The sequence below is a fragment of the Maylandia zebra genome, linkage group LG13, assembly GCF_041146795.1.
Source record: "Maylandia zebra isolate NMK-2024a linkage group LG13, Mzebra_GT3a, whole genome shotgun sequence".
NCBI lineage: Eukaryota > Metazoa > Chordata > Actinopteri > Cichliformes > Cichlidae > Maylandia > Maylandia zebra.
Genome location: NC_135179.1, coordinates 18,427,848 through 18,499,137, shown reverse-complemented (window position 1 = coordinate 18,499,137; position 71,290 = coordinate 18,427,848). Strand labels below are relative to the sequence as shown.

Below are 71,290 nucleotides of genomic sequence, written 5' to 3'. Positions count from 1 at the left end.
TGAGGGTAGCTGGCCAATGGGTCCAGCCTAACTCGAGCCGCTACACTGTAGCAAGTACCATAAGGACATCTTGAAATGAGAATCGGTTAGTACAGTCACTTCGCACAAAGATTTGTAGCACTGCCATATGCCAATGAGAAACACACCAATACCATTGATGTAAAAATACTGAAATTGTTACTTTACAGAATTGCTAGATGACCAGATGCTGGGGGCAGAGGAAGCATGTTCACTGCAGACCAAGTAACCCATATAGTCATTATGGCGATTGCAAATAATCCTATACTTGGAAATAAACACTTGTGTTTGTTTTGATGTGTTTGAATAAACACCAGTACTTGAAGTTTGGATCCCTCTATGCTTATGGATCTATGACAGAAGTATGAGCTCAAACTGACATAGCCTACCTTGTGCACAGAGAAAGCAAAAGCCAGATGTGTTTTGTATTCATACCATCAGTGTGCAGTTGGCGCATTGTGTGCTTAGTAGATGATGGCTTGTGTGTACTGTTTGATACGGAAACACCATTTTTACGAAGGTGTGAAGAGTTAATCTAGCTGTGTTCGCTTTTGCAAGAGAACTACAATGTTTTGATGATTGGGTGACAGGTTTTCTTATTTGTGTGAAGAGTTTTGCAAAATTAGCCAATAGTTACAAAAAATGTGCTTACGCAATCAGAAAAAACTGTAATCCTATGAAGAAACTGGGTCTCAACAGTTATTCAGCTTCCAGTGTCTTCTGCACGCTCGACCAAAATTTGAAGTTTATTAAGAAAATGAAAGAAAATGAAGCACATACACTCATTCCATGTCATTTTACCTGTTGTGATCTCTTTTTTCTTTCTTTCTTTCTTTCTTTCTTTCTTTCTTTCTTTCTTTCTTTCTTTCTTTCTTTCTTTCTTTCTTTCTTTCTTTCTTTCTTTTTTAACAGTGGCAGTAGACAAGTTGCCAAACTTCTTAGCATCTCCCACACCAGGTGATAAACCTGGATCACACCATCAGTGCTCAATCCATCTGAACTGCGAAAGTGTGGATGTTTTGGAAACAGCATATAAGGAAGCAAAAAATGAACGACCCTCAGCAAGGTGAACATGTCTTCGCATAAGTGTTCTTTTAAAAATGTCAGATTTGTGCATGCCAAATCAAGCTGAAATGTCCCACTGAGGGAAGAATAGAATAGAATAGAATAGAATAGAATAGAATAGAATAGAATAGAATAGAATAAGCCTTTACAAAGGCTTACAAAGGATGTTCTGGGGAAGAAAAGAAAACTAGCTTTAGTTAATGTTCAAGCACAGATTTGTGCAGTGCACATGTACACTTCTTAGTGAACTGGAAAATACAGGGCAAAGTTTTAGGCGCTTGTTACTGAGATAAGGGATTAACTGTGTAGTTGCAAATGGTAGAACGTATTAAAGTGAGTAGTGTGAATGTTTAGCACTTCAACCTTAAAACCTTTGAGATTGTACAATAAAATATACTTTCTCATATAGTTTAATACAATTTTTTTAGGTTATGTATTTTCAACATATATTTTTCCAGGTTACTCACATAAGTAGTCCACGTGCAGTATCCTTATCTCACAGATAACACTTATTTACCCTTGAACTAGTTTACATCCCGCTAAGGATAAAAGAATTCACAGTCAGCACTTACTTGAACATTATCACCCAAATATATCTTTAGAAAATCTTTATCCAACATGTTTGTCAATCCATCATCTGGTTGCATCATGTTCCTCTGGTCTTGTAGGCCTATGGTGGAAATGACCATCCCCTCTGTGCTGGATCCTACTCTGGCTCCCCCTGGCTGCCATGTGGTGTCACTTTTTACCCAATTCACCCCCTATTATATAGAAGGCAGGGAGTGGACAGACCAGGACCGGGAGGCATTTGCAGACACTGGTTAGAAACACAAATGCTCCACTCTCTGGACTTCTTAATGTTTTGAGCGTGCCAAACATGTTTACTGCTGGTAGATTTAGTTCTAGCTTACTATGGCAGTATGTTTGTTTAGATTCACAGTCATCCAGTTCATAGTAGTCTTAAGATCTTAAAGGTGACTGGACTTCTTGAAGTTTTTTGAAGATGTTCCACCTCCCAGCCACATACAACATTTCCAAGCACCTTTTCACCATCTCAGCTGTGCTTGTGGGTAACACCGCATCATATCAAAAACTCTACTGACTTCAAAAGAAAAAGCCTTGAACGTACACTAGATCTACATGAAACCATAGTGTCCTTTGATGTGGTCTTGCTTTTTACTTATATACCTGCAACCAAGGCAGTGGCGACTGTGAGAAACTGATTACAGCAAGACAGCTCCTTACACAACAGAACCAGCCCTACCTCGATCAGATTTGTACACTGTTAGACTTCTACCTCAGCAGCATGTATGTTAAATGCAACTATTGTTTTGGTGTGGGGGGTTGGGTACTGCCATGGACTTCCCATAGCCAACCTTTCCATGAAGGAAGTTAAAAGTAAAGCTCTTTGGCTCTTTCAAATTAATAGCACCTAACCTAGCCACAGTAGATATGTGGATGACACCTGGGTCAAAATCTAAGAAGTAGAAGCCTTCAGTATTCATGTGACCTCAGTGGATAGAAACATAAAGTTTACCAGGGAAAATACAAAGATTAATAGTTTGCTATTTCTGGCTGTGTGCATTTAGGAGGATGGAAGCCTCAAAATTGTAGTTTACTGAAAACACACACACACACCAGTAGCTACTCTTTGACTCCCACCACCTACTGAAATGTGAACTTGGGGTGATCAGGAACCTGCAACACCAGGCAGAAAGTGTTCCCTCTTATCTAGAAAGGGAAACAATGGAACACATGCAAGTAAAAAAAACTCCCAAAAAATGTGGTTACTCCAACTGGTCCTTCATCAAATCAGCAAAGATGCACGAAAATAAGGTGAGAAACCAACAAGGGAGAAACAGAATGAGGGAGAAATGGAACCACATTGTCATCACTTATGTAGCAGGTCTATCAGAGGAACTATCAAAGCATGATATTCCAGTGCACCTGAAACCTCTGGTTGTAGTGAGCCACACCTTTTGTCAAACCTTGGCTCATGTATGGGATAAAACCTGCTAGCATTTAAATACCCGAAGAAGCCTCCTGGATGAGACCTTAACCCTCTTTAAAAAACCTAAAGAAGTCCAGTTACCTTCTTTTCAAGCTCTAAAGCCTCACTGTAGCAGGCTTCAATGACACTGAAGGGAACTTTCTTAGACATTTTCTTACAGTTTAAATGGAACAATGAGTCAAGTTTACAAATTGACTGGTGAATCTTAGGAATATATTTTCTCCAAAATTATTAAAATATTCAAATGAATTGGACTCTTTAAATGTCGTGTATGTTGATTAATGTGTTTGAGTGAAAAGCATGTCTGTTTCTGTCTCCTCAGTGTTTGACTGGGTAGAGCAATACGCCCCTGGGTTTAAAAAGTCCGTGGTGGGCAGGGACATCCTGGCCCCTCCTGACCTGGAGAGGATCTTTGGGCTCACTGGAGGGGTAGATACTATGCACTGTGGATGCTGTAGCACTGAGCAACACTTTGAATGTTGACACGCCACTTATTTGTTTGACACAGTCAGCTGTTCACTGGATGAGGAAGTCATTTGCATTATTTTCAGTGTTCAGTCACTAACTGCCTACTTTGGGACGTGGCTGTTGTATAAGCAGTTAATGGTGACAGGCAGCTTTATTACAGCACGAGCCAGAATCAAAGTTCACACACTGTGTGACACTTAATCGCTTAACTGCATTTGCTTCTGCCTCCTTTGTATGAAGAAAACAGTAAATAACCACAAGGGAGGCTATTTTTCTACTTATAGCCCTGGAAGGAAAAACAAAAGGGGAATTTAAACTTTTGGTCTTGTTTTTACAGAATATCTTCCATGGATCAATGTCACTGGACCAGCTCTACTTAACACGACCCTTGCCCTCTCTCGCAGACTACCGCTCACCAATTAAAGGGCTCTATCTGTGTGGCAGTGGCTGTCATCCAGGTTTGCTTTTAATGCTCAGCTGAACGCAGAATTGCAAATAAGGCTGTTTATTATGTTGTACAGTAATAATACAATGTTAGCTGGTCTTAGAGAGCACACTTAATGAACCTTTGATCTTAAGATGTGCCCATGCCTTCACTGCTGATGATAAATGACGGCCAGGATGGCTAATTTTTCCATGTCGATATGTCATTTTTAGGTGGGGGTGTGATGGGTTCCCCTGGCTGGAATGCAGCCCTTACCGTCATCGCTGACTTGAAACGTCGCTGAGGGCATTATCAGATAACATTATCAATGTGTGGTCCGCTTATCTATGCACTACATTTCTTTAGAGTGAATGTGACTAGCTTGAAAAAATCAATGTCATATTACAACAAAAACCAGCCACTTGTTAGATTAACTTATGATTAGATCATTATGATTTAATAGTTAAATGACTGACGTAATAATACAAATGACATGGGATTAAAAATGACAAGTAGAGCGCAATAAAACAGGTCTGGACAGGAAGGCCACGTGAAAGGTTTACCAGTGGAAAAACACAAAATCAACACCAACCTGTGAGCCACCGGAAAATTACTGATGCCACCAAAGCAAACTGAATGCAAACGTATTATTAGAAAAACTAATTCTTGTTTTAATTAAATTAACAAAAACTGTGAAGTGATGATAGTCATGCACAAAGGAACATTTTACTACTCTATTTGAATACTTTTAAATAAACTGAAGCCATGTCTAATTTCCTTTAAACCATGTATGATTGTTTGTTTCTTATGTTGCATTTATTTCACTTGGGGCTGATGTCACAGCTTAGAGTGTCATGATACTAAAACATAGGTGTTTTCCAAAAGAAATAGCTTGAAGCAATTGTATTTTACCCACATTATAATATACAATTCTGTTTTAATAATTTTCTGTTGTGAGACATGCCTAGGGTTGCCAACTCCCTGAAAAATAAATAAGGGACACCTCGTGGCCAGGGCCGGGCGACCCAGTTGTCTTCACCCTTCCCAGTGTGGTGAATTTTCTAGCTCTTTTTTTGTGTGTGAAATTATTTTTTTAACCATTTGACTTGAATTTGATTTAAGTAGATGTTTATTCTTTGTGATATGACCACATGTGAAACAAATGATCATTTAGCCATTTATTTTTAGCTCAAAATGACAACATTAACACAGTAAAACAGGTCTCTTTCTTAAACAAAAGCCTGTCATGCTTAACTTTTGAGAATATAAGTAAATCTTTCTTTAAAACAACTCTGTCCTGCTTAACTTAAAATAATAGAAAACAATAGAAAGAAAAATATTCTTGTAACAGTGCACATTTAGTGCATTTAGTACAATTGGCTTCAGTTGAGGTATTATTTCAGCTTTTCTAATGCTAATCAGCTGCTCCTGTTTGTAAACCCGCTTGTTCCCATGATTACGCATCATAACTCATCATCATTATTCATCTATGTATTACTTTTATGTATTAGTCATCAATTTGTTGTAATCATCTATCCTTGCAGTTGTTTATTACACAAAATAAGTTATATTATCACACTTCTGGCCACATAGCGCTGATATTCATTGCACATGCCCATATTAACTTTTTCCAGCCAGGTGTTTTCCTTTTCCCATTCTTCCCTTTGTCTGAGGGGAACAAACATTGCTGCTCTAACGCTGGGCTCACACTGTGCGGTTTTAGGCCCATTTTGAGCCGATTTTTGAGTGATCGGACCGATTTTGGCCTTCATCGTGCGTCGTGTAGTATACGTGGGGTAACGAGAAGTGATTAACACCTCACGACCAGCTCCCGATCATCAATCGCTCGTGAGGGTGTCACCACAGCCGCTCACACTGCTCACGCGCAAACACGTAAACGTCGGTGAAAAAGACGGAGCAGTACGGCTGTGCAGCGTGTGATCTGGACACAAGCGACGGAGGCACAACTTGGAGAACTTTGGAAAGCTCATCCGAGCCTTTTCGATGTGGCATCACAAAATGATCACGACCACAACAACCGTGAAAATAGTTGGATCGACACTGCTGCTCAGTCACAGCTGCCTGATCAATGTTTTTCATTAGCAATTTAGCAAAGTTGATGGTGGTGGTGTGTCTGTGTGAGTGAAAGACAGAGAGAGCGAGCGACAGATTTTCTGTTATAACCTTCATTTTATGGAGGCACAGTGTGAGCACTCAGGTCGCATCAGAGCATCGGGCCGTATAGTGTGAGACCTGCATCGTGACATACGAACTTCTAACCCCTGCGAGTCAATCGTGCAGTTTGAGCAGGAGCTGAATAACGCGACTGAAAAAATCGCACAGTGTCTGCCCAGCTTTAGGTGTACTGTCATCCGAGACTTGCACCGCAGTGTCGGCGTTTGTTTCCCTGTTGGCCATGCTTCTTGTTGTGGTCATCTGTTGTCTTCCGGTATTTTCTCTGTAAGCGACCTTTCCTCGACCAATGAGATGAGCGGTAATCTGAATTGTTATACTCGAATTGTCATAAGTGTGGTGTCAGCTCATTGGTCACAAAGCAGGAGAGGGGCTGGGAATTATGTTTTCAAACAAAGTGTTAATTCCATAAACATTTATAGACTACTTTTGATTCTCACTGTATTACGGGACAAAGTGCGTCCCTTATTAGCTCAATACGGGACGTGTACTTTTGTTTCGAAATACGGGACGATTCCGTTTTTTAAGGGACGGTTGGCAACCCTAGACATGCCCTGTCCTGTCCTGAAATTAATGGTGGATAACTCACAAAATGTGACCTAATCGGTTTTAAATTCAATCTTTTACTATGTATCTTTTGTTGGTTATTAAAATCATTTTAACAGCTTAGAAATATCTTAAAACCTTATTAATGCAAATTAAAGTTGATTTTTCTTTTCCACACCCTGAAAGGATATTCTTGGGGGATACAGGAAATACAGGATACAGGAAAAGAAGGCCGTCGCTTCCCTGAGCAAAGACCACAACATCACTGTTTTACCAGCTGATAAGGGGAGATGCACCGTGGTCCTAAACACTACAGATTACCATACAAAGATCACTACTCTCCTCAGTGACAACAATACCTACGAAGCCTTAAAGCGAGACCCCACAAGCAGCTACAAAAAGAAAGTTATAGCTTGCCTTCAAGACTTTGAAAAGGACAAAATTATTGACCGCCTTACATATCACCGCCTTTACCCAGGGGATGCCATACCCTGCATCTATGGACTTCCTAAAATCCACAAGGAAGCTGTCCCACTCAGACCCATAGTCAGTAGCATAAACTCAGCCACTTATAACATTGCTAAACACCTTGCTACCATCCTTGCTCCTCTCGTGGGGAACACCCCACACCACATCAAGAACTCCACCGACTTCACCGACAAGGTCCAGAAACTTACCCTGGATCTAGATGAAACCATGGTGTCCTTTGATGTAGTCTCTCTCTTCACTTGCATACCCACCACGGAGCCCGTGGAGACTGTCAGAAAACGACTACAAGAAGACAGCTCCTTGGAGGACAGGACCAACTTCACACCCGATCAGATCTGCACACTGTTAGACCTCTGCCTCACCACTACATATTTCAAATACAACGAAGGCTTTTACAGACAAAAACATGGCTGTGCCATGGGCTCCCCCGTGTCACCTATTGTAGCCAACCTTTACATGGAGGAAGTGGAAAGGAAGGCTCTTGGCTCTTTCAAAGGAAGAGTACCCAGCCACTGGTACAGATATATGGACGACACCTGGGTCAAAATCAAGACACAAGAAGTGGAATCCTTCACTGCGCACATTAACGCTGTGGATAAAAACATCAAGTTCACCAGGGAAGACACAAAGGACAACTGTTTGCCTTTCCTGGACTGCGCTGTGCACATTGACGAGAACGGCAAACTCAACATCGAAGTTTACCGGAAGCCCACACACACGGACCAGTACCTCCTCTTTGACTCCCATCACCCTTTGGAACACAAACTTGGAGTAATTAGGACCCTACACCACCGGGCAGAACATGTTCCCTCTAAGCCTGAAGGAAAAAAGAAGGAACACACACATGTAAAGGAAGCACTCAAAACGTGCGGCTATCCTAAATGGGCGTTCTTAAAGTCAGCAAAGAGGCACAGAAAAGAAGACCAGACACCAGCGAGGGAGGACAGACGCAACAACATTGTCATCCCCTATGTAGCCGGTGTATCAGAGAAACTCAGGAGAGTTTTCTCCAAGCACGACATCCCAGTGTATTTCAGACCCAGCAACACGCTCAGACAAAAACTGGTTCACCCGAAAGACAAAACGCCAAAACACAAACTTAACAATGTGGTGTATGCTGTACAGTGCAGCGAGGAATGCTCAGACCTCTACATTGGAGAGACCAAACAGCCACTTCACAAGCGCATGGCACAACACAGAAGAGCCACCTCCACAGGACAAGACTCAGCAGTCCATCTGCATCTTAAGGATAAAGGACACTCTTTCGAGGATGCCAATGTTCACATTTTGGACAGAGAGGACAGATGGTTTGAAAGAGGAGTGAACGAAGCCATCTATGTCCACTGTGAGCGACCATCTTTGAACAGAGGCGGGGGTTTACGACACCAACTCTCTGCCATCTATAATCCAGTTTTGAGATCCCTTCCCAGACGACTTAACGCCCACTCACATCCTGGGCCATCTGATCTCAGGAATTCGCATGATAAGGTGGGGCCAGGTTTCACAATGAACACACCCGAAACTCTGGCTGATTGGGACCCACACCCAGTTTCACACCTTGGCTCAGGCGATTAGAGGAGCATCAGGGGGTGCTTTTGTCCCTCTGTGGGGGGAAACTCCCACTAGGTTTATATCTGGGACTCTCCACCATTTGACCTTAGAACTGAAGAAGCTTCTCGGATGAGAGGTGAAACGTCTTCAAGTAACTTAAAGAAGTCCAGACGCTTTTCTTTGCAAGCTCCTTTGACTACGATGACCTGGATGACTGAGAACCTTCACAGACATCTTGGGGGTTTTCTTCTTCTTCTTCTTTTTTAAAAAATACATCCATTTACACTGAGATTATATTACAGCATGAGTGAGCTATTAACTAATAATTTTTTTAAATAATTAATTTATCACAACTGCCCCAATAAATTAACAATGACATAAAATTAATATTCAACAGGAGTGAAATCAACTTATTAGTTTCGCGTGTGGCTCTTTGGGAAAGTTGTGTTAGTGGATAGTAAATGAGTGTATCTTATAATATTTGCATCTGTTTATAATCATTATAATAATTAAACATGCTATTGCATTAGATATTAAACCTAACGCTGTTAACGTTATTTAAACACGTGGTCCATTGTTAAGCCATTCTCTGATAAGGTCTCAGCCGTTTAGAAATCAATAACAGTGTCATGTGCCTTTAAGACGCCAGTCAGGGTGGACCCAACGTCGGCGTTAGACGCTCAGGAAGTGGATTAAACCACCAAAGATTCCCGCAGATTCGATACCGATTGTCCCAATGTTAGATACGTGTTCGTGCTAACCTGAACGTTTGGCCGAGCACGTTTATGGGCTATTTAGGACGATAATGCTGGATGGTTGCGCTCATGAAAATCACCAGGGATATATGCAGGCTGTTGGGACTCGGGAGCGGTAAGAATTCTCTTCCACTTTTCGAAACTTTCTAAACTGGTTAGATCGATCACGGACGTAATAACGAAACGCGTGTGACACGGCACATTTGGAGGACAGCTAACTCGTGAGTTACATAAACGACGTGATTGTGATATTGCTTCCCATTTGTGTTATCCTAGTGATCAAACTGAGCTCTTGGTCAAACAATGAAACTTCTCTTGGCAGTTACACCCTCGCCTGTACCGCTTCCAAGTTTGCGCAGTAAAAAAAAAAAGGAAAGAGTTCTCAGAAAATCCAAAACGCTCTCTTACACTTTCTCGCTCACGAAGCAAATAGTTATAAAGTTTACAAGCTGAAGTACACCATGTATAAAAGACAGAGATAAAGTAATGTGTGCTATAAAAAAGCAAAACAAAGATAAATGCATTCTTCGGTGCGTGTTAGTGTGATAACAATGTCTTAGATAGGGGCACATGCCCCACAGCACAGAACGAGTTTATACGCAGATTGAAAGTATTGTATGAGCTTAAAACATGTCTTTAAATAACGTGTTATGTTCCCACATGTTCCTCTTCTTCGCTTAACATGTTAACAGGTTGGCTTATGTGTGGCTCCTCTCTACAGCTGCTGATCTACACACCTTCATCGACATTTAAAAACTTTTAGGCATGCCTTGCCAACTTTAGCATTACTTAGTATTTGAGTACACATCTGGTGTGAGTAATCCTATTAGCATTTATGGAAAGCGTGGGAATATTAGATGAGAAATACACACAAACAAAATGGGATGAATAAAGTATGTGTTGTAGCAGGCAGCAGTTTCAAATTATGTTTATTTCTTAATATATGAATGTGGGAATTCCCGAGTTTATCATCCAAAAGTAGGGAAATATCTATTTGCAAAAGAGACTGGTTTGCATTCCTTCATTCTTAGATCCAGATCCATACACCTCTGTGAAGGTGTAATAAAGAGCTTAGATACTACAGAACAGTGAAAGATTTCTAGCATTTTTTTTTAACAGTGTCAGTTAGTAATCTCACTGATGAAGCAGTTCAGTTAAAGTGCTATAGACTTGGTTTCCTGCCACTCCAACCATTACTGGCTTTGCAGTGGTAGTGTGAGAGTCTGTAGGTGGTGCATATGCTTAATTCTCGTAACTGTTCCCAGAGTGAAGGTGTGGATAAAAAGCCATACCTGCAGAACATTTGTGCCTCGCAGCCATGTACTCTGCAAAAAACAAAACGTGTGATTGTTTCTATTTCCTACATTGTTTACATGTTTCTGTGTTTAACTGGTTTACACAACCACTTAAAACCACTGGCATATGATTAAGCAGTGCCTGTTTGAATAATAAGGTCATGCTTTCGTGAAGAAAAGTGTGGACCTGTGCAGTTTATTTTCTTGTTAGTCCTCCAGCCTGTGATGGTACGTGATTATTTAGCATTCCTGTGGAAAGAGCTCACCTTTCAGCTGTACACTAATTTAGGAAATTTCCTTGAAGTGAAGAAACAGAGGCTCTCTTGTTGCTCGTGTCTACCGATCTTGTATCACTTGTGTTTTTGGAGGACATTCCAGTATGGTAAAAATTTTTACCAACGGCCTGGTTCAAATGAGATGGAGTTGTTAACAGTGCTTATTTCTTGACATTTGAGCAGTGAGTCAGGCGCACACAACTGAAATTCCTTGCTGTCACTATGCATCCTTGGAGGCGCATTGTGATGACAGACTGGCTCTTTAACAAAGCCAGTGAGAGACATTTATATGTGAAGACACCCCCCCCCCCCCCGGATGTACTTGAATTCACATGGAATTCCAATTCCATACAATTACAGTGACTTTTATTTTCCTATGTTTTTTACATATTGTTTAAAATATGGACAGCACCACTAAAGGACAGGCATACACAGAATCAGGAAGTTGAGTAGCTACTTGGTGTGTCTAGTTTTGTTGTATGAAATTCATAACAGTTGAATGTAAAGTGTAAAACTCTCCTGTCAATGCTTCACAAGTCACAACATGAGTAAGAGACCAAGTATGGGATTTGTCACTCTCTGGAAATCTTTGCTCATCAAATAGAAACATGACACCACATGTATTCCGGCGTAGTCCACTACTTTGCTTCCTTTTGTCTTGTCGTGTGTCTGCTGCAGTTTGACCTAAACGACTACAGTTTTGGCTTGATCAAATAAGCTGCCCCCCCTCCCCCAAGCGTATGTACACAAAATCCCACATTTAGAGCAGTGGCTTTCCTTTTTTCCCCTCTTCTCAGTACTCCAGCTTCTCAGAAAGCAGTACTCAGGGCAGCTGTATGTGTTGTGTGGCGGGCTTGTGGCAGTGCTAAAGATAATTATTACTAAATGCCTCTCAAAGAAACAACCTGATTTGGCGTCTCTGAGCAATTTTCAGTTCTGTTTCCTTTATTTTATTTTACATGCTTTTCCTGGTGGTTCATATAAGAAAGGATTACATAATCCTTCCTGTCTCCACCCAGTGTTGTTTAAAAATTTGGCACATCATCACTGGTCATTGTGGTTAGACCGGAATATAAATGAGACAGGCTAACCTAACACACAGAGGACTCTTTAATATAACACATTAAGGTAACTTGAAAATGTTGGAACAGAGTTTTTGTACTCTCCTTTGCTGCAGGGGATGCCTGCTGCTTGCTTTTAACCTTTTCTTGGTTGATAGAGGCTGAAATGAGTAAAGGAAAGAGAAGCGTGCGGTCATATTAAACGATGGTTCTGCCCATCTCGTCTCATATTACACTATGCATTTTCACAGAAAGTCTTTTCCCTTTTCCCCTGACAGGGAAGGAAATTTTAAATGGCGTGTCAAGCTATGTTGCTGAGTGGGGTGGTGGGGAAGAAAAGTGTGTCCTTATCTAGCTACATTCTGATGATTATTATTTTTTAATACAGTATGGCTCATAGGAACAAGAGTGTAGCTGTTTCTTTAAAAAAAAAAAGATTTCATTTTGTGTATTTCCTGAAGGTCCTGTGGTCCAGGAGGAGCAGATGGACTGTGGTGCTACAAACCCTGACCCAAGTGCCACCATTGCGCAGGTAAACAATTGGTGTCAGGCTCACAGGACCTAGTGAGGACTGTAAGGGTGAGGACATTAATGATCCATTTCTCTGAATGTTTGGTTTTCTAGGATGCATTAAATGGAGAGGAGGAGTTGAGTGATGAGGAGAAAGCAAGACGGAAGGCAGAGCGACGCAAAGCCAAGAGGAAGGTGAGAGGAAAAGCCTATCTTGCTGGAAATCTATATGCATTCATTCGTTTTCTGAAGTGTACCTGTGCATCCATTTCAGCGCCGTCGAAAACGTAAGAAGCAGGAGCAAAATAAGCAAAATCACAATGCTGAACAGGTAAAGATTTTAATATTCCCCTTGGAAGCGCACCCTCCTTTAGCCTCTGTGGGGTGAAAATCTAAATATTCAGCTCTTCCTCCACATTAGGATGACGAAGAGGATGGAGGTGCAGAATCTGAACTAGACGAGAGCGATTCCGAAGCAGAAGTTGGGGGTGAAGACGAGAAACAAAGGGCGCAGAAAGAAGAGGAGGGGAAATCGGAGGCCTGCTCTAAAGATCTTGCTACTCCTGCTATTGCTCCTTCAGGATATCAGGAGACCCAAGCCAGATCTGCTGAGGAGGTTGGGGCACTACACTAGTTTATTATCCATGTGTGAATAAGCCATTGTTTTTATTTTTAGTCATTAGCTATCATCACAGGCCTCAAGACAATGAATTAATAGAAGCGTTTCAAGTGAAAGCCTGTGTGCTTGTAGGCCTGGATGGCACATGATTTAACACTAGTGTCTGACTTTGTGTCCCACAGGAGCCAGAGTGGGATGTCAGCAGTGCCTTCTTTGCAAATGCTGCTAGCCATATCAAACCCAAAGGATCAAGTCGAAAGTCCAAAGAAAACAAGGAGAATGAAGCCAGGAGAGAGGTGAATGCTAACAGATGGTCTAAGAGAAGCAGCTATAGCAAAAACGCCCATATATAATAGTTCTTGCTGAGGTGGTGTTCCTGTGTTAGTTCAAAGTCTGATATGTGGGGAAAGTGGACTATGGACCATGAAAGATTTGATGAAAGCTGTGTGTGTGTTTGTAGTGTAAATACACATTTTCATGAGTATAAAGTGATGAAAATGATATATATATACTTTTTTTTTTCTTCTTTGTTTTGTTCAGACAAATGGAACTGACACCATGACCAAGAAAAGTGCATCACTGACAGGTAAAGAATTGAAACTTTAAAAGTTATTCATGGAAATGGAAACAAAGGCTTCGAGGACATTGATTACACATTCATTCTGAAAGCATGTCAGCATACAGCACTGCGGTCATTTGAGCCTTTGGGAATGTTTAAAAACAAATCTTTATGTCCTGCAGAAAAAGGGATAAAGCTGGTGCAAGAGGGGCAGTATGCACAAGCAGCCAGTATGTTTACAGAAGCCATAAAATGTGATCCCAAAGATTACAGGTACAGCTTCTGTGGTCACGACTTGGGCATTACAAAAGAAATGCACATTTCACATAATATTAATTCATTTATTTATTAATTTTTTTAATGTCGTGTAGATTCTTTGGGAATCGCTCTTATTGCTATTACTGCTTGGAGCAGTATCCTCAGGCCCTGGCAGATGCTGAACGCTCCATTCAGCTGGCCCCAGACTGGCCCAAAGGATACTTCCGCAAGGGCAGTGCCCTCATGGGCATGAAGGTTGGTACAAGCTTGTAATAGCTTGTAGTCGAGTAAATAATCTACCGAAAAAGCGTTAAGCATTAGTATTAACTCACTCACTCTGTGTGTGTTGTAGCGGTACAGTGAGGCAGAAAAGGCTATGGAGCAGGTGCTGAAGCTGGACAAAGACTGCGAGGAGGCTGTCAATAATCTATTTAACTGCAAAGTGCTGCAGTTAATGGTAACGCCTACACACAAAAGCTCTGTAGATGTGACACGTATTATTTGTATGCCTTCTCCCAATGACAGCTGTGACCCAAGGAAGTGCTTTTTTTCTTTCAAGTTCCTCTTTTCCACTATTAGAGGCATTTTGGCACAAACATTTACTCGATGAGCCGACTGGAATTTTGGTGTCAAGGTCACAGTGAACTAAAATCAGTCTACTTCTTGTTAGTCTGTTGTATTAGGATTGCTTTAAAGGGATTTTTTTTTTTTTTTTTTTTTTGGTAAATATTTGGCACATTTACTCACACTTGGCAATGAACTGCTTGGATTCTGTACTCAGAGGTTAAGGTCGCTGTGACCACCTCAACACACAATTTATTTATTTTTTTATTTTTGCCATAACTAAGAAATGGATAAGATGCCATAATGTTCAAGGATCAAGTGTACACAGCCATGGTTGTAAAGTCTCTGCCAAATGGCAGACGGATGGCATACACCCTTGTGGTGGTAATTTGAGTTTCTCTCTTTCTTCCTCAGGAACTGGGCTTTGAAGAAGTGCAGAGTGTCTTGCTGTTAGATAGATTTTCAACAGTGCAGGGTGTTCTGGCATATTATTCTGAAGCAGCCAAAAGTAAGGCCAAAAAAATGACCAACAGTTTTTCTTCTGGATCAAATAAGTTTAAAGCAAAAATCATACAACTGATTTTCCGATGTATTCTCTTGTTGATGCTTTTTCTTTCCTCAGCAGCAGCTGGGAGCACAGATTCATCTGTTGTGCAACCAGGGTAGGTGACTGTAATTGAGCAGTCAAAAATAGAGTTGTTGATGAATTAGATTTTTTTTTTTTTTTTTTTTTTTTTTAAAAGCACTCTTGGTGACATTCTCTCTCTTGCAGAACTCCCTGTCAATCCCTCTGGGTGGGAAATGTGACAACTGAATTAACTGAGAAACACTTAAGGGACCTTTTTAAAATGTAAGATCCTATTCTGGTACAAAATGTTATCATTTAAACACAATATCCCTATACAAAAAATGTGGGGAGCTAAGTTAAAACTGCAGTTGTTGACTGGTCTGCTTGTGTCTCCTTGTATTGAAGGTATGGTGAAATTGAGAGTATCCGTGTGCTGCATGAGAGATTCTGTGCCTTCGTTAACTTCAGGGATGCAAGCATGGCTGCTCGTGCCATGGAGAAACTAAATGTAAGTGCGTTTTTGTTGTTTTGTTGTTTCTCCTTTGTCAGCATTATTATTTTCATAGCACCAGTTATTGCCATGGGGTTAGATGTGTATATGTGCTTGCTGTCACAGGGTCACTGTATTGAAAACACTCGTTTAGTGGTGCGCTATCCTGACCGCCGCACTCAGAGGTCCCTTCCTATTCCACTCAAGACTTGCCTCCCTGTCACACAGCAGGGAGGCACAGCTGCTGGGTGAGACGCTAACTGGCTGCTCTTTTAAAAACTCTAGTTAAGAAAAATAATAATAATGATGATGATAATAATCATGCAACAGGACTGCAGTTTTATAACTAATGTGCAACCTGTATGTCTCTACCCAGACCCCGAAGACGCGGCCCGGTTAACGGAGATGAGTGTTACTTCTGGAGAACCACTGGCTGCCATTTTGGGGAGAAATGTCGCTACAAACACATTCCTGATCAGAAGGGCAAGGACAGGAAACCTTGGCAGCCTTGAACACAGTTTACTCTCTGCCTCATTACTGAAAAAAGAAACCGGGATACGCCGACTGTGCCAATGGGACTGGTTCTTGCCGCACAAGGTTCTCTGGGCTAAAAATATTTACTGTGGCAGACTGGATAAGAATGGCTAAAGGTTCAGAGCCAGCATTCAGGTTCTACTGGAGGGGGGGTAGTCACATGTACCACAAAGGATTTGGACCATGAAGGTTTATATTCTAACGAAAGCCCAGAGTGGATAATTTTTTTTTTTTTTTTTTTAGTAATAGAAGATTATCTAGAAGAGGGCAACAAAACCAGCTGGTACAGCTTTTGAATAAAAACCGTCATATTCACAGCCTTTTATGGGACATGGGATTTTATTCTTTCTTCTAAGAGGAAGAACCTAACACTTCAAGCAAACAACATAAAGAGGACGTGAAACTGCCTTTGTCTGTCATCCGAAGAAAACTAAAAGCTCTGCCATGTATGGTAGTAATGAAAGGAATACATGTGGATGTCGTTGTCTTTGGGACTTTCCTTCTTTGGAAATTTCCGTCACAAACCAGTGTCCTCCCCCCCCCCCCCCCCCTTTTTTTTTTTTTTTTTGTTTCTAAGTAAAATTTAATTGCCATATTCTAACTATTGAGGCATATCCCATGCCCCAAACAGCTCATAGCTCGCTTAGGTCTGCAGTTATTGCTGGGGCTTCATTCCTACTTGTTCATGTTCCAGTACTGAAACATTGTTCATGATACCAAAGACATACCTGACATTTAAGTACCTCACCTATGCAGATGAGGATTTTTGTCTTGCCAATAAGCTACAGAAACCCAGAGGCGATGCCCTTTTGCCCTATGTAGCCTTACAAATGATCTTATGTGGGCGAGTGATTATAAATACAATGATTTGACTTGAAGGACTGCAAAGTTCTATGCATCAGTGCATGGATTAGGTTTATATTCAACTTTAGGTTTATTTTCACCAGTTGGCTGTTTTTTTTGTTTTTGAAAGATTGAATGGTTTCACTGCAGGAGTTTTCTTGACATGTTAGTTGAGATTCCTTGTCCATAGAAAAAGTAAAAGCAACACTTGACGTAATGTAAATGCTGCTTTTATAAAGGCTGTAGTCTTTAGTTTTATTTTTGTTTGTTTTTTTTAGTCTGTCTCCAAGATGGATTTTTAACCTCTTGGCAATTTTAAGCCCAAAATGTTTGATGTTCGGAATTGCATGAAGCTTCTGTTGTGAAGTGCTTCCGTGCTGCAGACTTGTCTCTGCTTTGTGGACTGCAGGAGATCTGTTTTGTGGACCCAATTCAAACGTCAAACCTTTGGTGTTGTTGTTATCGTTGTTGTTGTTATCGTTGTTGTTGTTATTATTATTATTATTATTATTATTATTACTTTTTCTCAGCAGGAGAATGTTCTTCTTGCTTTGTTGGTACATTTGCATTGTAAACATGCAAAGTTCTTTACATCTATGCAAAAAGTCCTGAACTGATTGTCAGTTCTGTGTCAGAAATACACACCACTTCTTGAAAAGAGGAAAAAAAATAGTAATGTACGCACACAGTTTAAAATCATACACTTATTGTTTGAACCTTGAAAACCAGTGTTTTAAAGTTTTGGACCTCCTATTTCAGTATTTTAGTGAACTGAAGGATCTGATGGGTCTGCATTAACACGGCCTCATTCTTTCAATAGTTTTAACACTAGACCGTGCATTAAAGCCTATTAGCATCTGTTTGTGTCATTTAGTAGAAAACAGATCTTGTTTAAGTCCACACTACGTTCACTTGTAAACTATGCATAGCAGTATTTATTTTTCTATTTATACTTTTTTTTTTCCCCCCCATGTTTCCTGTATTCAACATATCCTGGGAACTGAATTTACCTTTTATTTACTGGCCATATTGTCTTTTCACTTTCTGGCCAGTTAATGAACCTCTTTCAGGTCTCTGCTGCTTAGTTCTGGCTTTAAGAGCAAACTTTAAAAAAAAAAAAAAGGTGCAAATACTGTCACATGCCGCGCTTCTGCTTTTCTTGTGTTGCTTTCGGTCTTGTGGCTGGAACTAGTGAAAAAGGAATTGGACACCAAAAGTTAAGAGTGCATTTGTCTGTTTGGCCCACTTGCTCAGTGCTTTTTGTGATCTCAGCTGTTAACTACGGTTTCATATTCCACTTAATTTTATAGATAAGTTGTGTTTTGTTTTGTTTTTTGTGTTTTGTTTTTTGTTAAACTAGAATATTTTTAATTGAATAAATATTTCACACGAGAAAGAATTTTATTTTAATGCTTGTTTAGAGTATGCTTAGTCTCTTTACCTTGTTTCAAACTATTTCAGCAAAATGTGTTTCTGATTATACAATACACATTTATAAACAGAGCACTGCAACCTAATCTCTACAATATTTTGTATTATCATTACTGCACAGTTTAAAAAAAAAAAAAAAAAAAAAAAGAGGGGGGGAAGTTTTTTTTTTTTTTGTTTTTTTTTCTTTAATAAAGGAATTTGAACCACCTATCCCACCTTTCTGAGTGTCTACATGAGTAATGAGATCAACTGGTGGGGGTGGAGGGAGGAATACCAGAGGTATGTACTTAGTGCCTTCCACAAGGTGGCAGAGTTGTACTTGTAAGCTTTTCACTGACGTACAATCATCAACATGACCATCCTTTTGCCTCAGTTGGACCTCCAGAAACCAACATGTAAATTTGAGTCATTCCTCTTCCTGGAAACCAAAACCATGACATGGTAAATCTAATCGGGCCAGGCTGGAGTGGGGAAACTATGGTAACCATCTCATCATTAGTAGGAGACCTTTACATGGCGAACATTACATTTAGACCAGTGGGAAGTCACGATTGCACTAAGGAAGTGTATGTGTTTTGTGGTGGTGGTAGGGGGGGCATTATCATTATGTAACTGATGACATTTTTAATAGAGGAACTGAGCCTGATGCCACCGATAACTTAAACTGCAAAATTAAAATGACTCATATGTTCAAGGTTTATTAGGATGAGTAGTACTCAGGGTGCAGTAACAGTTGTTATAATGCATTTAAGAGTTTTTGAGGCAACCCTGACAAAGTGAGGTTATATCAGCTTTGGCAAAAAGACATTTTCAGGGAAATCTTGTGTCCCAAGAGTTTTACTCATTTTAGGATCCTAACTGAGTGAGAAGTACTAGCATAGAATCTCTAAATACTTAGAAAGGAAGGACTGGTGTTTTCTTTCTTACCACAAGACACAATGGACCATAGTGACACTGTTACAAAAACAAATGATCAAAATAACTGAGAAGTGATCATATCATGTAAACAGCAGCATTTTCCATCTGAAGCCACAATTTGCTAATGCAGAATATGCATTTGATTTCCAATAATTTGTTGAACCCAAAGGTGAACATTACAGTACAGCAATTTATTAAAGTCTGCTTGTTATGAAGTTGTTGGCCCCTGTGAAGGACTTTCTAATGCGGGTTTAAAAAAAAAAAAAAGACATCAGTATTAAACTTGTCAGTGTGTTGTTGTCTTATAACTCAGTTACTCTTTTTGGGCATTGCTGTATTTCCAGTCTTTAGGATTACTAACAATTTTTTTTGGGACATTGGGACAGTGTGGTTTCAATGCAATAGATCCATGTCAGCAACATCTGTAATTACATTATTAAGTAGTCTAGAACATGACAAGTTGGACTGGAGTCCTTATGAATTCTCATTTGCATCTTTTCTTGACATCATGATTTTCTTTGAGGCCAAGAAAAAGTTATTAGGAGACGACAAAGAAGTTAATGATATCCTGAAATTTTAAATTCCCCTAATTGTATCAATTATATCAATGTAGAGTACCCACTTAAAACTGTCGTTTTTAGCTGTATGAATGTCTGAAAATGATTTTCTTTCTTACAAGAGATTTAACCTAAATCTGTCGAGCATCAAATTTGACCTACTTTTAAATCATCGCACTTACCATTTTTCATTCCATGCAAACATGGCCTTAGTACTGAAGTCAGCCTATATTTAGCTTTCTGTACTCTCAACCCCACAACCTGTACAGCCCATACTCTATACATTATGAGCAGAGGCCTACACGCGCCTGTCGCCAGCTAAAAGTAAAAACGTTACGAAAGCCTGGAGAGACGGCAATGGGGGTGAACATGAGGAGGTGCTGTCATTTGAAAAGGCACTTGTTTATTGTTGGAGAGCATGTATTTATTTCATGCCTCCACAGATTGTGGGTAAGGGCAGAGCCGACTCGGTCGCTGTAATTAGAGAGGTGAAGGGAGAGAGAGAGTGCTCTGCCACAGAGACCTGCTTCACTCAAATATTCATAGTCCTATGAGAGCTGTGTAACACTCTCACTAGCACACCCCCCCAATGAAAGTATTGGCACATAGGGAGGGAAACCTGTCTAGTCTGGTTTAATTAGTCTGATATGCAATCATGCATCATAAATTATAATGAAAGGATGCCGCGCTCAGCAGCAAGTTTTATTTTTTAACCTAAGTAAACCCCTATTTCCTTTTTCCTTTTCTTCTTTTACGTCTCTTTTTCGTCTCTGTCGGCCTTGGAGGTCCCTCTGATTTGGCCCCGCTAATAGGGGGTCTGCTCTTCCTGTTCAGTTTTACCAGTCAGGGAGGGACCTCCATTTCGCCACCCAGTCACACCATCTCTAGCACACACAAACATTTCAATTATAGCATCAGTGGTTACATGTGAACACATGAATAGGCGCACATTGTAAGGAACGTGTCAATCCTTTTGAGCTTGCTGGAAATCTGCATACGGCGTTTTTTACGGTTGGGCTTGATGTTTTGGTTCCTAACCCTCTTGTTATAACTGAAATTTTTCATGTCTATGAATAAACCTTGCTCCCCTGAAAAACATGCCCACCAACATTTATTTAAAAAGTGAAAAAGGGTTTATCAACAAAACACCTCGAGGCTAAAAATTTCCATACAGCTAAATTTATCCCCAATCTTCCCAAAAATGACTCAAGAAATAAATAAACAGGTTTCAGACCTGCAAACCAATAGTACACATGTGGGAGAAACCTAAACCCAAATCAGGACCGAGCATGAAGTGTTTAAAAGCCATAAACTGAACATTTTCCCTTTCTTCTGGATCTACACTGATGGGTTAAAGCTTTATGCTTTCTACACCATGATGATAGGTTAGACTATAGTAACATACTCCTGGTCAAGGGTGGTATGGCGTATTCTCATCAGTCACGTTCACCATGGCTATGGTAGGGCTGGGACTATTTTAGATTTGGTGGTTTGTGGCCATCTCAACAAGGAAATATCTACCCTGTGGTATAGGGAGCTTCTTTAAGACACTTGGAACTGGGATGTTTGAAACTATTCTGGATCCAGAGTCCTTCCTGTTGGCTACATTTACATTTCACCCTAAACTTGTGTAACATCATGAGGGTACAGTTGTGTACACCTTCAGCCTATCAGAGTGTACAAAATATAAAGGGACAAAAAATAGAAAACTAAAATACTAGCTAAAATAATGAAAATACGATTGTGGATATATACAAAGTCAATTTTGTCTAAAGTATTAAACCATGTGTCTTGAAATTGATGACACTGTGGGTGTTGGTGACAAATTTCTGAAATATTTACCCGCAGATTAATTTGTCTATGAAGCACACAATGTTTTATCTCAGAGCTTATTCAGCAGTGCTTCAGAGTATTCATTCACAGTTATACAAAAATGTCAACCAAGAGAAATCAAGTACAAAGGGAGCCTAGTTTCACAAGAACAGCTTTATATATATATACATACACACATATATATGCATATATATTGTACAGACACATAGGTCCCATTCAAATGAACCAGCTTTACATTTTCTAAGTTTTGTATCAAAGAATGAAACCCAGACAGAAATGTACAGAGGAGGGAGGCAGGGAGGAATATAGGGAGGAGGGAAGAAAGGAGGATTGAGGAAAGCCTTTGGTAGGCACACTCCTTCACTCAGTCACTCTCCCCTTGTAAGTGACACCCACCACTACATTTGCTGTCTGCAAGGTGAGTGATCCTTCATCTTAACTTCTCATTATTATTATTATTATTATTATTGTTGTTATTATTTCCATGTTTACAGGCTTCTCACTTGTTAATTTCATTTTAATTCAGGCACATCTGACATCAAGTGTAACAGGTGTTTTAAGAGATAAAACTTTGGCACAGGTTCTTTTACTCTGTTAGAATTTCTTTAACATAAAGTGGATACTTTTTATGTCTTCTAGCTTCGGATTTACAGAAGTTTAAACATTCTTAACTGCATTTTTGTAAGTTTTTAATATCCACGAAACATTTTTTTGTCTGTAGGGCTTTCCTGTGGCCGTCAGTGATTTAGTGTTTCACTTTTTGCCCCCACTGTGCTCTTGTTTGGCTTTGACATTTGTCAACTTCCAGTTTAAACCTGCCACATGTTTCTGTCTGGTTAGTTAGCCTTGGGGAATGTTTACTTAAGTGAACTGTCATACAAAAGTGTATCTCTAATTATACGCCTGTGTCTGACATGAGTGCAAAGTACTCGTTTTATGTACTCTGGCTTCCATTGCATCACTATAAGATTTATGCGACAACTAAAATCAAAATGTGGAACGCCAAAACAAGTCAGGTTCTATCTCTGATTGTCAGCAGATTAGTTACCACTGCAATGTTAACTGTGTCTGAGCCTAATTAATTTCTTGATGTGATATCAGAGAGGAACACACTGGTAGCATAAACTACCTGGTAGACACACTGGTAGAGTAAACTACCTGCAAGATTTTGTCCAGAGGATGTCACCGTTGGTCTGTTTAATATCCAGGCCTCTCGTGCTATCGTCTGGTTGGCTGTGACTTGTTACTCAGTAGCCTAAAGGCGGTAATACCCTATTATTATTTTTTTGTTGTTGAAGAGGCTTAAATATTGGTATTTTGCTAATTTTAAGATGAACTTCAGACAGTTGATAAGGACTGGCCCTTGACTTTATACTTACTGGCAAGCCAGTTAAATTGTTTCATGGCATAGTTCGAATGGCAATTTATGAAAAGTTGAACAAAATAAATAACGTTTTTCAATTTTTATCTACAGACCTCATCTTCTGAGTCAGTAATGGCCTGCAGTCTATCGTTCAGCCTCTTCCTCCTTGTGCTCCTGTCCCTTTCCTGTCCCGCTCGCGCCGAACCTCGGAGGACTACAGCGTCTCAGCGCAGAGTGTCTCGCGCACCAGCTCTCAAGGTCCGCTTGGCAGGCACCTTCGCGCGACAAGCGCACGAAGGGCGCGTGGAGGTGTTGCACAACAGCACTTGGGGGACCGTCTGCGACGATGAGGTGGACATCAAGCTCGCCAACGTCGTGTGCCGTGAGCTGGGGTTCGAAGGTGGCTTAACGTGGGCTCACAGCGCACAGTATGGAGAAGGAACAGGTGAGAGCACTCCCTGTATGAAGTTACCGTGCAGTCTTCTTTGGGAGTCAGAATTTTTTTTTTTTTTTTTTTTCTTACTCTCAGTTTAGTCTTGTCAGGAAAATCCAAATTATATGTTGGGGGGGCTCTGACTGGGTTTTAAATTTTGACAGTTAGTATTACACAGACAATTTAGCGTCTATGCCACCTAACTTACTGTCATACTTCATTAATTGTTTCAACAAAGTAATATTATTTTAAACTTTTTATTAGGGCAAATACAAAATGAACCAACCAGATGGCAGGAACATGGTGCTTTTAGACATGTAGACATAGTCAGGAAGATTGGGGAAGAAAAGTGATTTAAGTCGTTTTGAACGTGGCATGATAACTGGTCTGAGTATTTCACTGCTAATCTACTGGAATTTATCCATATTACCATCTTTGGGTTTTACAGATAATGGTCCAAAAAATGTAAAATGTTCAATGAACAATAGTTCTCTGGATAAAAATGTCTTGCTGACACCAGAGGTTAGAAGACAATAACCAGATTATTTATAGCTGTACAACTGAGGTATGCAGAAGAGCATCTCTCAATGCTCAACATGCCAAATCATGAAGCAGATGGGCTAATGTAGCAGAAGGTCACACCAGGTGCCTCTTCGGTCAGCTAAGAAAAGGAGACTGAGGCTACATTTTGCACATGCTCACCAAAATTGGAAAACTAAGATTGAAGACGTGTGTACTAGTTTGACAAGTCTCCATTTCTGCTGCGAAGTTCACATATTGGTGGTTGTAAAACTGAAATAGAGAACATTAAAGTAAGGCTCCGCCCTGTCTTGTATCAACAATTTATGCTGATGGTGGTGCAATAGGCATATTTTCCTGGAATACTTTGTACCAATTGAATATTACTGAAAAGGCTAAAGTCTATCCCTTTATAACCACAGTGTGTCTATCGCTTGATGCCTGTACTCAGCATGACATATATATTTCAAAGCTCTTTCTTGAATGGGACAGTAAGTTCAGTGTACTCAAATGCCCACCACACCTCACCAGATCCCAATCCAACAGAGTACCACTGGTATGTGGTTGAACAAGAGATTCTCATAAAGGATGCACAGCCGACAAATCTGCAGCAGCTGTATGATGCTATCATGTCAATATGGACCAAAATCTTTGGAGAATATTTCCAGCACTTTGTAGAAACTATGCCACTAAGAATTAAGACTGTTTTTAGGGGAAAAGTCAGTCCAACCTGGTGCTAGCAAGGAAGAATAGAATAGAGAGCAAAGGTGTACAAAGTCAAAGGAGCTTGCACAGACACAAAGGTGTACAAAGTAACTGGTGGGTATAGCTTAAGATTTATTGGAGTGGCAGGCAGCCACTAACCTGTCTACTCCAAAACTTCCACAGTACAGTGTGCTTGGCTCACAACTGTATGGCTTCATGAAAAGGCAGCCAATTAAGACATTCAAAATAACTAACATCATAAAGTGACAAAGATAACTCGTTGTGGGATTGGAATCTACATCTCGTTAAGGTTGCCTGGCAGGCCGGCAGAGCAAATATATGGGCCGAAAAAGGGCATTTGTTTTAGAATAATGACAGCATTTGCTTGCCAGAGTTGTGCAACACTTGCCATGGTTTATGGACATTCTTTACTGCTGCTTTTAAATCCAAATTAAAGAGTTGAGTGGATTCGGGGAGCAGGATCTACAGCAGTCTTCCTTGTAAAATACTATGTATCTACTGCTAAACATGCCACTAAGGTGCAACCCTAAATCAGTGTAGCACTAAAAATCAAAGGTTAGGTATTTAAGAAGTGATTCTGGCTGATGTTTAGATGCATCGGCCAGTCTGTTACTTGATCAATGAAAATCAGAGTGAATCAAGTTTTGCATCGTTTATTCTTTTTCAAGGCCCAATATGGATGGATAATGTACGCTGTGACGGCTCAGAGAAGTCCTTGAAGGACTGCAAACACAACGGTTGGGGAGTGAATGACTGCAAACACTCTGAAGATTTGGGGGTTGTGTGCACCCCTGAGCGTAGGGCGGTGAGTCAGCCAGCCAGCAGAGCCCACACCACTGCTCCAAGGCCTAATGGTAATACTGCACCTCAATGGCAGGGGCTTGTGGACACCCGCGGGCAACCAGGGTATGGATATTATGGAAATGGACATCCATATGAGGTTCCCAGGTTCCAAAGGCCCCATCATCACCACCACTATCAGGTACAACAGTTAATGTTTGGCTAATTACTGCATTATTTGTAGAAAAATATGTAACAGTAGTGACATTTGTATTCCCTAAGAGGCAAAGTAAGGTGCGAATTGAGGAGGTCCGTCTTCACCCCATCCTCATGTCTACAAAGAAGAAGAGCCTTATGACAGAGGGTGTGGTGGAAGTGAAGCATGCTGGGAGATGGAGACAAGTTTGCGACAAGGGCTGGAGTCTCAATAGCAGCCGGGTTGTGTGTGGGATGCTTGGCTTTCCAGAGGCTACTCAGCACAATGTGAGAACATATAAGTAAGTATGAATCTTTCTCACTAGCTGCACTGACAGCAATACAATCCACTTTTATGAGGCCAGGTCATTAGATTGCAAAACACTGGGCTGTTGACTGTAGTTCAGAAGGGCAACATGCTATGCCATTCATCTGACTGTTAAATGACTACAAACACATTGTGAAGAATGGATAAAAAACAACAAAGCAGCAGCAGCAGCACTGCAGTTAGAGGTCTTGCTTTGGGCTTATCTTCCTCCCCCAGCCACCGCTTTCCCATGTCCCTCAACCCCCCCTTCTTTCCTCAGCCTCAGGATGATGATAAAGGGGATCCCTTACTCCTCTCTACTGCCCTTTCTCTACCCCTCTCTCTAGGCAAATCACCTCTGCACACCTCATTGCCTCTCACTCCCTTTCTCCTTCTGATACCATCTTCAGCCTGCAGCTCACAGACAAACAGCTCTACTTTAACTTTTAGATTCCAATGCAGAGGTGCAATATCACTGCTGATTGTGCTCTTAACTGTCCCATCGATACAATGTGTGAGACAGAGGTCGCTTTTGGAGAGCAGGATGATGGTATGTGTAGAGTGACTTTCTGGCAGGAGAATCTCTGTGGGCTTAAGTAAGCCATGCTTTTCTTTACTTTTACATGCCACCACAGAAAAAGCATGTGTGACTTGCTGGCAGTGTGCCAATTACTTTTTTCCTATGTTTCCCAGCACTGAAAGTTTGGTACATCTACAAAAAACAATGCCTCTTTTAGTGCATTACTTTAGAAGCATGGAAACCTCTGCATTCATTTGTGTTTAATTTCATTCAAGTAATGGTACAAGAACACTTTATAAATACAGCTCACACTAAAACTAGGAAAATATCACAGAGCTCTGAAAATAACTTTTAAAAGGATAAGTAAAAAACACAGTGCTGTTGTCTCACAGCAAGTAGGGATAGGAATGAATCCACTGGCCAGCTGGGGCCTCCCTGTCTGGAGTTTGCATGTTGTGCCTGCATAGACTGCGGTTACTCTGGCAGTCCAAAAGCCATAGGTGTGAATGTGAATGGTTGTCTGCCCTGTGTGTTTGTTAGCTCTGCGATACACTGGAAATCTCTCCTGTGTGTACTTCGCTCTATGGCAGCTGGGAAAGGCTCCAGGGCCCCAGCGACCCTTAAATGGAGTTGTTGTTGAGAAAATGGATGATGGGCTGGGGATTGTGTTTCTTTATTACTGAGAAACAGAAAAGAACAACTTCTCAATGTGTTCTTTGCTACTTTTTATGTCATGACAGTGCTTAAGCTTTTCATTTTACTCAGTTTGATTGTTCAGTCAATGAAAGAAAAAAAAACCACAGACAAATGAAGATAGTTGTTGCAGTTTTATGTTAGTTTGGCAGACACAGTTTTTAAGCCAGGTAACAAAGTACCCTGCTGCACAGGCATGAATAATGAATGATGTTGACCTCATCTCATTGACTTTTAGCATGAAGGAATTTAACTTAAAAACCATACTTAAAATATGGTTAAGGTTCAGTATAAGCATGTGCTTACTGCAATTGTCCCAATGAGCATGTATCTTTTTGCCCCTTTGGCCCGCATCCTCTTTGTTGAAAAAAAACAAACCAAACCCTCAGCAGTGGTTTTTGGGACTCTTTATATTGTAAACCACGGGAGGACCACACATTAGCAGAGGATTATTGTGGAAGATGGATCCAGGTGGATCTTGCTTGTGGAAACCTGCCATCTATAGATGATTCCCAGTTTAGCTGTTCCGTCCCTCTACTGGCTCAGGTTACTCTGACTCAACTGGTGACAAAATCTGCTGTAGGTACTACAATCCTCATGCTTCTGAAATGCTGTAACTGTTAAAGGGAAGTTGATTTGTTTTATAGACTTTTCTGAGTTTTTATTGACTTGACAAACTATTGGAGTGCAGCCACTCTGAAAGTATTTCTGCATTGCCCTTGAATTATGCCATCTCTGTTGAACTTGTGTGTTATTGGGAACACAGTGAAGCTATAACCTGATTCTACTGTTGGAGGAGGCGATCGTATGGCATCATATCTTCAGTAATAAAAGTCCCTCCGAATAAGCTGTTGTTTAACAGCCGAGCCCGACTCTGTACACGGTCTGTACAGGATCATTTATTAGAGCACAGCTTCACCGCATTGCAGGTGTGGTGCTTTTCATGCATCTACTTGATTTTCTTATGCAGTATAGATTCACAGTACAGGTACAAAACACTGAAAATGTGTAGTGCAGGTTCTTGTTTAGGGGAATTAGATGGATAGATTTGTATGGTTCGAATAGAGGTGATTTGGCTGCTTACCAGGAAGATTGATATGCCAGTGGAGGACAGGGCTGTTATAGCTTGAAGGGCTTTTATTGACATCTTCAGGGGGATATGCTCACTGTCTTTTTTTAATGTTGTTTTTAAATCCTCTAAGGTCAAGTAAAAGGAACTTAAATAACAGGACTTGTCCTGCTGTTTTAGCATCTGACCAAAGCCACAACAAAGTGCACAATACTGTTTATCTTAATGTTCAGCAAAAAGTACTGTAAGCCAATATCTTGAATTCTTTTATTGCATGTATAAATTATAAGGCTCTGTCATGGAAGTGGCTGTGATACATCTGGGTTTGTCTTTCTTGGGTATGACCAGGGGTTTTGCTAAAGCCTCAGGCACTATATTAGTCTGAACCATGATGATGTGTTTGTTTCCAAATCTGTACCTGTTTTCTGTCTCCACAGAAGCATGTTTGTTCCCTCTTTAACATGTGTTTTTGACTTCAGGCTGTTTCAGATACATTTGCTGGAATGCCTTTGTTTGAAGTCACATAAGCAAGTTGTTCAACAGACTTGGTTTCTAAAATCTGAATGTGTTAAATGTGAGGTTACAAAATAACAACCAGAAGAATACAGCAAAAATGTTCATTCTGTTTCAGACTGGGATTAGGGATAAATGTAAGGTTGCACTTTTGACTTGACTTAAATTGCCACTTTGTACTCTAATTACAATCATGATAGCCAAAAGAGTCATAGAAAAACAATTTGGTAATTTGGTTGTTAAGCGTTCATGTAACTTCTTTCACTTTCCAAAAAAGCATAGGCTTGTACTGCACGGTTTGAACAAAGCCAAGCTTTCTTTCCAAGTTTTTCTGTCCATTCTTAGAAATTCCAGACCCTGCCATGACTCTTCCTGTGTCACTTGGATGAAATTCTGAAGATGCTATAATTACAAGTTGGTCAGGACCAAAGCTCTCAGGGATTCTGCTGAGGGTGAAAAAACACCCCCAATTATAGCCGTGTGTGAGAGAGAGTGAGACGAAGATGGCGAGGATGGAGGCAGAGAGTAACAAGAGAAGAGCGGATGGAGAGAAAGACAGAGAGCAGCAGTCAGACGAGCCAGATTTTCGCTTGCTCGTGTGAAATATAGCCAATTACAGCTGCAGTTTGCAGCGCTGCCTGCTGTGTCAGCAGCTGTCTGTCTTCCTCTGTCACCGTAGTGATTTGGGGACTTAACTGGGGACTTTATGTTTAATTATGTTTCAGTTAAAATTTTCTTATGACGAACGTATCATTTTCAGGCTTTTGGGTGACATTTTCTTTGACCAAATTTGGTTTTCCTGTCTGATGTCTGTATGATCTTCTTCAGTGTTCTTCCCTCTAATTTATTTTCCCATCTTTTTATTTCTGTGTGCATGCCAGTGGCTATTTTGTGGCTTGGAACAGACTGTGAAAGGTGGTTTTTAAAAAGGACTTGAATCATAGGCATTTGTATCACTTCACTTGGGCCTAGCAACTGTTTCACAAGCAAGATTTTCTACCATAGCCACTCAAAGTAGGTTAAAAATGTTCTTTAATTTCTTATATTGGTTTATATAATTCTCTTTATATTATTTATTTTTAATTATAATAATTGCATCCATTTCTATTCTGTGTAATTCTACTTGAAATCTTTTTTTCACTTTTCTTTGGTGTCTACTTTAAGGTAGATCTTTGCTGAAAAAATGGATGTAAGCAAGTCTGATTATTATTATTTATTTATTTATTTTGCCAATACTGGTTTTTAAAATTTATCTGAGGTAAAACAAAATGTCATTTATATATAATTCTGTTGTAACGTAGCATCAGAAGATGTAGAAATGACCTAATATCACTGCTGAGCAGTGTAAAGCTGATAAAACCCAAACAGTGATGTAATGCATGTCTTTTTTAACAAGCAGGTGTAGACTCCCTATCATTATCTTCATTTCTTTTCCACAACATGTGCTGGACACACTATTTGGCTGATGAATGCTGTTGAGGTGAAAAACAAGTGAATACTGGGGTTGTCTATTCAGATAGCTCAGATATACTTTCATACAGCTCCTATCCCCTCATATTTTAGTTACATTGCATTATTTCTTTTTATATATTTAATGTATTTATGGCTTTCATTGTGCTTGATTTTAGCATGGCAAACAGTGCTGTAATCCCGTTAAATAAAATACCCAAAGGTATCATTTATAGTCTAAGTAGTAGTCCTGTTGGCTTCTGAAGAGGGTAAATGGTTAGCTGATTTGTCTGTGGTGAGGTCACAAACAAGTCACATGTTTGCCTCATGTGAAAATGAGTGTGTAGCTGTTCCTCGCTGTCTATCTTATGGTACTATAAAGCCACATGGTAGACACATTTAAATGTTTTACAAGTGTAATTCAAGAGACTGTAAAGTTTAAGTGTTAAATTTGAATGCAATTTAGTCCAAGTTACAGTAAGATGCATGACAATATATAGGGCTTTATTTTAAGCTATGCACATTAGTTAAAACAATGGCTTAATGGGGTTTTGTTCGATATATTTTTCATGTAGTTATGTATCAGGGCAGGGCTATTTATGCAACTGATCTTTTACAGATGTTCGTTTTTGCATTTATGCTTCAAATGGGCCATAGAAAAGGACTGGTTTAAGATTTGAGATATATCTGTGAATTTCAAAACGTATGTTGAATGATTCCTGAAATAAAAACATGTTATTAATACTGAAATACTTTTTGAAGGATTGTTTATATTTTTAGGTCTCATTGCCTACTTACTACTTATAGCTTTAGGAAACAAGTTATTATGTGATTCTGGAAAGTGTAAAATCAGCAGCCCATGACTTTACTCAACCATCAGCATAACATCATGTCACTGACAACGACTTTCTTCATTCCTCAGTTTGTTTGCTTTTTTAATGGTTTGTCTCTTACAACTTTCCAGGAATGTCCTGAGTTTCATGTCCGAAATAAAAATATTGACCTGCCTTAACTTTCATACAAATATGCCTAGATCTTCGATGTGTTTGTTTCTTTAAATGGGAACACCACTCAAATCAGAACTGGATTGTTTTTCATATATATTGATAATTATACTGTGTGTGTGTATTGCCACTGTACAGGGTGGTTTGATGAAAGCCAGTACATGCTGGAGCCCAACAAATAGGTCTTTTTTCCTGACTGAAGAACATTAATCTTACTTTAATAATAACTTAAGCCACTTGTCCAGACTTATAAAATAAAAATGTCACTGTGATTGTGCCATGTATATTCTTGAGTGTTTTGGTGTAATTGATGTGAATGTTGGTAATGGTGTATGCAGTTTGCAGTGGTTGGAGGATGTCCTGGTATGATCTGTTTGGCATGTGTGCATTGTGTGTCTGCCAAGAGAACAGACGGCTTTCCTCTCCACCGCTCTCCCAATTCAGCCAGCCTAGTTGGAACATAAATCTCTGTTTCGATCTTACAGTTCTTGGACATTCAGCGTCGGGGAGTGCCAGAGGTTTTATTTGTATATCGTGCCTGGTTAAAGCCTGTTTTTTAAGAAATGTTCTTCTTCACAGACACTGTATGGCATGCTTTCCCTCCCCCTAGTGTGGTTTTGGAGATTAACAGCATAGATCAGAATATCTCATTTTTCATTTGTTTTTTTGTTGTTTCTTTAATCTCTTTATAGCTCACATCTTGGTGTCTTTGCGTAAATCTCAGCTAAGCAGCATTGCTTGTTCCGAAAGTCAGAAAGTCTGGGTTAGTTTATTTAATGTAAAAGTGTGTAATTTAGATAAAAATTACCCTGAACATTTTTGTTGAACACATATTTATGTTGGTGGGTACAGAACATACTATTACACAGGCTCTAAACATAAACAGAGTACACTTGGGAAATAGCAAACAGCCCACATTCAGGAAAGAAATACATCATACTGAATATATACAGAGAGATGAAAAGTGAGGTTCCTGAAAAAGGACAAGGATTGTACTAAACTGTACTAGTCATTACTATCAATATATCTAACTTTACACTCACCACAAAGCCACAGCTAAATTTGTTCCTGATTTATGTGCAGAAGTTATATTTGCAGCTGCACGGTTCATTTCAAGTAACCCAGTAAGGCTACTTTTCTAGTAAAAATGAAGTTGGTGTTTTAAGTGTTTGCTACTGCTCTCTGTGCTGAAAACACTTTTAAGTGATTGGATTAGATAGAAACAAAAACCAGCAGATGATATTCAAATTGGTCCAGGTGTGTGTGAGTGTTTGTGTTTGCAACCTCAGAAAACAGACAGTCCTGATCATGTCTGTTTCTGTTCTGTTCTTTTACAGGAAAATATGGGATACCAAGGTTGAAGATCCTTCAACAAGGTAATAAAAATGACCCTTTTCACCCTTTGTTTCTTATCTACAAATGTGCAATTTTATAACAACATTCCTGTATTAACTATACAGGAATTACTACTACTTAATATCATTAAGAAACACTAACAAATTAAAACCAAATTGTTAGTATCTTTAAGAATATGTTACCTACAATTTACTTTCTGTTCTTTGCAGACTGAGTCTCATGGCAAAAAAGAAAGGATTTTGGGTAGAGAAAGTTCATTGTATAGGCACTGAGAACAGTCTCTCAGAGTGCCATGCTCAGCTGTCAATCCCCCGTAGTCCTACCCCTTGTAAAAATGGGAGACATGCAGTGGTCAAGTGTGTACCAGGACCTCAGTTTGCTCGCATCTCTTCAGGAAGACCTCAAGCGCCCTATCCAGTTGTGGTAAGGTTAAGAATTTGTATCTACATTTGCACAATCATGTAGTTTTCTTAGTAAACTGATTTTTATTCTCCCTTTGTTGCCGTATACAGCCTGTTCGTCTCAAGGTGGGCCCCAGACTGGGAGAGGGGCGTGTGGAGGTGCTCCGTGATGGAAAATGGGGGACTATCGTAGATCACTTGTGGGACAGAACAGCAGCCAGTGTTGTGTGCAGGGAACTGGGCTTTGGTACTGCCAAAGATGCGCTGCATGGAGCCTTTATGGGTCAAGGTAAGACTAGAAATTGCTGTTGCCCAAAGCACAGACTTTCATTAAACATTCTGGAAAACTCCACATTTAATGAATTCATTCTGCCTGTATAATTTGGATGCTTGAATGTGTTTCTCATGCGTCATGGTATTCCAGAGAAGACAGGGAGACTTTTCAGCCTTTTGCTTATCTTTTGTTTACCATAGACGCCGCACCCGTCTGCTCTGACTGATCAGATAATGTGTGGGCATGTGTGTTTGTCTGTCTGTGTATGTTGCCTTGTGAAGCTGCAAATGTGTTGATTGCAGTATCTCCAGCTGTGATTATGTGAGTCTTGTGCCAGGACTTCCAGCTGCCCAAACAGCATATGCATGTGTGTGTAGACAAACACTCACTCACAAAATGAAATACTATAAGCCATAGTAGTTTATATTAGTATTTGATACTAAAGCCAGAGACATAATCTTGCTAGATTCAAGCAAGCTTTTCATTCACTTACTGAGAGCTGTGGTCTTTTTGCTTTAATTTCAAATGTCCAGCTTTGATGACACACACAGACGCAGTCAGTACCCAGCTGCACCAGTGGTGACCCCACCCTTACGAGATGTGAGAACAGCTTCCCCATGCCACATGGTAGGGAGTAGTCTCTAATCTTGCTGATGGAGATTAAATGTGGGATGATGTTCTACTGGTCTAGCTGTTCAGTTGATCACAAAAAGCATATTTTTATGTCTTTTATGTGTTTTTACCCGATTACCTCTTGAACTGGCATTTGTGTTACCTTAAAGAACTAAAATCAGCTTTTTTTTGGCTTTCCTCAGATTCAGTTGCATTAGTTTGCGTACACATTGTTTTCTGGTTTTAATCAGTTATTTGGCCAGGCTTCAAAGTCATATGTTTAGAATAGACAGAGGTGTATAATTTGTCAGTTTTCTATCTCGGTGGAGTTTCGTTTATTTAACCACAATGTTACAATGTTTTTTACTGGGATTCACTTCACCTGGTTCTCCTATTCATTGCACACATACACAAATACACAGGTAGAGAGAAACTATTGCAATCATAACTGACAGAAAAACACAGTAGCTGAAAATCTTTAATTAGGTTTAAAAAATAAAAATGCCTCAGAATTGGTAGATGTATTCTTCTTACATTTGTTATATTTTACTTCTGTGAGTTGGTTTCTATAATTGGTGATTCACTCATACACTTGCAACCCTGTTTTTTTGTGGCTATGCATTGACCAGAGCAGAAAGCTTTACGATGGGATATTATCTTGACCTTCAGATTTGCTCTTTTAGTGTCATGATCCTGGGTCCTTTTGACCCAGCGTTTTGTGTTTTCTCTTCGCGATTTTGGTTCTGTTCTTCCTCTGGTTAGTGTTTACTCTGTTCTGCCCGTGTGTTCCTGTATCTAGTCCGCGTTTCTTAGTTTGTGTCCTTTCATGTGTAAGTTCCTGTTTTATTGTGAAGGTCTGTGTCTTATGTGAGTGTTTTCAGTTTGCCTCCCTAGTCTCGTCATGTTAATTACTCCCAGCTGTGTCCCCACCTGTATGTAATCCCCCTGTGTTCTCTGAGTGTATTTAAGTTGTGTCTTCTGTCATAGTAGTTGCTGGTTCGTCTGTGTTGTTTCCCCTCGGTCTCCCTGTATGTATTTCCCCGGACCTCCCTGCACCGTCATTCTTGGTTTGTGTTGTTAGTTTACCCAGTTTAGGTTTCAGTTTCATGTTCCTAGCGCCTTTGTTGTTTGCATTTTTGTTGTTAATAAACACTCACCTGCACCAGAGCTGCCGCCTTTTGGTCCTATATATATTCCACACGGCTTGCCCCCGCAAACCGTGACATTTAGAGACGTAAATAGGTGGAAATTTTATTCTAGAGGCCGCACAATGCATTGCACTGGCATTTCATCAGCAAAGTATTATAACTGCTTTGCCTCTAGACTTTTAAAATCTTTTAAAAAATGCAAATACAAAATGTCAGTTAACCATGTCACTTAAGTTAGTTACAATCAAAGAATACTGCTTTATGTGGATAACGTTGGAGCACTGATAATATAATGTCACTGATTTCTTGAAACTCTGCAGTCATTTGAAAATAGCAGAAGTGATACACGATAGTATAGTACAATTACACTCCGCTGTCCACTATATTAACCTCAAATAAAGTATATCCAATATGTACCAGGCTGCTACAGACAAACCATGCTTCTTTTATATGCATCAGACCAGCTGGCTGCGCCTTGTTTAGCTCACTTGGCGGTTTTAGAACAATAGCAGTGATATGATCTGCTAAGAGTGAATTTGGAAAGCGTCATGCCGCCAGTCCTAAAGTACTCAATATTCAAAGCTCTCTCAGATTCAGCTTGTCATTTTTATTACCTGATTTCCCTGGTGCTCAGAGGACATATGCATACTGGGCTAAATGTCATTTGAAAAGGCCTAGTTAGACTCATAGATGGAATAAACTCTCACAGGAGCAACACATCAATGTAAATTTGTGTAAAAAGTGTTTACTTTTGCCAACTTGCCTATACCTATACATCTTTAACGCACACAAAAAAAAGATTCCTCATCATTTCTGTCGTATCTTTTTGCCAACAGGACCCCACAGAAGAGCATGACTTTATCACATTTGATCATCATAAATAATGTGATAAAGGCTGTGGTCGAGTTGACTGGTTGATTACAGAGTGAAGTGCACCAGTCAGATGTTCTGCCTCTGAATGTGGCCTCCCTTATCAGATTTGTTGAAACGCTTGCTTGCACGTATTAAATGGCCTTTATAGTATACAGACATAGAATATCCCAGCTGGATTAGTGAGATGCCATCTTCTAACTAACCTTGAAATCCAGATGTCAACATAAATATGAAAAATAATACATGCCGATCTCGGTGCAAGTTTGCTTGTGCCATTTAATTTCAAATAAGCAAGCAAATCTGTGCAGAAATTTAAATGACTGTTGCATTTTACAGGGGAAAAAAGTCTTTTGGCAGGGAGAGAGAGAGAGAGAGACATTCCATGGAAAGAAAAACATTACACACATTTAACTGTTCCTAAAATTGAGTTTAATTTCAGAGAGGACAAGAACAGGGTTTCCCTTGTAACCACTAACCAACTATTTGCGCTATTCTCAACAAGAATGTAACTGATATTATGCTCTTTCCGTCCTCAAAAGTCAATTTTCTAATCTCTTCAAATGATCTTTGGCATATCCCAGTCATAATTACATATCAACCTTGCTCTTTCTTGTATAGACTAAATTTAAGATACCACATTTATATTATGTCTCATTATTGCTCTCATAGATGTATCCACTCTACAACCTAGATATTTTATGCTTGTGTTCATGTTTTAATTATTCGGCAGAATATAAGAGAAGAAAGGTTCTCTTCAGACTCCACCCGCAAACTCTTTAACTCCCATCATCATTACATTTATCATCATCATCATCATCATCATCAGTGAGTTAAATTACAGGGACAATGTTTCTATTTCCTTTCTTAACCAACATTGTTATTTTTGCTGTGTAATTTTACCCGTGAAGTACGTACATATCCAGCCATTTTGATGCAATAGGGGAGATTAGGACTTGGTCTCATTTAACCTAAGCACTGCAGCTGTAAAAACTGTGACAGCTCAGCTGATTCTGGTGTAGAAAAGTAGTAATTTGTTGTTAGAGCTTGATCAGTCATGTGATTGTGTTGTTAATAATTAATACATACAATCAATAACGAATTTACAGTTGTGTGTGTTTAAGTTTGTGTATGTGTGTGTGCTGGCACGCAAATGTGTCTTTTGAGGATGCAGTATTTTTGTTACTTGTTGGCTCTAATGATGATGGTGATGATGGTGCCTGTTGTTGTTTAGATAAAGTTGTGCTTTATCTTAAATTTAGATGATTAGAGATCTTTAGTCTGATTATAATTGATGATCCTTAACCAGTTTTGTTTCCCCTCTTACACTTGGTGCCGTACACCCAGTGTATAATGTTTGTGTACTATAGTCTACACAGTGGGAACACAAAGAGTTTAGTAACACTCTCAGTGGTTGTGTGTATTTGTGTGGATGCAGAGTGCATGTGGCTTTCCTGGAATTTATTTTAAGCTTTTGTGGATTTCCCAAACTAAGGCTTAAATAGATCTTGTCACTGTTCGTTTTGCTTTAAATTGTCCCCCTGTGTTTGTCTTCATATGTTAAACAGTGGGATTTTGGCTCTAGTTTGCGGCATTTACCATGCAGATAGAGGTAGTAGTGGTTTAGATATGTCCTTTTCATCCATATGAACCCACGCATGGTGACCAGTATGGAAGAAGGCCTACAATCTACCAAAACCAACACAGAGACGTATTTGGTTGGGCTGCAATCTGGTCCCAACTATCTTCTTTTACGCCCTTTTTCTTGGTTTTGTTTTTCCCATAGTTTTTGTGGTTTGGTTGTGTTTATTTCAATGCTACTTTATTTCTCAGTTTACAGTTTGTGCCATAGTTTGTTGATATCCTGTCATCGTTATCACACCAGCTATTTCCCTAAGAACTTTTGCATTTTCCTATGTTGTTTAAAGATTATCTGGGTTTAAATAGCAAACAAATCCTTGTCTGAATCCTTTACAATGCTGACATAGCTTTTGCTTTTTTGCTCACCCAAGGTGGTGGACTACACACAATGTAGTAGTCGTTGTTGTTCGTAAATCAAAAGAATGGTGGTAATGAGGTGTGACAGATGCCCAAAGTAGATGTTGGTTGTGCTGCTGCTTGGCTTGCAGAAGCATTTTGTCATGACTGATAGGAACTTTTCATTGTTGGTTTGATGCTAACATAGAGGAAGCTTTTCATATGAAAGGAATAGTGAGCCTCGGTTTTATGTGTTTGCGCTCTTTTGCATGACAGAGTCTCGTAATGCCATTGCATCTGTGGTGGGTGGCCTCAGACAGTCACAAGGGATATTGCCCTTCAGTTATGCCCATGCTCTTTGGGTTTTCATTTGTTCCCACTTTTTTGATGCATCATTTTTTTTTTAATCTAATAAATCTCCTCCTTTCTATGCAGGTACAGGGCCCATCCATATGAACAATGTTCAGTGTACTGGGCTGGAACACTCTATTCTAGACTGCTACTTCCAGGAAGTCCAACCATGGACATTCAAACACAGCCAGGATGCCTCAGTACGCTGCAACGTTCCTAAAACAGGCACAGAAAAGACGGTATGAAATCTACACCATCACAGTTCATGAGCTTATGAGCTTTCACTTATAACACACCATCCACTTAATTCTTTTAATTCAATGGATTTCAAGGTGCGGCTTGCTGGTGGTAGAGTCCCATCAGAAGGCCGTGTAGAGGTGTTGATGGAGGTTGGGGGTCGTAAACGCTGGGGCTCTGTCTGTAGTGAGAACTGGGGCATAACCGAGGCCATGGTGGTATGCAGACAGCTGGGCCTGGGCTTTGCTGCCAGTGCTCATCAGGTAACTATCCCCTTGACAAACATAACAAGTTATTTTGATCTCTTTTTATAGTGCAACCAACTTTTGCCAAAGTATTGTCATCAGTATCTGAAATGTTCTAAAAGGACAACGAAGCACTCCCACTTCTAACCCAATTAGTTTAATTTTGAAAATGTCAGAGTAAAGTGGTCAGAGCCATCTTTCCTCTAAGATTTATCAAAATCTAATCTGCAGTGTCTTAAGGTATTGATGAGAAATAAATGAACACGTAGAGACCAATCCATAGTCACAGCCCCTTCATTAACTTCAACAATGACTGGGAAATGATGACTATGATACAATTTATTGATAGAAAACTCTACACCCTTCTTTTGACAGGAAACCTGGTACTGGCCTGGCGACCCCAGTGTCAACGATGTGATTCTCAGCGGAACTCACTGCGTCGGGACAGAGCTTTCAATTCAACAGTGTCGTCGTAACAACCATATCCATTGTCCTCGTGGAGGTGGAGCAAAGGCTGCTGGGGTCAGCTGTTCTGACAGTAAGTTGCAGTTTTTACCTGTAGTCTTCCCTTCTCGTTCAGTTTGAATCTTAAGATAATCTGTTACACCTGCTTCAGCGGCACCTGACCTTGTTGTGGATGCCCAGCTGGTCCAGGAGACAGCCTACCTGGAAGACCGTCCTCTCCATCTTCTGACCTGTGCCAATGAAGAGAACTGTCTGTCATCATCTGCTGCCAGGATGAACTGGCCTTATGGCCACCGACGCCTGCTGAGGTTCTCCTCCCGCATCATGAATTTGGGTCGTTCTGATTTCAGACCCAAAGCATCGAAAGAGAGCTGGACATGGCACCAGTGTCACAGGTATATTATCCCTGAAAAGAGGTAAAGAGAAGTGTAAAATTGCTTTACTGTTTAGGAGTGTGGGTTGACGGAGTGGAAAAAAACTTTAAAATACTGATGTAGGATGTTGTGGTTGCCCTTATGGTCACTCTGAGTGTTTTGGGTTTTCACGAGCTGTCAGAAATATTCAGGCAAAAGCATGTTCTTTATTCCACATATGAATGTGGAGTAATGCTCCTTACACACTGAGTAATTAAAGGTATATTTATTTTAATTGCATTCAATTGCAACCAGGGAAAAAAAACATACTGATGTGTGATCTCATTCCCGTGGACACGGCAGGAAGCGTGCAATATGGCCAATAGACATAAGCGCCTTTGTCCATCACTAGGTCTCAGTTTCTTTTCAGTAGGAACAGAGCACTTTCAAACCTGTCAGGATAAGCGAAGAGGGTGGCATACTGTGCTGACTGCGTGAGATGTCCCAAATCACGAACCCTTCTACAGCGCGTTTGTGGAAATGATGGTTGCAATCGTCTGGCTACCACAGGTTAGGTGTAATACAAAGGACCGTGCAGCCTACGTGCAGTCAAGTCTGCCTCAGTTTATTACAACATATCAGAGCTATGGATGTGCGTTTCAAAGCCTGCCATTCATTTAGAATGAATAAACATTTCAACCAAGCCAGAACTAAAATAAGCTTCTGTGAGAGGTGTTACGGTGACACCCTCTCTCATGTTCAAGCAGTGAGGTCATAAGGATATAAGCCATAGGGAGCTAGTGTTCAGTAAGTGTAAATGCACACACTCAGACATGCAGACACACACATACACGCTCTCACCTGGACTTTCCCATCTGTCGTCACAGGCACTACCACAGCATTGAGGTGTTCACGCATTACGACCTGCTGACTCTGAATGGCACGAGGGTTGCAGAGGGACACAAGGCCAGTTTCTGTCTGGAGGACACATATTGCCCTGATGGTAATTTTCAGCACAATTCAGCCCTCCTTCCAAAAAACCCCATAATGTTTCCCATTAGTGACAGAAAATTAATATCAATATTTCAGCTACAGCTATTCAGATTTTTACTTTGTGGTTAATGTATTAGATCGCCGCTGTTGTTGTTTGTTCACTCTCCATTTACTTGTTATATCATGGATGAAATAGCTCATATGAAAAAGCCCATTGTTCATACAGTATGCAGTCCAGTACAATTCAGAAAGCTAAAGGCTCTTAAAAATAACAGGGAGTGCCAAGCATTAAATGAGCTTTGATGTTGTGATTGATAATGTTGCTGATATGTATTTTAGGCCTCCAGAAACGCTTTTCCTGTTATAACATGGGTGATCAAGGCATCTCTGTGGGCTGCTGGGATACATATCGCCATGATATCGACTGTCAGTGGGTTGACGTGACTGATGTACGGCCAGGAGACTACATATTCCAGGTCAGAAGTTTATATTTGTCACCTTTTCTTTTTCCAATGTGGGAAAATCTTATTGCCAGAAAAATGAAATATAAGTAACTTTGCTTTTCAGAAAACACTTTAAAGTAAAGGGAAATAGGCTTATTCTGTTAGAAAAGTAGGTCTGTTTGGTTAAAATGCAACTACTGTCAGCACAAACTGCAGACTTCTAAGTTATCTCAACAACCTTCTTGTGACTGGTGGAGAATTAATCTGCTGAAAGATCTGCATATAACAATGATATTTTTACACATATACTTTTGTTCTGATTAAACAAACATGATACTGTATAATATGCCCTTTAATGAGCTTCTGTTTTCAAAGCTAAGCTAAGTGATTGTTGGCTGCATTATGTATGGCATACATTTAGAGTACTGTGCACAAATCTTAATCAACCTTCATTTTGTAAACTTATTTTGCAAAGTGGTCTTGAGCAATAGTTCTCTAGCCTTTCTGAAAGTCTTTTTCTTTGGACTTTGAGTGCTTTTTCCACTCACTTTCAGGTGATTATATCTTTAGGCACTTTGTCTCTAGCAGGCTGTTTCAAAAGCACATATATGTTCCAATGTCATTTGTTGAATCTGTGTAAAATGCCAATGATAACAAAATGTCACAGGCATAAAATAATAATTTTGCGCAAACAAGGTGATTCCTAAAAACGTATTAGCTGAAAACTTGATCCACCTTGCAGTACTATCTGGAAAGCATCTGATTGGAAACAGCTTCATTTTTCAGCATGGCAATGATCTCAAACACACTGCCAATGCAGTAAAAGTATACCTGGATAGAAAAACACATGATGGAACAGATCTCAGACCTCAAAATTATCTAAATAGTGTGAGATCATCTGTACAGTTAATGGAACAAAAGGCAGCTACCCTGCAAAGATGAGCTTTGAATGTCTTTCAAGAAGCCTGGAGAACAGAGACTACTTAAAGAAATGATAAGAAAGCTTGCCTAAGAGAATTCAGGCTGTGTTGAAGAATAAAGGTGCTCATACCAAACATTGTACAACCTATGCTTTTACTTTGTATGCTTTATTTTGGACACTTTAATACGTTGCTGCACCTATTTCCCATTTTCCTAACAGAATACAAAGAAAATGGTTGGCTTAGGACTTTTGAATAGTATTTTATGAGTGCAGTATTAATGTTCTCCTCTAATTTCCAGAAAAAAATCACATTTATTTCTTAAAATGTTCAACTGGTTCGTCAAGATCAGAGATCCTTTTATTAAGAGAGGTTCACAGGCTTTAAAGGTGGATTTCCTCATGGCTGGTTGTGGTTTCTGTCTATTTCAGTAAAACCTACTAACCTTCTTCTAAACAGTCACCACCTTAACCATTCATGTGTCTCTCATTTCTTTGTCGACTGAAGTCATTGTGGCTGCCAGTCTAAAACACATCAAGGACTCCATATCTCATTATCTTCCTTTTTCAGTACAGACCTCTGATCTACCAGTCTTCAGATCTGAGCATGCTCCCAATTACCTTCTCGATGTGGTAGACTGGTTACAGTATAGCTCACTGTTTGATAATTATTGCTGTTACTCAGTTTGTCTGAGAGGTTGCACTAGGTCTTTGTAATTAACACTGTTCTGCTGTCTGTTTAGGAAGAGTTCATTTAATTTTGGCATGATTGATGTGTCATACTCATATATAAAGGCATTTGTTAACTGTATGTATTTTGAGTAAGATGAGTGGACGTAATTAAGTGGCGCACTGCTGTAGCATAGTATGGAGGCAAATAAAGGCCAATACATGATAGAACAGGCAGAAATTGAGTTATATCAAATGACAGGAAGAGACAGGAAACGATGAAAGTGCAAAGGTCATCATGAAAGGGTATGAACCAATTTTAACTGAGAGAAACGAGAAAGTAAAACCTGTGAAGGAGTTTTTCACTGAGGCTGCAGAATTGGAAAAATACAAACATCTCTTATAGCAGTGCTCCTCTGTGCTGTGTTCTTTCATTTATCTAGTAAAGTGCAGATGATGCCTGACTACAGATCGCAGGCTGTACAGGAGGATTTAGCAGGCCTGCCCTTGAACCACCCAGTGCTAATGAAACACACAATTTACCCAAATTAACTAGTGCCTCCCTTTAGTCAAACAGCACCTAGTTCCCTTCTTCCATTAGGAACGGCTAATTTACCACCAAGGAATTTCTCCTGCCCTGTTTTTATTTTTATAGCTACTTTCTCACTGAGCAACGCACTCTGTCACCGAACCAATCTTCTGCAAAAGCCTCATACACTCTGGTCCAACACTGTAATTTACACTGAAAAATTAAGAGAGTTTTTCTGCATTCACTGTGTTTTTAAGATGGTTTCTCCCTTTTTTTAGTATAGTTAGCCTTCTTGCTTGCTTTAAGCAGTTTGTAACCTGTACTTAAAGTGGGTGCAGCAGTTTGCAGAGCAACCATTACAGTAAATGGCGTCTCAGTATTATCACCAGACCAGATTAGGAGAATGGTTGTATCAGCAGTTACAGAGTTGCTCTGCAAATGACAGACTAGGCTATTAGTAGAGTGTATGGCAACATTCAGAATAAGACTAATTTCAGACACATAAACATTCTTATGCATAACTATTCTTTTGCAAAAGACTTCAATTTCAGGCTAATTTCAGGCCCTTGTTGTGCACTCCAATGTCAGCATGAGGAGCAGAGAAGATTTCCCTTGCAGACACTTTGGGCACCTGTAAATTTCCAGAGCTTCTTACATGGCCAGTTGCCATAATTTGTGTAAACTGTTAAATCTTTTTGTACAAGATGTAAAAGCAAGAAACAATAGAATTCCTGTGGTCAAACAGTATATTTTGTGCTTTGCATAACAAAAGCATTTTACTGCCCCATGTTATTCAGTGTATATATTCAGCTGTAGACTACCAGCTTTAGGTTCATGTGAAAGTACCACATAGTGTATTTATCCTTACAATAGTAATACTGTATGGAAAAGTCATCCAACTTTTTATAGATGAGAAACAGACTGACTATAAAAACAATACCAGCTACGAGTGCAGTTTAATAACAGGCCCTCAATTTTAAATCCAACTGCTCTTTATTTAAACTGCTTTCCCATGTGTGGGGAGAAGAGACTTGTTCCTTCCTTAGCCACGAACATGGTCTACTGAGGATACTTTACTAGACCAAAGTGTGCGCCCTGTTTCCTAATAAATAACGTCCTATATTATCGTTTTATTTTGCAGGTGGAAGTCAACCCCTCACTGGACATGGCTGAGTCTGACTTTATGAACAATGTTATGAGATGTCGGTGCAAATATGATGGCCACAGAGCTTACATGTATGGATGCCATGCAGGTGAGGATACTAAAAATCTTTCTGTTTTTTTCACATTGCTGTAAGTTTCAGCTCTCACCTCTTATTAATGATGTTGTTCCTTTACAGGTGATGCATATAGTGCAGAAACTGAAGACCTGTTTGAGCATCAGAGGCAAATCACCAACAACTTTCTGTAGCCTGTCCCAGGTTCCAGGAGGAGGCCTTCTCATGTGGCCCAGGGACCACTAAGGTTGGGTTTACGTTGATGGCATCAGGCTCTTTGGATATTAGGACCCACAATAATATGTAAAACTGTGCCTGCTCATCTCCTTGCAAGATGTGGAAATAATAATACACAACAGCGGCCATTGCAGAGACACTACTCAACTCACCGACTACAAGAGTTGGGAGGTTAAAGATGGTCGACATGTTTTTTACTCTAGTTAAGTAAGATTTTTGTTATTATAACTACAATATTTTTTGTGAATGTGGACTACTAGTAACTTAAATTAGATTTTAAAAACACATACACATGAAAGACCTTCATGTCACTGTAACTAACCTGCCACAAAGACAACAGGGATGCCGATGCTGTAAGGAAATGACACTTTCCCCCAATATAGAAACTTGGGATTGGATCATTTGTAATACTTGTGTTATTGGTGCTCTTTAACAATACTGTATGTCATTATATTAACCTCAGTATATTTCAGGTGAACGGTACATTCTGGGTAGTTTTCCTTTCAGATTATTTTTACTTTGGTTTAAAGAAAAATCAGCATTTTACAGAAGTGTAGCTGTCCCTCTCATCTAGAGTAGATGTCAGATTATTTTTGTGGAACAAAGCACTTTATCTTTTAAACATCAGTATTCTAGTTTTGTCCCCACTCTTGTTTCATTAACCATTAAGAATTTTATCGTTTCATATTTACATGTCAAAAAGTGAAATACAAAGGGGTTTTTTCATATTCAATGTGTTATTTATGCTATACATTATTACTTTATTTATTCATGAAATTGACACCTAAACAACATTCTTAGTCAAGACGTTGTTAGCTAGAATCTATATAAAATGTTTTGCTGTTTTTCTGGACCAGTGGATAAATCATTTATACAGTTGTTAAAGTATTTGGTATTTGAATGACCCCATAATACAGCTGAATAATTGTAGATATATTTTATTATATTAGTAAAACAACTGTAATGGTAAAGTGTTTTTTTTCCCTCTTCCACCCTCTCTGATGGGAGAGAAAACTGGTGTGACAAGACCACAGCATTGGGGCAGGCAAGAAGGCAGGCTGGGTTTTGAGAGCATATAAAAAGCCTTTTAATTGCATACGTTCGGTTAGACTTACTGTTAAGGTTAACATTCGGGGTATAGCAAAGACATTACAAAGAAACGCTATGGAGTAGTTACTTAAAAGGGACAAATTTGTGTTTACGTGTTTACATAGGCTACAAGAAAAAGATTTTCTCAGAGATTTGGCAAGTGAGGGAAAGAGAGGATGGAAAAGAAAAGGAGAAAGACAGAAAGGGATCAGGGTTTGGAGAAAGACTCAAGCAGACATACAGTTTTACTACCAAATCTGTGTTTTTTTGTAGGCAGCCATACAGCAACCACAAGCTGGCATTTTCAGCTCTCCTACGAGAACAACATGTTTGTCTGGGAGAAAAAAATGGAATAAAATATCCTGTTCATGTTTCAACACTGGCCTTGTTTGTGCTTACAGAAGGCCTGGTAAAACGTATTGTATATTGTACACTTTTGCTGAATCTCTTAGCACAGCAAACAATAATACAACATTTTCTTTACAACGTGGAACACGTGTTAATGATGTTATTTACCCATTAATGTGTTTGATGTGTTTGGCTTACTGGCTTAGTGGTTAAACCCATTAAGATGGTTTTCTAATGGACAGATTCCAGGACATGTTGTGGAAGAGACACGTCACTCATAAAGACAGCTTCAGACTTAATTAATTTCTTCAGCAGATTGGCGTAATCCAGGACTCTTTTTTTTCCTTGACAAAGAAGGCCCTTTACAGCTCTGTAATCATGCATGCCCAGCTAAACAAAGAGATTTTTTGGGGGGGAAAGTCTAAATTTACTGTTTGCTGATGCTTTTCTGTTGTTTTGTGCTTATGTACAGTGTATTTTGACATATTACGGCCTTTTTCTGTGTTATTTAACATTATATGCCACTCCATAGCTTAAGTGGCTGTATATTCATCATATTACTGTATTGTTTTCTACGGCCAGTTGTGCTTTAATTCTGTCTTTTAAGCTGAGAGTGTGATCTACGTGGTGCTTATCTACAAAGCTGTACTCTCAGGGATTTTGACCTCATCTAAAAACTAAAAAACATGATGTGATTAAGTTTGCCTTTAGCTGTGATGCATACCTTATGACACCAAATAAACTGGATCTGTTTTGTTTTTGTTTTTTCTAATTTTATTTTTGTCAACACTCTTACAAAATGTAATCTGTACCCACATGTTTATCTTGCAGGTAAAATTTAAGGTATGAAGGTGATAAACTTTGTTACGTCTTTCCTTGAGGAAAGTTAGATAGACACTGTCTGAGTCAGAGCCACATTTCAGTTAAAGAACAAATCGCAATCCATTCATCCATCATAACTGTGAATCAATAAAACTTCATCACATACAAAGTTGTCCTCTGTTTTCTGCCTCCTCCTTGCATGATGTTGCAGAATATGGTAAATGGCCTGTATTTATATAGCGCTTTACTAGTCCCTAAGGACCCCAAAGCGCTTTACATATCCAGTCATCCACCCATTCACACACACACATTCACACACTGGTGATGGCAAGCTACATTGTAGCCACAGCCACCCTGGGGCGCACTGACAGAGGCGAGGCTGCCGGACACTGGCGCCACCGGGCCCTCTGACCACCACCAGTAGGCAACGGGTGAAGTGTCTTGCCCAAGGACACAACGGCCGAGACTATCCAAGCCGGGGCTCGAACCGGCAACCTTCCGATTACAAGGCGAACTCCCAACTCTTGAGCCACGATCGCCCCATACTTGTTGATGAGAAAACGAATCAAATTCTGTATGAACTCGGTAAAAACTGTAGATGTGATATTATGTGTAGCATTAACTTTTACCTGCTCTTGATGTGCAAGTTAATTGGTGGGAAGATATGTGTCGGGTATCTTATGTTCTTCAGTTTTATATTCCCTTTTAAGATCTTAGGTTTGCTCTGACTCAGTCCCCTTGTGAATACTGCCTCTCAGGGGAACTGAGAAATTGACTAACCATTCCAGTAAAAAAACAAGAAAGCATTAATGACTAAATCCAAACATACCAACTTTGGGAGACGTGGGTAGAGTAATCAACTATGTCTGAACAGAAAGTTTACTTTTAACAAAAGTCTGATTTGATCACAGCTGACAAATCCACCCAGAAAGAAAACAGCAGAGCTGTGAAGTGGTCACTCGCTGAGATGAAACAGCTGCTGGGCAAACAAGACAGGAAAACTTGAAAGCAGAGCACCTGGGGTCATGGAGTGAGTTCAGCATCCTTTCATGCACTTTCACCAAAGCGCACACGCACTATGAGGCAAAACTTGACTTTATCTTGACTTCTTTAAAATAAGTTATTTTTATGCTAAACTTTTTAAGTGAACCGCATGCAACTTGGAAAATTCCACATGTGTCTTTTACATTTTCATTTGTTCTCTGGAAGACAGTTCCTTACTTCTTTGGAAAGCACGCAATTATCATTTCATGCAGGCAGACACAAGATACTAGTGTCTGCTAGAATACGTGCTAGAATATGATTTTGTTAGTCAGAACTTGATTAAATCTCCAGAAGTGCTCATGCTACAGTGTAGACACATGTGGAACTCAAGCAAACGACATCATTGTATTGAGATGAATCAGAAATTGAGGAAGGAAAAATCAGAATCAGAATCAGAATACTTTATTGATCCCTGGGGGAAATTATTTTTTGTTACAGTGCTCCATTTTAAACCAACATTAAGACAAGACAGACAATACACTAACTAAGAATAGTACAATATATACATATATATACATACATACATACATAAGTCACTTATAAATAAATATTTGGAAAAGAAACATGTGTAGTTGTAGCAGCAAACAGTGTGTTAAGTGGATGCGTTGTACAGGGAGATGGCCACAGGCAGGAATGATTTCCTGTGTCGTTCAGTGGTGCTTTTCGGTAATCTCAGTCTCTCACTGAACGAGCTCCTGTGACTGACCAACATGTCATGGAGTGGGTGGGAGGTGTTATCCAACATTGTCTTTATCTTGGACAATGTTGGATAACACCTCCCAAAAAAACCAAGGAAATATGAGCATACCCCATTCATAAGCAGTTCTCATTTTATCCTTACATGCCCACTTCCTGTTTGCAGCACATGTTTTTATTTGGAGAGCCCCCACTCCGCCCTGACCTAATGGGGTCCACAGACAGCTCCACAATGGAGACTGTGTGTTCTCAGTGAATGACAGACCTGTCCATACAAGCTACAGGGAACCCACCAACCATTCACACGCCAATAGTCTCTCAAATACACACACAAACAACTGAACTACATAACAGGCTTTGCCGTCATCTCTTTTGGAGGCAGTGTTCCATGGTGTAGCAGACAGACACGAGTGGATTTCTTGATAATATCTCAGATTATTGAGCAGGAATGCTGTCCCTGAAAGCCACGTGACAGCTTTTTGCCTTCACGTTGACTTGCTTTTTTCTGAATCACTTTCAGGAAGATGAACTTATATAATGTTTGAATTTGAAACTATGCTGAAGATGATCACTTGGGTTTTCCTCCACTTGGGATTGAGTTTCCTGTTCTCTTTGCTTTGTATGTGTGCAGTATCTGCTCATGAATCATAAGCAGACCACCTGACATACAGCTCATCACCTGGAATTGTTAACGTTTACTGACAATGAGACGCCTTGCTAAATAATGAACACATTTGCATAATTGTAGAGAAAAGCATATCGCAAGACACCGCTCATTTTCCACGTAAGGCTCGTTGAGAGAGGAAATGAATAGGCAGCGATACATAATGACTTACAGGGGCAGATTAAGTAGAGTGCCTCTGCTTAGCTGCTTTGAGAATTTCATCCAGTTCTGCATTGTCTGAGCATTTTGTTGAACTGAATTTGTCTTCACACATGTGCATGTTATTTAGCACGTTCACTACCCCAACCCCTTCCCTCCCCAGCCTGGACCTCTCTTCTCCCCTAAGAGATTTACTGCAAAACAGCCCTGTGAGAGAGTACACATGCTCTGCCCAGTCTCAGTACTGCACCCTGACAATTACTGCTATATATACCACTCCAAATGAGAGCCATGAACCGGCCTGATTACAGGGTGGAGCAGGAGCAAAGAAGGAGAAGGGGGGAAATGAAAAAAGTGAGGCTAGTTGAGATAGAAAGGGAGAAGAGGAGGAGTGGCAGAAAGACAGAGCAGAAAAGGGCAGTGCAATTTGAAGTGACTAAAGTCTGCTTGAAATTGTCTTACGCTTTCTTCATAAATCACAGTGCATGTGACAAGCTGTGTTTTAGTCTGAATCACTTTGAAAATGAGGAAGTAGCAGAGCTTAGATTAAAGGCACGAGAAGCATGCAGTAAATGAGCAGCACCTTCTTCTAGTCTTTTTTTTGTGTGTGAAAAGTATCAAGATTATGATCTCTGCTCGCGTGTTTCTCATTAAATTGCGCAGTATAGCTTTAAGTACTAGAATACTATGTAAGCAAGAAGTTGCAAGTTTGGTAAAGAAGTGCTGCCCTCTTCTGGGATACCAAATAAATTGAATATGGCAAAAACAGGAGAAAAATTTGAGAGTTAAATCACTGTGCAGATCATTTTCTTGTGCACAGTGTATCGAACAGCAAAGTCCAAACCGAGATAACAGCATATGGAGAGAACTATTTCTGGAATCCTGACAGGAAAATAATAAAAGAAAAGAATAATGTTTGACACCAACAGTTGGACTGTCTACAGAAGAACTGACAGCCAGGAGGTTATATCACAGCAAAAATCCCCACATATGATTTAAAAATTGACTGCTAAATCTAATCGATAGCTGTAGCAGAGCTCAAACCCCCGTGATAAGCCATTTACTATTTAACTAGATAGATCAGTCTAGCTTATAGGGTCATGAGGTTGTGGGGGGAAAATGGTGAGAAATGGGAGAAATGGCTGTTCATTTTAATCCCCCCTCCGTGTGCAGAAAACCATACCTATGGGGAAGAGCAGCACAATCACATTACCCATGGACTAGTTTTCATCGTACAGAAACCCACGCTCTGCCTCACTCCAGCGGCTCGCATAATTGGAAGCATCTTGGCATGAAGATAGAGTCAAGGTGGCATATCAATAGGCGCATACTCCAAGGGCATGCAGATAAGAAAAGGCTGCTTCTCTTAACAGGTCGTGTCCATGATAGGGTCACTGGCCCTCCCTAATAAAAAGACAGCGGTGTTGTTGATTCACATACAAATAGCTTTAGTTGATCAGTGGTGTGGAGCCTGGCAGTACAATTCACTCCCAGTGGTGCTCATCCCTAACACCAACAAGAAATAGTTTTGTTGCCAAGCCGTGTCTCATTGTGTATGCATGTTTAGCAGCAGAGAAATCCAGGGGCTCAGGATAATGGAAGCAAGTGAGGAGATTTTTACAGTGACTACATGCAACATGGCTGAAAATCCTCTTGTGATCAGCAATTTGCTCTAAAACCTTACTGCCTGTAGCTGTTACATTACCAAGCCGTCAAAGGTATAACCTCACCATGCAGTTATTAGATGCATCCTGTTAATGTACGGTTGGCTTAATTGTTCTTAGCACAGATTCAATAAGGTGCTGGAAACATTCCTCAGAGAGTTTGGTCCATATTGACATGATAGCATCACACAGTTGCTTACATCCATGATGTGAATCTCCTGTTCCAACACATCCCAGAGGTGTTCTATTAGATTGAAATCTGGTGGCTATGGGGGTCGTTTGAGTACAGCCAACACCAACTTTTTCTAATTTATCTACACGTTGTCCGATTTTGTGTCCACCAATGCAAACTATCAGATACCTGTTCTTGGCTGTCAGGAGGGGCATCCAGTGTGATCTTCTGTTGGTGTATCCCATCTGTGCTCCTGCTCTTCTGCATACCTTGGCTGCATCAAGGTAAGAAAAAAAGCATCTCGGAATGCTTTATTTGAGTTACTGTTGTCTTCCTATCAGCTTAAAGCAGTTTAGCCATTCTCCTCTAACCTCTGACGTCAACAAGCCATTTTCGCCTACAGAACTGCAGCTCACTGGATATTTTCTCTTTTCCAGATCATCATTTGTACACCCTAGAGATGGTTGTTTGGAAAAATCCCAGTAGCTCATCAGTTTCTGAAATCCTCACACAAACGTGTCTTGCACCAACAACCATGCAATGCTCAAAGTCACTTAAACGGCCTTTCTTCCCCACTCCGATGCTCATTTTAAACTTCAGCATGTCAGCTATACAAACATAGCAACAGCCTTGTATGTGTGAAAAAGACCTTGAGAAAACATGGCCATTCACTTGAATTTTCCATTTGAAAAACAAGCACTTAATTTAGTTTTTGGATGGTCCATACTTCAGTAGTAGAGTATGTGAGAAGTTGCTCTTTCCAAGTGGGAAGGGGAAGGCACTTAGATTAACTTGATCTGTCAATGAACACCTGCTAACTTCAGTTAACTTCAATAGGTTAAGCAAAGTGTTTCTTCTGTTACAACCTCAAATTACAAGTTCATTATGTTGATGAGCCACCAAATGTAGGCCTATATGCAAAATCTTCATGCAATAACATGCAGTGTTGTTTTTCATTATACCAGATGAAACATTACAAAATTAAAATAAAAAAAATCCAGGGGACTAGTTGATTAGCTTGTATCTTTTGTAAGAAAGGTGACACTACAGCATTGTCATTTTGATGACTCCTGCAAAGTGTGTCTGATATGGCCACAATAAAAACGGTCAGGTCCTCGTTCTCACGCCTGCTTGCTCTGTTTCGCTGGGCATCCTCCGCTGCTTCCCGTCCTGCAACAGTATCCACTTTGCTGTAAGCCTCTTCGAAGGGGGGGAGAAGAGCAGGATTTCTCCTCCTCCGCACAAATAAAACTGTGTGCCAAGCCGCATTAACCCTGCATCCTTATCGCCTTTTTGACTTGAGACATTTTATGAGCTGGTGCTGTCAACCCTTTTCAGAGTCCAATAACCAAAAGAGCCACACTTTATGCACTGCTGCATCACTGGAACCACTGTTTACTAGACACCACTATCATTTAACTACATGTACACTGCTAAAGGTCACAATTCGGACTTTAATTTATCACATCTCATTGTACAATACATAGAATGTGGGGTTAAAGCTGTATTTGAAATGAGGCAGCCTTGTGGTAAAGTTACAGTATGTTAGTTGAGGTGAAAGACCTGCTTTGGCCTCTGCTGCCAGCTTAAACCAGCTCTCTTGACTCTCTCGAAATTCCTGCCCACTCAAACACCGACCGCACTGGCCCCTGCTGTCTCTGAAATGGCCGTTTATAGTTACTGAGGAGAAAATGATTCAGCAGCTTGACGGGAAAGCATGCATATTTCCACAAATATCTCATAAAAGGTGCAAAATGGTGTGGAAGCATCTAATTTTAAATCAAATAGCCAGTGGTAGTGTCAATACGCTCCGCCAGAACAAACACAAGTTTACAGTTGAAACGTTTGGCGTGATCATTTCTGCTTTCCGGGGCATTCTGTGGTTACAGTGCATACCAGATAGTTGCACCACCATGCAATGTTTGAATCCAGCTGAGGACCTGTGTTGCGTGATATTTCCATCTATGCTGCCCTGTTTAATGAAGGGAGGAAAAAAAGCCCACAAAATAATTTAAAAAATGTTTTTCTTTTCAGTAAGCATCCACTGTGGGCTCTATCAACGGATATTCATTTCAGCTACATCGCTCCAGCCTGCACTCTACAGCTTTACTCTATGCAAAACCTCATAATTATTCCATGACTTTAGCCCCTTGTGGTTTCTTTAGCAGTAACTTAATTCTGCTCCACTAATCATAATAATTGTAGATATTACAGTAGCTGTGGTAATTACTGTAGAGCACTGGCTTCTATCCTTTAATGGATGCTTAAACAAACAGATTTCAGATAAGTTTGGGAAGAAAACTAATTTATGGCCTCTGAGAGGAGATCAATCAGGTGACTAGGTTGGGTTTGGGAGGGTGTAATAGGCTGGAGTTTGGTAATTAATACAGAATACAGTAAGAGATGGATCCTGGCTCTCCTCCCTTTTTTTCCAATTCAGCTTCCCTTTCATCCCTCCTGCTCTCTCTGCCTTTGCCACATTATTTATCTGCGCTGTCATACCATTGTTGTGATTATGGATGTCATGCAGTCTTAAAGCGCTCCGCGATCAATAGGCCTGAAATTAAACCAAAAAATGAATTTCCGCAGTGTCGGCCACATGCACTCCTGAGCAGGAATTACCTTGCAGGAGAATGGCTGATTACCCCACTGAGGAGACAGCGACAGAAACACACGAGGAGGGATAGTGTGTTGACTAAGGCTGGCAGCAACGGCAGCAAGGACGCTTACAGTGCTTTTACACCTTCAGATCACAGAGCACATGGCATGTACAGTACACTCCAATACAAAACATTAAGCCCTCAAATACCAGTTTTTATATTCAGCAAAATATCTGTGAGATACTAGTTATTGGTGGTTTCTGCTGAGATTACGGTTAAAAGGGATTAAAAAAGATTTTGTGTATTGTATCTATGACTTGGGCTAACTAAGGAGATGATGTAGTCATTTCTCCCAGACTGAAATCAATACACTATTAGGCATAATGAGATGAAAGAGCCCCCATTACTCCTATCATCAGGTCACTGCAGGAAGCTTGTAGACAGGGAGACTTTGGTCACATAGCAATCCATCGGCTGGTAAACAACAAAACAACAAAGTTGACAATCAAGCTCTTGAGCACCAATGAATGAAATCTGCTGCAGCAGAAGAGAGTCCGTTTAACAGAAAGGTGCAGTAATGATGCGCATTTTTGAGTTATGTTCTTCGTAACACAAAAGGGTTAAAAGGTGCAATTGTGTCTTTCTGTCCTTTGGTGTCATCACCACCTACTGCTATTTGTCCTAACCAAGTGATATATAGCTGCAGAGACTGGCAAGGATATCCGAAATGTTTCCAGGCTTTGTTGTAATATTTTCCTATATGCACATCCCTCCACCGGACATGAACACCACGTTTTTTTTCCCTTACTTTCTCCTGTCTCTCAACTACAATCGATTTGCTATTAATGCTTGAGCATCTCCAAGGGAGGGTGACAGGGGCTGAGGTGGCTGCAGCTGCATGACAGGCTTCTTCATCTCCAAACAGTAAGTTTGGTTTACATCAGCCATAGGGCGGGAACTGTCACCAAGAGACCTGAGGGCTAATGGGCTTGATTTATGCTCTCATCTCCTCCCTTCAGTTAAGTTGGAAGAAGCCGAAGTCTTTTTGCCGTTTTTCTTCCATTGTTTATGATTAAATGTTGGAGACGAGGAGCTGATATAAGATCTATATGAAAATTAAAGAATGTAGATAAGAGCATAAACTCGTGCTTATGTGATTATGACTTTAGCGTATTTATGTAACGTGGTCAAGTACTTCTGCCTAAAAGAGTAATTTCCTTCCTTCCTCCTAATGTGACATGTCAAGACAAATTTAATTCATCACTCCTCCAAACAGCCTGGTGCCGGGCAGTTACCACAGTTTGGTTTTCAAATCAATTTGACAAATCCTTAGAGAATTGTAAAACAGTCTCAGAGCCAATAATGGCCTGACACTTTGCGTTAACAGAAAAGCTATGACTCAAGACTGACATCTAACCATGTGGCTTCTGGGTTTGCAAAGAAAAACATCATGTTCTGTCACTCGTGACACTGTGACGAGGTGTCAATAAAAGTTAGCATTTTGACCACGCAAAGGACAGAGATACCTCGAAGCAAACTTTTCCTCTACAGCTGTCCTAACCTCTGGTTCTGACCCAGCCTCGTGGAAAAAGTGACGAAAACATTATGTGATTTTCTGCCCTGATTTCACAGTTAGACTAAAGGACTGAAAAGTTGCAAGTTAATACTCTTAATGAGTTCTCTCTGTTTAGATGAACAGTTTCACCACCACCGGTTTAGCAATAAGGATATGACTGACATTCCATATTTATCGTTGGTTTATGATTTGACCCATCAGCTGTTTTTTTCATCCCATTTCCCTGCTGTTTCCTTCTTTCCGTTCCTGTTCCTTCCTCCATACTCCATCTCTCTCACACCCCCGTGAGCATCACAGTGACTGAACTCATTCTCAACTATTTATTTTCTTTATTTCCTGAGATCAGCTATAAAGAACAAACACTATTAAGCCAGCCAATCAATAAGGGAACATCAGCGCTCCTGTCCCCCTCCCCACCCCACTCCACCCCTTGGAAAACAGATTTATATCCTCTGCCTGGGCAACATAAATCACATATTCATACATTAAATTAGAAATATGATTGATAGCAAAGCAGCGAGTGTGTATAAAACCTCATGATGTTAAAAAAAATTAGTTGGGGACTGCAGAGGGTGAAGGGAAAACAAACATTGCATTTTGAGTACAATTCTTCACCGCTCTGAGGACATCTATGTGCTGGAGATGAGTTGTTGCTTAAGGGAAAGGAATATTGACAGAGTAGGGCCAGAGCTAAAGGAGCAAAGCCTATAAATAAGTATCAGCATCTAACCTCCCTTTTATAGGACAATTAACAATGGGAATACTAGCTATGGTAACAGCGACGTTTGTGATCGGAGACCAGCTCCTCTAAAGTCAGAGCTCTTGCTTTAAAGGAGCTGGTCAACTTTCAGCCTCCATCCCGTGCATCTCATTCTATCAGGTGAACCGAGTGTGAAGAAACAGGTTCATTCACAAAGTGACACTTAATGGGATATATACAGATTGTGTCTTGCATTACAGGGCCCAGTGGTTATGGGAGCATTCCAGAGGAGAGAGGCAGAGAAGTATGGCAGCATCCATCAGAAGCCTGGTCGAAGAGGAAAAGGTGCAGGAACAGAGAGGGAACGAGGGCTGAGGGTTGGGGGGCTGCCAAGGACATTTAAGAGAGCTGTCAGGGGAGGCTGATCTATGAAGGACCCCGGCGAAACCTATATCCCAGCATGTGAGTATGTGTTGGTGTGTGAGAGTGCAAGAGAGGGCTGGGGAGAGACGTAAGTGTAGTTGCACCAGTGCATGCTGTAACACATGCACCCTGAAGGCTGACGCACAGTGGAGTCTCTGTGCACAGGTTCAAAGATCAGAGCTGAAGCCCATCCACACAGAAAATCAAATGAGTCGAAAAAAGCAGTAGGGATGCAAACAGCAAGGGATAAGCTGCTCAACTGCAAATAACACGGTTTTTTTTTTTGGGGGGGGGGGGGGGGGGGGGGGGGGAGTATCAACTTTAAAGTTGCAGTTCAGCTTGAAGTTGTGTTTTTCAGTAATATATCACACTCTGTGAGGACAGAAAGGAAGCATACATGATACAAATGAACCAGCTCTTGATTGTGCAAGCATTTTTAAACAATTTCACAAAAAGTCCATCAAACATGTACTCTGTGTGTGTGTGTGTCCATGTGTGTGTGTGTAACTTCACTCCCCATAAATGTCCTCACACAGTGACATTGTGGGGACTTGCATCCCTTTTGTCCCTATAACATAAACCATTAAATTTTAGTGCAAAGTCCTGGCCAGATAGGGGTTAAGTTCACATTAGGGTAATGGATGTATTTATAGGTGTTTATATTTCAGCATCCATTTTCATATTTTCACATGAGATTTAAACATGGAGGGTTTGAAATGAAATTATCTTCCTAATATAATAAAGACTAAAGACTAAGGCCAGCCAGTATGTAAGAACTCGCTGTAGCTCTGTTTCGTAAATAGACAAAATTATCTAGTGAAATCACTTTTAAACTGAAAGTTTGCATTTAAAAACCTAAAGACATGAACAGAGTCAAGAGAAATAAAAAGAATATGGTGCAAAGTTTCATTCTGCATGTTAAGGATTCATTGCTTTGGAGCCAACAGGGGACTAAATGTCATGATATCGCAGCAGCTGTTTATCAATCAATCAGAGTTTCTCTCTTGCAAATCACAAAACTTTATATATAAGTTATCATACATTGTTCATTTAAAAAGATAATTATCATTAAACTACACCCTGCTCACTATGACACAAAAGTTGATAACTAGTGCATTTTGTGTTATGTTTGCACAGTTTGGTTACAGAAGCGCACATTGTTAAAGTAACTTTTCTGTGGTAATAATAATGAATTGACATGAACACACAGAGGAGCTTGCAACTCACTAGGAGTTATTTTAGGAAACAAACATTATCAGACACACCTGAAGGAGCCTAAAGGTTGCAGGAAAGCCATGAGAATCTGTAGGTAGCAAGCGGGCCTGTTAGCCAGAGAGGAGTAAATGCCAGGCAACCCTGCCAGGAGGGGCACAGCACTGGGACCATTACTAAAGCTTAATGATATGAGAAGTGTTCTAGCCACCGCAGAGGGGATTCATCATGATGCTGTAGCACTATACATCTTTCAGCAGCCCTTAAAAGGGAAAGGGGACATTTCTCCATGCTGTAGTAAAAAGCCCCGTCCCTTCCCCATTTCTTCCCTCGAGCTTTCCACAATCCTCGTCGTCGCTTAAAGAAGGTCTATTTAAGGATCATTGTGTCTAAGGAAGAAGGGGGGGCACGACCTTGACGACAAGTAAGAGTGAGGCGAAGAGGAGCGCTGAATGGGTGTGTGTAGCTGATGGAAACAGGCGGCGACCACAACATTGTTTCTCGTGTTTGTCCCAGCGTACCCCAGGGGTAGGAATACAATTCACTTTCCGCCTCAAAGTCACACTATACACTGTCACTGGCTTCAGCTGAGTGCTGATAGATGTCTCTTCGTCCCTCGTAAATAAGTAAAAAAAAAACAAAAAAACCCGCCAAAAAACTCTGATCTCCAGTGTAAGAGACTGTAGATCAGGGTGTAAATAGCTGAAGGTATCATGCGCAGTAGTACATCAAGCCCAGAGCATTTTCTCTTTCTCGAACCCCTCACATTTTGTGGCCGTGTCAGAGAACTGTGCAACGTGTAAATCAGCCAGGACAGATAAACTCCAATTAAAGAGCAATGAGACACAGTATGTAAAAGGACTTCTCTTTGGGTCTTTAACTAATTTTATAGCCTGGAGCCAATATGCAGTAATCAGAACATGAAAAAGCTTTCTGTCCTCATGTTTGCATTGTTTGAGTCACAGCCACCTGCCTACAGATTTACACCAGTAGATCACAGACAATAACAGTAAAGACAGAAGTGCACTGGTTTATGACTTCAGCACTTTCAGTTTGAAGTCTTCCAGCACCAGTGAGTTTAAATTATGGTGGGAGACGTCCTTGGGATGTGAACATCTCATTTCACCATGCCGTACGCAACCACGTGCACATGCACACACACACACACACACACACACACACACACACACACAACTCATTTCGTGGGGGGGGGGGGGGGTCTCTGGGAGGCTGGACTCAGCAGAGCGTGACATAAGAATTATACATCTGGCAGCAGTAAACCTGCAAACTCTCTCTCTCTTTCACGGGTATGAGGCAGAACACTAACTTTTTGATGATCACTCTGAGAGGGAACTATTTGTTATTATTGCTGTTTGATATTGATGTTTCTAACGAGCTTTGTGCGGATATGATGCTGTTGTTCCTCCTAGCAGGATGCACCATTTCCCTGTCAATCAGCATGATTGTGCAAAAATTAATGCACCGAATTTCTTGAAACTTCTCGAAGCATGGTCGAGCGTGGGTACAGAAAGCACCAGCTTAATTTTAGTGCTTTCTCCAATTATTTTTTTAAACCGCAAGACAGGGCATTAGCAGAGCCTGAGAGCTTCTAGTTTTATGACTTTGCACATACAGCTGAAGCAGCTTTCTGGGCATCTTAAGATAACAAAAAAGAAGCATTTTAAGCATTTTAAGTGCTTTCCTTTGCTTCAATGGCATTACTACAACAAGCAAAAAACATACTGAAATGAAAAAAAAAAATATTTCTTTTATAAATATAAATTATATAGAGTCACAAGAAAAATCGAAGCCTGCACCTTTTGAAGATATAAATATAATAAACCTTTATGAACACATAACATATATGGTGGGGATATATTTCAGTATACACGAAAGGAGCCTGGAGGCACCGTTTAAACGAACTTATGCTCCAATTTGTTAAATGGCTCATTCAAATCAGTCTGCCTGCGTGTGAAAAAAAAAAACAGGAAAAAATGGTGGCTGACATCCAAAAATATCTAATAACTTTCATCTATAATCACACGTGGATGGGACAGAAGTCACAGCATCCCAACTGAACCGAGTAAGCTCCGCATCCTCATCCCAGCTGCGCCCCACTGCCAGATTATAATAAACACCTGCCGACACGCCCACCCGCCGTTTCCCAGCTTCCCTATTGGTTTTCATTTTAGATATTCAACAAGCTGCGCGGAGATTGGCTCAAATCTCGTACAAGCGATTTCATAAAGCAAATCTTTTGGAAGTTGTGTAAAGGGAATAAGTGGGGAAAAACCCTTGAGATAAAGGCTGTTTAGCTCTCTCTCTCTTTCGCTCTCTCTCACCGTCCCTGGTGTCAGTTCGCTGGAGGATTTTGTCGGAGTTTCCCGAGCGTCTCTGCATCTGTGAGTACCTGAGTCTGCCCGCTGCTGAAGCTGCCGTCTTCCGCTGGGTTCAGGATCGTTGTGGCGCTCAGCTGGGATCTGCTGCGCAAAGACGCGAAAGAAAGTTGACGATTTGAACGTAACTTTCAGAGCAAAACCTCAACCCAGACAGAGACGCTTGTTATCAATAATGCTGTTAAACGGTCATCCCCTTTGGTTACAGTAGCTGTCACGGATTAAATGATGCTCATAGTTTTAAAAACGCCGATGTGCAGGTAGTTAAATGACAGCAGGTTTGTTTTGTAAATGGACTTATCATTACCGAGGTGGAGTGCGCTTATTTTTTAACTTTTCTCATTTTTAAAAGAAGTATTTTTATTTGATAGATAGATAGATAGATAGATAGATAGATAGATAGATAGATAGATAGATAGATAGATAGATAGATAGATAGAACAAAAACCAATAAAAACTACTAAACGTTGTTTAAATGATTATGTGGTGGTTTAAACTACTCATATGATGTGTTTTGTGAGTCAAATGAACAATAAATGAACAATAATCCTTGCTGGATTTATTGTTGCCTTATATTAAGTGGTAAATGATAGACGAACAAGAGCTTGTCATTAATGTCAGGTGTTGATTGAAATGTAATTCACTGTGACTGGTAGAGTGCTTTGTGTGTGTATGTGTGTATGTGTGTGTGTGTGTGTGTGTGTGTGTGTGTGTGTGTGTGTGTGTGTGTGTGTGTGTGTGTGTGTGTTCTGCAGTGAGGGTGTCCTTCACAGAAAAGAGCTTCTGCAAAAGTGTGTTTGAAAGTGAAGATGTTGCTGGCTCTTTGTCGCAGTGTTATCAGGATCAGAGCTGAGCACGAATTCTTCAGAAAGCACATGCTGATGTTGCACGCTGTGGTAATGACCTCTTAATGCCAACATAAATAACCACATCGAAAGCATTTCTCTGCTCTGAAACGACTATTCGTTTCCTGGGCCGTTTCATTGTCTTTGAATGGTTTACAGGAGATTACTTTGCTTGATGTTCCCTTGTTTGGGCGGTGACCTCGGCAGATGTTATATCATCGAACCCAGATGAGGGCAAAAATGGTTTGTGGATATGTGCTTGCAGAAAAGTCCAACTTTGCTTGACAGCTGAAGAAGGATGTCTTGGTTCTTACTGCAGTGAATCTGTGGCGAAGAGACTTCATGTCCTTGGCTGGATAATATAGTACCTCATGATTTTATCAAACTGAAAAGTCTCCAGTGATTTCATGCACTCATCTGTCCTATCACCAATCCTCTTTCATGTCGCTATTACTTTGTGTGGGTGACTTATAAGGGATACCAAAGTTTTTTTTTCCTTTTGTCTTTTTCAGGCTGGTGTTCAACTGAAATATGAATATAACCTTGTATGCATGGCTATTAAAGTTAACCTGTCCACCTTTCTAGTAGAAGCTGCATCATTTACACGTTGTTATCTTGTCCTCTAATTGGCTGATTTGCAGTTCATTTAAAAAGATCTAAAGAGACTGTGTGCTGTTCCATAACACTTAGTTTTTTGACTTTCCACGTTTCCGTTTCCTTTTCTTTTTAATTTATAGCCCACTCCCCCTATCTAATATGGAGTTTATTAGCAAGTCTGTAAAGTCCCTTTCTCTAGTGTGGAACTGGCCAGCTCATTTGTCATCACATCCTGCTCTAATGGGGAGAAACTGCCTCATCTTGAGCTCCCAGTGTTGTTAATTAACCCTTCTTGCTAACAGGCACAGTCCACATTACTACCGGCTCTTCTGCCGGCGTTATCGCTGCGCTGCCTGCCCAGGGAGTTAGCGTTGGCCCCGGCCATATTTCTGCAGGTGTCAGCAGAGGTGCTTCCTCTCCTGCTTTTTGTGCTTTTGAGAGTATTACTCAAGCAGCACTGTGGTTTTATCTTAAATTGAATTGTTGAGGGAGATGTTAAAGAGCCATACATCACCTGGACACTCAGCAGAAAGGGAGAATCTGCAGCAGTATAGATGGGAGCGTCTCAGCGGCATTACAGATGGAATGACGGAGGACATGTTCATAAATCCACAGGCAGAGAAAATCAAGTTGTCAGCCTTTAGAATGCCACTTAAATGTGTGCACGTGTGTGTCTGTGTGTGTGTGATGTTTTGCAGGGCTGTTGCTGATGAGCTTCTTATTTCAGCGTTAAGAAGGTGACCCTTCTCTTTGCCAATTCCTCTTTGCTTCTTTTCAGCCTGAGCGTCAGAAACTCCACCTCACCTTTACCTGCCTGCAATTCACAACTCGAATTGGATCAATGTTCACCTTTTATCTGCTTACCACTTAAAGGACAATAATACATCACTGAGTCCTTTTATCCAAACAGAAAAAAAATCTTTTCCATTTTAGTGTTGGTCCTTGTCTCTAAGGAAACAACACCTCAGGTCTGTTATAACAGGTCGTATTGGTTTCCTCTGTACTCACTTGGCCTCTGGCTAATGCCTTCGCTCCATGTATGGATTTTCTGTCTTGTAATTCCTCAGCCTGTCTGCATGTGATGGGTTGTTCAGATCTAACCCTGCAGAATGCCGCTGATTGCAGTGGTATATCCTCATCTTTATGTCTGAGTATAGCAGGAAGCTTTGCCAGCAATGTTTGCCTTATGATGGATTTGGAGAACTAGCAAAAAAAAAGTGGGGGGATGTGTTGCAGTTGCAGATGAATGACTCATATTTTTTTATGGGATTCTCATTACACATCAACTAGCAGGTCACGTGTGCAGTAGTTCAGGTGAATAGCGTTGTGGATTGGATGAATGGTAATTTTGCTGTTCAGACTGTATATGTCTGTACAACGTCCGTTGGCGTTATTCAGCACTTGAATTCTTTAAAACAAAAGTCATGTTGCAAATAGTGTGTTTCGCCCTTCAGGTAAGGATGTTGTTGTGGCTGGTTTTGTTCCTGCCCGCCCTCTCGGTGGCTCAGAGGTCAGAGCCCGTGTTCTCAGCTATAACCAAGACCGTCCTTCCTCCAGACTACGACAACAACCCCACCCAGCTCAACTATGGCGTGGCTGTCACTGATGTGGACGGGGATGGAGACCTGGAGATATTTGTAGCTGGGTGAGGAGCGTGCAGAGAAAGCTGGACTTACCATCACCATAAAAACCCCCTAAATCCCTTAAGTTTCCCTCCCACTAGTCTAACTCTTAAGCTTAAATAAAAACACAACTTCCAAAAGATAAAGGTTAAAGACAAAGGCAAAAAAAGCTAAAAGATAAGAGATGCTAAGGCCACCCTGGGGCTCAGTCAACTGATGAAAAATGGATATGATCGAAAAGAGTGCCAGTGATGGGAACAGCTTTACAAGACTGCCTCAATCCAGCAATGACTGAGCATGAATACATTTCCCAGTGCTTAACAGGAAATAGATGAACCAAAAATGACCCTGCTTAATAGATGTAATTTAGGTAAAACATCCTATTCAGCAGGTATCCTGGACGGGAGCTCATCCCAAAACCTCATAGAGGATGTAATTTAATTTACAATTAAAAGAATCTTCAGATGAATTACTTTTATATACATTACACTGACAGTGCCGACCTTCTCTAATATACTTTGGTGACAACCAAGAAAGCTTTTGTAGTGTATATCCAAACATTTTAGACTATATTTTTTAAGTATTTAGGCAAATTTAGATTTTGATTTCAAACTGAATGTTAGCAAAATGCACTGTCAAGAGTAAGTTTACAACATTTCTTGCAAACTGGCATAAAAAACATCAGAGGCTTGGATTCTAAATCAAAACCATGAGTAGAGATTACACTGTTGAAAAAAAATGTGTGCAATCAAAATTATCCATTGTTCTGTTTTACACCTCTCACTGATTTGCTCCCCACTGCAATGGCACCTGAGGCTTATGGGTAGGGCTGCCACGATTTGTCGACTAGTCACGATTACGTCGACTATCAAAATCGTCGACGACTGATTTAATAGTCGAAGCGTCGTTTGAAGCTTTGTAAGATCACAAAAGACGCAGGAATAAGTGGCAGGATTTAAGAGTGTAATAACGGACTGAAACAGAAGATGGCAGCATTGCATATACAAGGATGCCAGCTGCCGTTAAACCCCGAAGAAGAAGAAGAAGCAGCTGTGTCCCAGAATTCATAGCGCGGCCCAGCGCAGTTTCCAACAATGGCGGCAGCTAGTTAGTTTTAATGTTACTCTTATTATTCTTTCTGGGTCACAAAATAAACGTTTAACATATTTTCAGGCGAGAATGTAGCTGTGTAAACCTCAAATATCTGCTCAGTTTATCAGGACACCACATATTTTCAAAAGCGCTCCGACGTTTTCGGAGACATCTGTTACCCACTAGCTCGTTAGCGAGCCGGGGGCTAGGCTCACTAGCGCCACGAGAACACCGGACTCCCGGCAAATCGTTTTCAAACCCACCGCTGTCTTTCGCTACTCAGGTTAAATATATAGGAGTCACTTAGATAACTTACAATGTTATTGTTTGGCTTTTTTTTTAGTATTTTATTTGTTCCTGAGTAAATCAGTTTGTCTGAGATTAAAGTTATAGTTTTTACACAGCTGAATAAACTCAAGGAGACAACTGATTATCAGAAGTGTGAGATGCTCCAGAATATACCCCAGTGTCCTGGGGTATATTCTGGAGCATATTCTGGGGTATATTTTAGATAGCAAGGAGTTTATTAAACTTCACCGAAACAATCTGCAAATTTCATTAAAATTTAATAAACTATCATCTTGTCTTTATTTTTAGTTAGCACAGACCTTAAACACTTAAAGCTGTAAGCTAATGATAGTTATATAAGAGCAGATGCTGCTGGTGCAATAAGCTGTAGTTTTACGTCCAATGGATGATGATCTGATTAGTCGACTAATCGCAAAAATAATCGGTGACTAGTCGACTATCAAAATAATCGTTTGTGGCAGCCCTACTTATGGGTAAACAAAATTCATGAGCTCCAATGTGACAAGCATAAGATCTCAGTGAAACGTCTCCATAATATAAACCTAAAGGGCTTCTGTGTCTGGTAAACTAAGGACTACATGACTGACTCATCCTGGACTTACATGCCATAAAATCCAAATTATGAAAATACATGAGTGACGTTATTACGCAATAAACAGAATTCGTTTGCATGTAACAGATATTTTTAAGAGGCAAAAAATAGACATTAAGGTCAAAATGATTTGCTATAAGTAAAAATAAATAAATAAAATGTGAATCTAAAAATTTTGCTTGCCAATCAATCTCTCTGATCAAATCTGCAACTACAGAATAGAAGAGAGATGCAGGAGTCCAGCTGTCATCAAAGTCTTTATAAAGTTAAACTTCAAACTAAACCAGCAAGCAAATGTTGCTTTCAGCATGTTCAGCCAGCACTTGCTAAAGCTCATAAACTGTAAAACAAGAATGTCATACTGTCAGTCATGTGCATTATAACAGCGTGCTATTTTTGCCCGTGACAGCTACAACGGCCCGAACCTGGTGCTAAAGTACGACAAACAGAGGAAAAGGCTTGTCAACATCGCTGTTGACAACCGTAGCTCCCCGTTCTATGCCCTGAGAGACCGTCAAGGCAACGCCATCGGAGTGACAGCTTGTGACATCGATGGAGATGGACGGGAAGAGATTTATGTCCTCAACACCAATAACGCCTTCTCTGGTACAGTGCGAGCTGATACACTTTTGGAAAACTACAAAGGCACACATAGGGCTTTCTTTCTTTTTTTTCCTTTTACACAGAGACAAAGGAGGAGAATCGGTATGCAGATATTAAGCTTATCTCAGCTGAGTCTTCAGCAGATAACAGATAAGCTTTGCGCCGCTATTAATCTGTGAGAAACCCAGAGATCAGACTGCCAAAACTGCAACACCTCACGTCTGTCATTTTTCTTAAACTCCTTTATCACTTTGCTCACTTCCAGCCACAGGAGCCTGTTTTCACTCACCCACAGTTTTTGCATTACACAATGCCTCTTTTCTCCACGCAGTCTTTGTCTTTCCTGAACCTTTTCTCTCTCTGCATCAAGGTCGGGCAACATACTCTGACAAGCTGTTTAAGTTCCGTAATGGGCGCTTTGAAGATCTGCTGAGCGATGATATTAACGAACACAGAGACGTAGCCAACCCTATGGCTGGGCGCTCAGTGGCCTGTGTGGACAGAAAGGTACTTCTCATACAAACACACACACACACATCAAGTGCACTATATGCAGATCTGCACCGTACGCACACTCCCTAGAGTGTCTTCTCCGTACATGCACGGGTGCTTCTGTTTGTTTACCAGTGATAACTCATGCCCTGCCTACGCCGCCCTTCTCAGCATGTGCTATGACAGTTCATTTGGGGGGAATGGTGTGCCATTTTCTCTCTTCTGTCCATCGCACCAGTGTAATTACAGAAGCCAGGGCTCGTTTGTTTTATAGAACATCGTACGAGGGGAGGAGTGATGACTGCACACTACTGCTTTCTGCCCGTAGCATTTTTTTCCCCTCTTTCACTCAGTCCCTTCTCCATTGTTTCCACTTTTATTTTTTAGTCCCTTTTCTCTCACTGACTGACACGCTCACCCTCTTTCTTTGTCTCTTATCTCACACCCACGCATGCAATTCTCACTTCCAATCAGGGACGGGCTAAAGAAGGTAATAGCGGGAAGAGGAAAGTAAAGACTACAATAGATTTTTTTAACCACTGTCCCATCACACTGAGCACTGATAAGTTGTGCTGCTGCCAAACCGATTGGAAAGATATCTGCTTTTAAATGGCACGATTCTTTTGGAAGGAGCCAAAACCCCGATGTGTGCTTTTGCATGTCAGTTCCAGCTGACCAGCAGAGAGAGAACATGTTTTCCTGTTGCTGAACAGGTTTTATTAGAACATATTAAAAGAAACAGCTGCAGAACGTTGCACAGGCCAAAAGCAAAGCATGCTTTATAGTCAGCTGGGTAGCTAATGCTTTCGATGTTGTTTACTCATAAATAAAGTGTTATCTTTAAGAGAAAAAGATCGATTTACCACCCGACCGTTTCGTCCCTACCCGGTCTCCTTGAAAGTGACATCCCATCATCATTCTAACACAAACTGATGAAGGTGACATATTGAAGGGCCTCACATTGAACTGATAGATTGGTTCACTAAAACTTTAAACTGGCAGGCATGAAAAAATAAACGACTTTTAAAAGCCAGAATAATTAAAAAATTGTTCAAATGAAGCTCAGTGAAAAAGTACAAGATGCAGTTCTTGACAATAAAAGAATAAAAATGCTGCAGTAGCGGCAAGTTAGCTTATTCATACTTCTTGATTGATGTAAAGGGTGTGCAGTCCTTGGACCAACATGCACTGCAGGCACGTATAGCGCGCTATTCACAATGCCAATCCCAGTGACAGAAATTAGCCTTGGGTGAAGACTTATTGAAAAACCGTTGACTTTTAAGTTGGTTAAGTAACTTCCAGTTGCCTTTAGCTCTTTCATTGTAATTCATTTTCATGTTTGGCAGCTTCGGAGCGTGCTTGCGTGTCCGGCATGCAGTGTGTGCGCGACGCACTGCTCCCACAGCATGTGACACTAAATGACATTTATATCAACCAGACTCATTTACCTTCCTTGCATTGTAAAGATACAATATGGTGTAACAGAAATAGTGAAATTGCGTGTGTGCATTTGTTTGCATATGTGCATGTGTTTCTGTTGATTGAAATATGTTAGGCCTGGTGGGAAAGCTCATTGGAATCGAGTGTGTAGTCTATTAGTGTGGTTCCGTCTGTGATTTTGTGTCTGCAGGGACTCTGACTGATAATGGAGTGTGAAATTAATCTCCAAAGGGAGGCAGAGCAAGGAGTAGGGAGAAAGGGCTAAGAATAAGGGGTACGGGGTAAGAAATGGGGGTAGGTGGAGCTGAAGATGACGAGAGGTTTGACTGGGAAAGTAAACAATATTAATAAGCATAGTAACTCCAGAATATTAATAATAAAAAAAGATGATCTAGACAGTGTTACAAATAACCTGTTTAATCCTATTTTTGTTTGATGAATACTCCAACGTGAGGGTCTGAAAGAGGTTGCATATTTCAAAACATTTGCTTTTTCAGTTGGCTTTAAGGAACTTTATAGTATTTCAGACATTTTTAAGCTGACTACAATTTTTCTGTCCTGTCCTGCAGTCTAGAGGTAGAACATAGATTTATATATTGAGCTTAGAGCCTCCACTCCCACTCAAAAGAGTAAAAGAAAATTGTGTTGATGATGCAATTGAAGAACTAATGAAATAAGAGAAAATGCAGCCAATCCTTAATATGGTCAAAGGAAAAGTAAATGTTTTTATATATGACATGAGCACCGTAGAGTCTGTTTTACTGACTACAGACATCTTAAAAAGCTCCTCAGGAAACACAGAAATGCAGAAATATAAAACATGTTTGTTTTTTTTAATTTACAGTTGCTTATAATTTCATGCGTAGCTATGAGTGCATTTGATCGGGTTGCAGCATATTCTTGATTTATATTAATAAAAATATGAATACACGTAAATCTTTATTTTTCTGCACAGGGTACAGGTCGTTATGCTATCTACATAGCAAACTACGCCAGTGGCAACGTGGGCCCTCATGCGCTCATAGAAATGGATGAGGCAGCGAGTGACCTTTCGCAGGGCGTCGTTGCCCTCTCCAATGTGGCAGAGCGGGCTGGAGTCAACAAATTCATTGGTGGGTATGAAGCACTGACTGGGGGTATTTGATATAGACGATTGCTTTAAGATCACCCAGCACTACTGGACCTTCAGTTTGATTTATACAGACATTTGCAGAAGGGGCATGTGCTTGTTGTACTCACAGAGGTTGAAATATAGGACTTCGCGACACACAGGGAAGCAGACGAGGGGCGAGTCAGAGGGGGTTAGAGAAGTGCCAGGCGAGAAAGAGAAAAAGGGCTTGAGAGAAAGAAGAAGAAAGAGGATGTAAAGGCTCTTTTGGCGCTGTCAGCTATTTACTCCAGCCAAAGTCACAGGGAATCAAAGGCAAAGGGCGGCAAACACATATATCAAACCTATTCTAACCATGAAATTCAGCTGTTAATCTTGGCATCTAAATCAAATTAAATAGTTTCCGTTTTAGTAAGACAGTAATTGAGAAAATTCATGGATGGCATTAATTATATTTTAGCATTAATTGTTTGGATTAAAGGGTTTTCACATACTGGCAGAATAATCATTACAGGAACATAAAACATTGTATTTGGCAAATCAACTCCCTGTTTTCATTAAAAATGTTGCTTAGAACTGTTTTTGGAAACAAAATGAATATTTCACTGAAATGATGTTGAAATGTGTCACTACAGCCCGCGTCATCACGTGGATCAATTTAGGTCTGTGATATATAGAAGAACAGAACAGTAAATGCAAAAAATGTTACCATGATTAATTTCTTCATAATAGAGACTGTCATGATGAAAAAAAATGCTGCCCCTGTGATAATTTATTATAATCACTGAAAAGTCCTTGTTCTGGTGAGTTTTGGAAATACGAGGTGACTTTGTATGTGAGCGCCCCGGCATGAATCTTCATCATCTATGGATTTTTTTTTCACGTGCAGGATATCATCTGATCCACCAGGGGGGAAGATGAGCTTGCTCACATTTGCTGTGAATGATGTACGATAGATGGCTTTGTCATCAAACTGCCGTTAATCAGAGGAGAGGGACAGTCGGTGAAGTTGTATATCTAATGGTTACATATCTCCAGAGAGACATTAGTGGTTTATGGCCGTAGGGGTTGAGTGGTATTTGTCTGGGTTGATGGAGCGGGCCAGTAAATCAGCAGCGAGTCATGACTTGCAGCAGTGACTTTGCATACTGGAAGGACAATCAAAGCCCTTTCAACTCCATAATTAAACTCTGCTGGTCTGAGATGAAGCACTACATTTTACAGAATGTCACTGGAGAATCCTGGGGTGATGCTAAAAGTGTACCTTCAAGTGTAACAGTTACAAAAATCACTACATAAGGAGAAAATTACTGTTTGCTTTTGGTTAATGCAAAAGATTCTTTGTGTTTTTGCATTTCTTGTTGTGCTTAGGTGTGTTTACCTGTGTTTGTGTGTATGTAACCCATCAGAGTCAGTGTCTGTGTCAGCAGAAAGAGCTGCCCTACTCAGAGGAAATGACCTGGAAAGACAGTAATAATCTCTTCCCTTTCACTTTTGTTAAGGCGGTGATCTCTCTCCCTCTGCTCTCTCTGTTGTTCCTCATATCCTGCTTCATTTTTTTCCTCCCAAATGTTGTGCTAGCCCTCTTCTGAGCTGCCTAATTCTCCCACCGCTGTGTGTCTTGTTCCCTTGTCTTTCTCTGTGCAGGAGGAAGAGGTGTCGTGGTGGGGCCCATTGTCAGTCAGACTCTGTCTGATGTGTTTTGCGACAATGAGTACGGTCCAAACTTCTTGTTCAGGAACAATGGCGATGGAACTTTCACGGATGTGGCACAGCAGGCTGGTGAGATGATCACGTGCAGTTTACCAGATCATAGCCTGGGAGATCAGTTATTTCTTCACACATCAATCATCCTGTGAAAAACAATAAACGCGAGAGGCATTGTTGTATAGAATAAATATCAGTCGTGCATGATTCCTAAAATATTTCAACCTAATTAATATAAAAATCTAAGTTTGTTAAACCATATATTTTAATATTGTGGCTTTTAACGATTAATTAGCTGTCAACTGCAATGAAACCTCACAGAATGAGAAAGCAATAAATTAAGTTTATTAAAAAAATAAATAAATCAAGATGATTTAAATGCACTATAGTAATAATAACTGGTGAGGCCTCCTTTTCTGTAATGACTCATTGTGATAAAGTATGTGTTTGATCGCTGCAGGTGAAGCGCAAAGCCATCAGCTTATCAGAGAAGCTGTTTTTTTTACCGTCATCTCATGATGACAAGAAAGTGATTGCCATGAATTCAGTGATTGATTTTAAACATTAGAAATGTAGCACTTCATCGTTTTTATGTCACCAGTTTGTTGTTTAATAA

At 40.3% G+C, this 71,290-nt stretch overlaps 4 protein-coding genes across 7 annotated transcripts in view; all 4 read left to right on the top strand.

Moving 5' to 3' along the window:
* pyroxd2 (pyridine nucleotide-disulphide oxidoreductase domain 2) overlaps positions 1-6,858 on the top strand; it is a 14,153-nt gene extending 7,295 nt beyond the window's left edge. The window contains exons 12-16 of the mRNA XM_004555809.4: positions 931-1,084; positions 1,752-1,903; positions 3,417-3,523; positions 3,900-4,020; positions 4,220-6,858. Coding sequence (XP_004555866.1) covers positions 931-1,084; positions 1,752-1,903; positions 3,417-3,523; positions 3,900-4,020; positions 4,220-4,290 — 605 coding nt within the window. The 3' untranslated portion in view covers positions 4,291-6,858. The remainder of the gene's footprint in view (positions 1-930; positions 1,085-1,751; positions 1,904-3,416; positions 3,524-3,899; positions 4,021-4,219) is intronic.
* Positions 6,859-9,329: 2,471 nt separating this feature from the next.
* On the top strand, positions 9,330-16,494 carry zgc:123010 (uncharacterized). 2 transcript variants are annotated; one of them, XM_004555807.5, is made up of 16 exons: positions 9,330-9,635; positions 12,613-12,683; positions 12,776-12,856; positions 12,936-12,992; positions 13,083-13,277; positions 13,463-13,576; positions 13,821-13,866; positions 14,022-14,112; positions 14,211-14,352; positions 14,450-14,554; positions 15,076-15,169; positions 15,284-15,323; positions 15,434-15,511; positions 15,635-15,737; positions 15,846-15,967; positions 16,096-16,494. In XM_004555807.5, the coding sequence occupies exons 1-16, from the start codon at positions 9,578-9,580 to the stop codon at positions 16,229-16,231; spliced, it is 1,533 nt and encodes a 510-aa protein (XP_004555864.1). In that variant the 5' UTR covers positions 9,330-9,577; the 3' UTR covers positions 16,232-16,494. The 2 variants fall into 2 exon arrangements, with proteins under 2 accessions (XP_004555864.1, XP_004555865.1); XM_004555808.5 differs by having other exon boundaries at positions 9,333-9,635; positions 15,287-15,323.
* Positions 16,495-22,185: 5,691 nt separating this feature from the next.
* loxl4 (lysyl oxidase-like 4) lies at positions 22,186-47,134 on the top strand. 2 transcript variants are annotated; one of them, XM_004555805.3, is made up of 15 exons: positions 22,186-22,253; positions 23,310-23,643; positions 25,545-25,858; positions 25,939-26,153; positions 32,744-32,782; positions 32,972-33,185; positions 33,275-33,452; positions 38,480-38,634; positions 38,728-38,895; positions 39,253-39,415; positions 39,494-39,737; positions 40,583-40,698; positions 41,028-41,164; positions 44,390-44,501; positions 44,589-47,134. In XM_004555805.3, the coding sequence occupies exons 2-15, from the start codon at positions 23,331-23,333 to the stop codon at positions 44,657-44,659; spliced, it is 2,439 nt and encodes an 812-aa protein (XP_004555862.2). In that variant the 5' UTR covers positions 22,186-22,253; positions 23,310-23,330; the 3' UTR covers positions 44,660-47,134. The 2 variants fall into 2 exon arrangements, with proteins under 2 accessions (XP_004555862.2, XP_076747800.1); XM_076891685.1 differs by lacking the exons at positions 22,186-22,253; positions 23,310-23,643; positions 25,545-25,858; ... (2 more) ...; positions 32,972-33,185; positions 33,275-33,452 and adding an exon at positions 33,987-34,064.
* Positions 47,135-60,142: 13,008 nt separating this feature from the next.
* Positions 60,143-71,290, top strand: part of crtac1b (cartilage acidic protein 1b) — a 22,539-nt gene continuing 11,391 nt past the window's right edge. For both annotated transcript variants that reach the window (XM_024804765.2, XM_024804764.2), the window contains exons 1-6: positions 60,143-60,273; positions 63,164-63,354; positions 65,734-65,930; positions 66,298-66,434; positions 68,815-68,971; positions 70,615-70,749. In XM_024804765.2, the coding sequence (XP_024660533.1) occupies positions 63,170-63,354; positions 65,734-65,930; positions 66,298-66,434; positions 68,815-68,971; positions 70,615-70,749 (811 nt within the window). In that variant the 5' untranslated portion in view covers positions 60,143-60,273; positions 63,164-63,169. The remainder of the gene's footprint in view (positions 60,274-63,163; positions 63,355-65,733; positions 65,931-66,297; positions 66,435-68,814; positions 68,972-70,614; positions 70,750-71,290) is intronic.

Coding starts and splice junctions, on each gene's coding strand:
- zgc:123010 (XM_004555807.5), top strand. CDS start 9,578: ATGGTTGCGCTCATGAAAATCACCAGGGATATATGCAGGCTGTTGGGA. Junction 14,113..14,210: donor TGTGATCCCAAAGATTACAG/GTACAGCTTCTG, acceptor AATGTCGTGTAG/ATTCTTTGGGAATCGCTCTT. Junction 15,968..16,095: donor CAGGGAGGCACAGCTGCTGG/GTGAGACGCTAA, acceptor GTCTCTACCCAG/ACCCCGAAGACGCGGCCCGG.
- loxl4 (XM_004555805.3), top strand. CDS start 23,331: ATGGCCTGCAGTCTATCGTTCAGCCTCTTCCTCCTTGTGCTCCTGTCC. Junction 23,644..25,544: donor ACAGTATGGAGAAGGAACAG/GTGAGAGCACTC, acceptor TTCTTTTTCAAG/GCCCAATATGGATGGATAAT. Junction 33,453..38,479: donor TGGAGCCTTTATGGGTCAAG/GTAAGACTAGAA, acceptor CTTTCTATGCAG/GTACAGGGCCCATCCATATG.